This window comes from Polyodon spathula, chromosome 10 (assembly GCF_017654505.1).
Source record: "Polyodon spathula isolate WHYD16114869_AA chromosome 10, ASM1765450v1, whole genome shotgun sequence".
Lineage (NCBI taxonomy): Eukaryota > Metazoa > Chordata > Actinopteri > Acipenseriformes > Polyodontidae > Polyodon > Polyodon spathula.
In genome coordinates, this window is record NC_054543.1 from 36244665 (window position 1) to 36316560 (window position 71896).

Consider the following 71896-nt stretch of genomic DNA (forward strand, 5'->3'; position numbering starts at 1 on the left):
TCCTCACTGCCCTTGCTTCCTATTCATTTCCGGTAGGATTTTTAAATTCTTGTTTCTCCTCCAACAAAAACATTGCATGATCACCCGATGTTTGACTGAGCTTGAGGAACTCTCTCTCTCTCTCTCTCTCTCTCTCTCAGATGATCCAGAAACCAATCAGGAATGCTGTATCCCTGTCGGCTTTAGTATTCTCTGAATATATTGTTGTTGTTTTTAATAATTTCTCCTCCACTGAGACAGTTTTGTAACATTAGCATCATTATTCTTCTGGCACTGAATAAACGCAATGGAGATTGTGCCATTGTGTTATAGGCAATGGAATCTGGTCTATATTTATTGAAGTGTATCCTGGTGACATACATTTTTATCCCTTACATGGAAAGGGTGATACTTCTAAGCCCTGTCTTTCACATGTGTAGAAACTCTTAGCTTGATCCCTCTGTGGGCTGCATTTCCTATCAGAAAACCACCAGCACTTTTACTCAATTAGGTTTCTGAAAATCTTTGTTTAACAGGCATTGGCCCAATTAAAAAAATGAAAAGAAAACAAAGTACTGTCCCTGCAGGGCATGGTTCCAGGCAATCAGGCACACTGCAGCACTGAGTGGAGGTGTGGTGATGGCCTACTCACAGATACAGCTGTGTGCCTCTGTAGCATTATACCAAGGTCACTCATTTCTCATTGTGCTATCCTAACTTTGTGTGTTTTGGACAGATTTAAAGAAAATGTAGTTCTCCATTCTGGAATTGTCAATTTGCTCTAAAGAAGACTGATGGATTAGTGGGTGACAGATTTGCTAAAAGCTAGAAAGGAAGACACATATTGAATTGCCAAGTGTAAGATAGCAGGGAGGGGGTTAAAATTCCTCCCTGCTAAAACCATGTGAAAATGCACTGTGGGTGAATTGGGCTAAGGGTTTTTGTAATTGTTAATTGTTTGTATTGTTTAGTTAATCCTCTGCACCTGGTGCTAATTGTAAATTGGAGCCAGGTGCGGGGTATTTAAGAGAGGCAGCCAGGCTGTTCTAGGTTGCTGAGTGAAGAGCCCGACTGAGTGTGTTTGTCCAGTCGTATTGAAGGTGAAGTACTGGGTGAAGCCCGTGTGAGTTTGCGTTTTGGTGTTGGTGTCAGGTAAACGGCTTAGCCATCCTGAATGTTTAGTTAGGTTCCCATTAATGTTAGTTAGAGCTCCAAGAGAGAGCTAGGTGTTTGTTTCTGTTTTGTTTGTTTTCATTTTGTGTTTATTAAAAGTGCGCGTCAGCGCTTTAAAAAAATCCATTTTGAGTCCTGGGTCTGTTTTTAAAGGGGCAACGAACTCCAAGTGGCACAATCTTTTCCACCCCTTTGGATAAATGTAACACCTGAATGGTAGCCCTGACTGCACCACAGAGGGAAGTACACCCTCAGAATTCAAGTTTTTTTTTTTTCAGCGTCAAATCAGGGAAATCATGATACTTTTGGGATATGCCTGCTTGTCAGGTATTTGCTGAGCATTGTATATCAACGCTATAGGCCCCTTCCGTGGAGTGAAGTCCTCAGTCTTTCCTCACTGAGGTAATAAATAGTCACTGCGTGGAGATATCAGTCTTTTTTGCCTTTCGCAGAAAGGTAGGTAAGGTGGGTGAGTATTACTCTAACCTTTTCCAGTTATGATTGACTTTTTAGAGCTCCGTCTTGTAGGCTTCCCACTTCACAGGATTCCAAAACTCGGCAACTGAAGGCTGAGCTAACAATATGCAACTGCATTAAATAATAAAAAATATATTCTTCAACAGCCTACATCGCATAGTGATTCTAGGCTGCTTTGTAACCTCTGCAGCTTGCTGCATGTTCTTTTACTATAATTTTCCTCTTTTTTTTCAGCTGTAAAAAATAAGAGAAGGGTGAGCATGACCCTCCAGAGAGTTCAGCCCAAACACAGACACACAACCCAGTACCTTGGTGCTTTGCCCTCAGTACTTGGAGTTAGGTGCTTCGGCGCTCCCGTTTCTGGGCATCGACACCCGCGGTACCCTTGGGTCATCAGTGCCTCAGAACATCAGTGCTTTGCTGCCTTCGGTGCACTAAAGCCTCAGCGTCTCTGCGCCCTTGGTTTTAACAACCCAAATGGTTTGTTTGGTGGTATTCATTTCGTTTCTAGTTTTTTCTAGCACATCCATGTTCCAGTTCTGTACTTCAGTGTGAAGGTTTAACTTTATTTTCATCGCTTTTGGGAGACTTGCAAATATGAGCCGATGCATATTCTATTTCTACCCATTTATTGATTGTCATTGGTGCAAACAGTTCAAAAGTGATGCCTTCAGTGGTATATTCCATTTCTTTTTTGTTTGTTTTTATAGGACAATGTTGCTCAAGGAGAGCAGCAACCAAGCTCAATTGTTTGGCCCCTTATTCTCCACCTATGCTGAAAAAACAGGAAAATGTGGAAAAAATTCATGAAACAAGGCATGGTAAAGCACGGATGAATGTGGCGAAGCAGCAAAAACCATGGTGCTTAGCATTTGTGGCAATACAGTACCCACTTTGAAACCCAATTATTCATAACAGCACATATTAACACAATTATGGAAATAAATGTTACCATAGCTGTGTTAAGTATTGATTACATTCTGGAGTGATTAACCCTTTAAAACATTTGGTAACACATGCAACAATTTCAAAGATTTTACTGAGTTACAGTTAATATAAGGAAAATAGTCAATTGAAATAAGTTCATTAGGCCCTAATCTATGGATTTCACATGACTGGGAATACAGATATGCATCTGTTGGTCAAAAAAAGGTAGGGGCATGGATCAGAAAACCAGTCAGTATCTGGTGTGACCACCATTTGCCTCATGCAGTGCGACACATCTCCTTCACACAGAGTTGATCAGGCTGTAGATTGTGGCCTGTGGAATGTTGTCCCACTCCTTTTCAATGGCTGTGAGAAGTTGCTGGATATTGGCGGGAACTGGAACACGCTGTCGTACACGTCGATCCAGAGCATCCCAAACATGCTCAATGGGTGACATGTCTGGTGAGTATGCAGGCTATGGAAGAACTGGGGCATTTTCAGCTTCCAGGAATTGTGTACAGATCCTTGCGACATGGGGCCGTGCATTATCATGCTGAAACATGAGGTGATGGTACACGACAATGGGCCTCAGGATCTCGTCATGGTATCTCTGTGCATTCAAATTTGCATCGATAAAATGCAATTGTGTTCGTGGTCCGTAGCTTATGCCTGCCCATAGCATAACCCCACCGCCACCATGGGGCACTCTGTTCGCAACGTTAATATCAGCAAACTGCTCGCCCACACGACGCCATACACGCTGTCTGCCATCTGCCCAGTACAATTGAAACTGGGATTCATCTGTGAAGAGCACCCTTCTCCAGCGTGCCAGTGGCCATCGAAGGTGAGCATTTGCCCACTGAAGTCAGTTACGATGCCAAACTACAGTCAGGTCAAGACCCTGGTGAGATTGACAAGCACGCAGATGAGCTTCCCTGAGATGGTTTCTGATAGTTTGTGCAGAAATTCTTCAGTTGTGCAAATCCACATTTTCATCAGCTGTCAGAGTGGCTGGTCTCAGACGATCCCGCAGGTGAAGAAGCTGGATGTGGAGGTCCTGGGCTGGCGTGGTTACATGTGGTCTGCGGTTGTGAGGTCGGTTTGACGTACTGTCAAATTCTCTAAAATGATGTTGGAGGCAGCTTATAGTAGAGAAATGAACATTCATTTCTCTGGCAATAGCTCTAGTGGACATTCCTGCAGTCAGCATGACAATTGCACGCTCCCTCAAAACTTGAGACATCTGTGGCATTGTGTTGTGTGACAAAGCTGCCTTTTATTGTCCCCAGCACAAGGTGCACCTGTGTAATGATCATGCTGTTTAATCAGCTTCTTGATATGCCACACCTGAGGTGGATGGATTATCTTGGCAAAGGAGAAATTTTCACTAAGAGGGATGTAAACAAATTTGTACACACAATTTGAGAGAGATAAGCTTTTTGTGTGTGTGGAAAATTTCTGGGATCTTTTGTTTCAGCTCATAAAACATGGGACCAGCACTTTACATGTTGCATTTATATTTTTGTTCAGTGTAGATAACTTTTCCAATTATATATGTTACAATTGTATTTCTTTCTAAAGGACTGGTTCCAATTTTAATCTGTTTGTCTTTTGATATTATTTATTTATTTATTTTTATGTATGTAGTGATCTAGGTTCCCGCAGGCAGGCGCATCACACAGGGCAAGGCAATCCACACACAGGCTTGGCCGTCTACCCAGGGCTTCTCACACTAAAGCATAGCGCCGATACCACTGTACAAAAGAGCTGGCTCCTTTGCAAGGAGCGTATATCAGGTTTTTGTCTTTGTGTGTGATTACGTCACCTACCAGCCCTGCTGCTGCCTTCTCCATGCATGCTACATGTATTATTATTATTATTATTAGTTTTGTTTTGCACGTGTATTTATCTGAGGTATGAAATGTTATTTGCATTACACCGACCCTGCAATTAAACTTGAGAAGTCATATCCTAAACTGTATAGTTTGGTATGTTAAAGTTGAGGAAGTGGTTTATGACTGCCAGTTGCTCTTCTCGAATAACTCTCAGCTGTCACTTCGTAACACAGATGGTGTAAAACAATAGCCCAGTTTCTCAGCAGTCATTACACTTGCCAGAATCAAGAGGTACTGAGTGGACAGTGTCTAGCTAGTGGATGTGCTACAGTAGACAAATATATATTGTTTTAGATTTAAAACCTAGACAGAAAAAACATCAATGAACGGCAGTTATCTGACTGAAAATGTGCTCTTTAAGTTTTCTTTACAAGTGTTTGATGGTGTCAGCCTCTTTAACAGGTATGTAGACGTTTTACTTGCCTAGCTAACTTTACAGTTTAATGCTTGACACGACATATCTCAGAATTGACGTTCATTTGAATGCAGTAACACATGTATCAGTCATTCTCGCTGGTGGCTTTTTTTTTTTTTTCTAGAAAAGTTAACCAAACGTCTTGAGTAATTTTGAATGACCAAATTTAAAATGAAAAGAGAGCAAACCATGTTAATGATGTGTATGAGGTAGCAAAAAGTAAACTTCAGGGCCTGCACTAATAGTGCATTCCATATACTGTACTACATTTGCTTAACTGTTAAAGTTTAGGCAAAATATCTGAAGTGTTTCAATTTAGATACTATTTTTTTTTCTGAATGAAAGTCCTTTAAAGTTTTGGTGAAAGAAAGCTAAGCGCTGTTGACTGACAGGTGGTGCATGTGTTTCCTTTGGCTATTTATAACATTAGGTTATTACCATAACTCTGGTTCCCTGATAAGAGAATGACAACCATTACCAACTGGGAAGAGTCTCTCTGAACATCAATCTCTGAGCAAATATACAAAAGCTGCCCTATCAGGGCCCTGTTGTGAGGGGTGGGGGGGAAAGGGGAAGAGTCCCGCCCACCTACCTCCTGTTGAAGAGGGATGTTCTCACAGTAGCACATCGCCATTTTCTTTCAAAAACAGAGGTCAGCTGGGGACACGACCTCAAAGGGTAATGGTTTTCATTCTCTTTTTCAGGGAATCAGTGTTATGGTAATAACCTAACGTTCCCTTTCAAATCGAATGACAACCATTACCAAATGGGAAAGCTGTACTAAAGCTGTCGTGGCTCCAGATTACCGACAGTACAGCCCCACGGTGATAGCAACAGCGCCCACATGACGTCTAAGGGCATGCTGCCTGCAAAACTCTAGAGCGCAGAGAGGGTCTCGTTTGGTTTGTCACATCAAGGCGGTAAAAACGCACAAATGTCTGACTACCTGTCCATGTACCAGCATTGCATAACTTATCTAAGGAGGCGCCATGAAGGAAAGTCCATGAAGTTGCCTGGTCCCTGGTAACGGGGAGTCCATCTGTTCATAGGCCAAGCGTATCGCATCTGTCACCCAATGCGTTAGACGTTGCTTCCATAGGGTCTGACCTCTAGAGCGGGACCCGTAGCAGACAAACGGCTGGTTGGACTGTGTCCAGGACGCCGTCCTATCCAAACTGGGCATAGCGTATGTTGTCTACGGTCCTCCTCTGACTCGTGCGGGGGAGGTCTGAACGTTTTCAAAACCACTGATTGGTTAATATGGAATGAGGATACCATGTTGGGCAAAAAGGATGGATTAATGTTACCCACGAGTCACTTCCAGTGAAAGCCATACATGTGTCATCGATGGACAGTGCATGAAACTCTTACTTGTCTGGAAGTCATAATGGCTATTAAAAATGTCACTTTTAATGAAACAGGGCGCAGTTCTGCTGATGCCATGGGCTCAAATGGGGGACCCATAAGGGCCCGCAGTACCAGTTCTTCTGAAAGGCACCAGTCTTGGAAAACTTTCCATTTATATGAGTACTGGGCTCTAGTGCTCGGTGCCCTAGCAGACTGTAGTGTTTCCACTACTGCATCTGGCAAACCTCGTCTGAATAGACGGCTCTGTTCAATGGCCAGAGCCAGAGTTGGAGCTGGGCTGGGTCCGCTTGGCTCAGGAGGTGCTTGCACAGCAGTAGCTGCTACGGCTGATCCGACAACATTTCGGAGTAAACCAGGGGTGTCTCGACCATTTGGGTACAACCAGCAGAACCTGTGCTCTCTCCACCCTGATCCTTTCTAGTGTCAGGGGTATTAATGGTAGCGGAGGGAACGCATACAAGAGCCCCTGTCTCCAGGGGTGAGCTAGTGCATCTACTCCCAGTCTCTCTCCATGGAGAACCAGAGGGGGCAGTGAGTGGACTCGGATGTGGCAAAGAGGTCGACTCCTGCCGGTCGAAACCTCTCCCAAATCTGTTCCACCACTTGGAGCTCCTCTGGACAGGAGGTCTGCTGCCTTGTTGTCCACACCGGGGAGGTGAACTGCCCTGATGAAACGCAAGTTTCTGTGCGTCCAGGAGAGGAGTCTGCGCGCTGTGTGGTGCAGGCCTGGTGAGTGCAGGCCGCCTTTGTGATTTATGTAGGATACCACTGTGGTGTTGTCTGTCCAGACCAGCACTTGTTTGTGCGCTAATTGCTGGTGAAAATGTGATAACGCCATGCTCACTGCTTACAGCTCTTGTGCATTTATGTGCGCTTGCTGCTAATGTCCCTTAGACTGACTTCTTGTTGCTCTCCCATTTCAGACCAGTGGAGACGTCTGTAATGATCACTTCCCTTCTGTGAGGGGATCAATTACATGAAGCTTAGTGTAGTGAGAGAGTAATGGCCGCTCGCTAATCCCTGAAGAGGGGTCAAAAACAGCTCTACCCAGAAAACTGACCCCTGTTTTTGAAAGAAAATGGCGATGTTCTACTGTGAGGACGTCCCTCTTCAACAGGGGGTGGGCTGATTGTGCACTTGGATATGATAGAACTGCATCTTGGAGGACATACAGGAAGGACACATGTAAAAAGTGCTCTTGTTTGTTTCAGCTGTTCAATGTGTTCCTGTTGTATAATGCATTTGGGAATGCACAGTACAAGCACCTCAGCTGTTTGCACAGCTGTTGTTTCACATTAAAGCAAAACTATTTCACTGAGGGGGTGCATTTGTTCCACTTAAAACAGAATGATACCCCACCATGAAAAAACCAAGCTACCTTCATTTGTATGAAGTATCTATACAGTGTAATCCATTGAGTCTAAATGGCCTTGAATGTTTTGTTCTGTTTCCTTGTTAAAAAAAAAAAAAAAAAAAAAAGTCTGTGAGTTTCAGTTGTGCGTGGGCTAAGCGTGGGTTTGAATACAGCAATCCAAACTTTTTGCACATGCTGTAAAGCACAGAAACAACGTGACAAAATGTATTTGTAGCTGGAGGGTTTGAATTGGCTCTCTTGAATTTAATAATCTCCTGGTTTTGTCACCAGTGCTTCATTTAAGCTGTCAGTTTGTGTCACCACTGATTACCTGAACAAAACAATGAAGCTGAGGGCCTGAGGACAAAAAATGCTGCTGATTATAAGAGAGTCTAGTGTTTTATTTGGAAAGTGTTTTCTCTGGGTGGATAGATATAAAGATACACAAATTTCTGTGTTGCAACCAGGCACTGGATCTCTCCAAACTGAAATGGAGAGGCAGGAGGGAATGTTGTTATTGATGAGCCAGACACATTGAAAGAGTTTACTGTACAGTATGCTAGATTACACAACTTTGGACAGGAGCATGTTGTTGGAAACTACATTGTGTTTCTGAAAGGGGAATCCACCCTCTAATCTCAAACTGTTCCTTGAAAAAGCCCTCTTGCCTACACCTCCTTGTCGTTTCTTTGTTTGGACCTCCTCCCCTCCCCTGCCTCCACCTTGCAGCACACCTTGTCCAGGGGGAAGGTGGCACAGAGTACCACTTGTCCTGCCCACTGGGTTTAGTTATCACAACATACATTACATCATGGTTCAGCCAGCGTAGACGGGTGGCTATGGCGCGCCAATGGGCAAGGCCATGGGCTAAATTACACTACATTTCATTATGGTAATTTATAAACAATAAAGAATTGTTCATTTCCAATCTTGTGGGTGTCTCCTTTCTGAAATTGATGTGTCTATTTACTGTTTCACAAGAACCTTCTCTGAAATCAGAGAGGGCAAGACAGCTCCCGACACCGGATTTGAAGATAATCTCCCTGTAACAGAGCACTGTTCAAATGAGTTCAGAGGTCTTTTCCCAGTAGATTTCTATCCCTTTTACAATGTTGCCTCACTCCAGATCAGTTACTTTTATCATTCCTAATAATTACATTTAATCTTCAGCTAATTTATTTTGGGGGAGGTATTTTTTATTTATGTTTTTAATTGCTATTGGGCTTCTGTTCAGATAAACATTTGATTGTTGTTGCTGGGATCTGGCAATGGTAACTGTAGCACCTGCCATTCAATCATCCTGTCTTTGCTTATATTTAGATTATATTGCCTGTCACATTGGTAGCTTTTGTTGTTGACATCTTGCTTTGGAAGGATGAATTCTCCAAAACAGTATTGTCATTGCATTATTAAAATTCAAACAAACAGTGAATTAAAACAATTTAACAAAACCATCTTTTTTTTATATTCCTCAGATTTAGTATTTAATTTCCATTTCTGCTAATTCAGATTTAAAACACTATTGTAGATTTATTTGATTATGCCAACGTATGTAAAGGGTATCCGACAAAGGCGCTTTAATTTTAAACAGGGCTTTTGCTGTTCAATGACTGGGTTTATTTCTGTGTGTTGTAGGGCTGATCCAGTGTTCCAATCATGAGACCCGTTTGGTAAAAATGCTCTTCACTGGCTACAACAAAGTGGTTCGTCCAGTAGAAGATTATCGGGACGCTGTCGTCGTCACAGTGGGGCTCCAGTTGATCCAGCTCATCAGTGTGGTGAGGAGAATCATCTCTCTGACAATCTGGGCTTTTTGTTCATCACACTTAATTAACACTGTGCAAATAATGCTTACTTGTTTAACTTTTTATCAATAGGATGAAGTGAATCAGATAGTAACAACCAATGTGCGCCTGAAACAGGTAAATATGAACTGCTAAATAACTTCTTGAGGAACCATACAAACAGTAGATAAAAGCAAAGTGAAAAACAGATAGAGACAGAGATAGATAGATACATAGAAAGAGAGATATTGTTATTTTAAAAATATCTTTATCATAAATAATCATACATTAATCAAATAATTCAATAACTATACAAAACATATACATATTTAAACAAACAATATTTATACATTAAATGTTATATATTTATTATTTATTTATTTGTTTAAAATCACACCCTCATAATTAAAATTCCTTCTTCCACTAAACACACCACTTCACCAACAGCCCACACTGTTTGGAACAACTCCAATTGATGTGCTAATTTATTATACATAAAATCAATTCACACTCTGCAAGCCACCAACACTTTAAACACATATATTACATCAGCAGTCAGTACATTGCTCAGTTTATTTTTTCTGCTTTTTAAAATGGCTAATTTAGCTTGACCAATAAGAAAATTTGCCAATTTAACTCTAGACTTATTCCGCTTAGGAAAATTAACCCCATATAGAAAAACAACATGGGAGAAATTAATTCCTAAACAATTAAACAACTTGTCTAGTAAATTCATCAGAGACAGAACAAAAAACAATGAAAAACAATTTCTCTCTGCGATATAAAAGCATGCTTATCATCTGATTCTGACTGGATAATACTGAGAAACGAGTTCACTGCAACAGTGGTGTGCAGAACTCTCCACTGGATCTCAACTGGAGATCACCTGCCTTTCTAATCACCTAATAAAAACGTATTACTTCTGCTTTTTTTTTATCAGTTTGTCTTCGCAGAGGACACTTCTCCAAGCAATCATTTAATATTTCTACATCTTTTTTCCCAAAACAAAGACTACAACATCATTAAGCATAGGCCACCACTTGTATAGGCGCCACTGGTACATTTGGAATGGACAAGCTAGATAACAAAAGCCTTAATCTGTGGGGTAACTGTTCAATTGAGAGTGAATATAACATCCCAGACATGGAACAACCTTAGAGAATTTCCCTCTGCACCTGAATAGGAGAGCTAAGCACACCATTGATTTTAAGTGTACTAAAAACATTACTGTAGAGTAACTGAATTTTGCCCAAAAAACTCAGACTGAAACCAAAACCTTTAACTACATTAAATAAATACTTATGATCTATATGATCAAAAGCTTTCTTCTGATCTAAAGAAATGAGACCAGCTTTAAATCCCCAAAGCTTAGAGGCTGCTATTAGACACAAATCGGAAAGACATTATCAAACATTGATCTGCTGGGGACACAGTACATTTGATTGAAATGCCCCACACAATTCATCACTTTGCCCAACCTGTTCGACAAAGTTTTTGACAAAAATTTGTAATCTGTACAAAGTAGACTTATAGGACTACAGTTCTGTATATTACATAAGTCTCCTTTCTTTGGTAGCAAAGTCAATACTGTGTGCCAACAGTTCAAAGGCAGTTCCTTTTCTGCAATACTCTCAAGTATCACTTCAAACAGGTCTTTTTCGACTGTAGTTCAGTCGAAAAAGATTTTTTACCATTGTTAGGTCCCAAAAGAGCATTAGAGAACTCCTGGAAAGTCAACTTTCTCTCCAACTGATTTCTTCTCAAGAAATTGGACCAGACCCTCTAGGAACTGTTGAGTTTTACCAGACCAGTTAGAGTAAAAATCCATACAGTACTCCCGGATCACCTCAGTTGAAGCTTAGTAGTTGTCCTTGATTGCTAAACTAGTACTCTTAGTAATAGTATACCGTTGACAAAGTAATTTAATCTGAACTTTAGAGACATCCCACCATGGCCTTAAGGATGAAAAATTACATTGTTGCCTTCTCCATCGTTCCCAAAAAAAGGTGAAGCATTTAATAAAATGGATATCATTTAAAATCTTAATGTTTAAATGCCAATATGAAGTATATACACATGGAGAAGGGATAAGCTTGTTCAAATTAACTGAACTATGGTCAGAAAAGCTAGTAGGATATATATCACAGGTAGTAAATACATTTAAATGATGCTTAAAAACTTATCAAGTCTAACTAATGAAATATGTCCAGCACTCCCTTTCACCCAAGTATACTGGCGAGCATCAGGTTTCATCAACCTCCACACATCCTCTAGATCATGCTCTCTTAAGACAGAGACCAGCTCATTGATTGAACTTGGATGGGGTTCAGAGTCATTTCTATCAACCTTGTTGTCTACTGAACAATTAAAATCCCCAGCCAATAAAACCACATCCTCAGGATGACACTGTGCCAGTACTTTATTCATAGTTTGGAAGAATAACACTCTCTCTCCCATCATTTGGAGCATAAACGTTTATAAAGACAAGCATCTTACTACAAATACTGACTTGAACTTTTAATAGCCACCCTTGAACCTCTTCACTCACAATGAAAGAATCTGGTTTAAAATCTTTATAAAATAAACTTGCGACTCCTGCACTGAAATTAGTGTCATGGCTCAGTATAACCTCCCCCTCCCATTGTTTAAACCAATCTGCCTTATTGTTTTCATCGGTATATGTTTCTTGAATCAGGCAGCACTCAGTTTCTTTTGTATTAAATATTCAAAAACTGCTGTTCTCTTTCCTACATCTCTCCCTCCATTGATATTTAAGGTACCCAAAATAAAAGTCAGCATATTAGGAGTAAAAAAGAAAATAAACACAACAAACCAATAGACAGAAAGAAAATAAGATAATTGGGCATGTCCTAAACATTTTTACAAGATCTAAAAGAAACACGCACTTTGCTCATTAAATTCTTCAATCAGTCTTCTTTTTTTTCTCAATTCCTCAATATATATATATCTTTAATTATCTCCAGAAAACTATGAATATTTTCATTACTGTACCCGCCTCTCTCCAACTGATTAGCGGACACTTCACAAGTTACTGAGGAGTCAGTATTGCTCTCACTCACATCATCATCGGTATCTCTGCTGTCTTCCACTTCCATTATACTCTGAGTTGCTGTGAGATTGGCAACACTGCTAACACTAACACAGACCGTGTCTCTTCTCACAGCTAAACTATTCCCTGGGTCATCGCTATGAGAGATTATAGTTTCTGAGCACACATTGTGTTTCACTGAATGAATCTGAATAATTGGCACCATCAACCATCAAACTTTTTTAGCAGGGACCGCAAGAGGCAAAAGAGAAACTAAAACCCCACTAATTACTAATCCCTGCTGCAACCTTTTGAACTAATTCCTTATTATTGAGGAAAACCACTACAGATTTATTCGTCTTCGAAGCCGACTTAATGTTACTACACCCAACTACTTTTCGGAGTTCGACAACACATTTTTGCACCGGTATGACTTAGCCATAGCGGCCATGTCTGTTAAAGAACAAACACTTAAATAAACAAACAATCCATTTAACCAACACAACAAAGAAAAAGAAAGAAAAAAATGAAAAAGAGAACAAAAATAACAAACATGCTCACACGCCAATCACTCGAGATTCAATCCCTCCCAGCAACCTCAGCGACAGACAGTATGAAACTAGATAGATAGATAGATAGATAGATAGATAGATAGATAAACAGATCAGTGTGAATAAAAGGGCATTCAGGTTCTTCTGCACCTCATAACCCCACATTGAAGAGACATACATTATATTTTAATGTAAGATAGTCATGATTGTGGGATAAAATGAATTATTTTTAGACACAATTTGTATACATCTCTATTTAGATACAAACAGTTGATGAGGCACATTAGTTAGAGCTTAAAGCTCTACTGTAGATATTGGTAGTGAGTTAAGAGAGTGTCAGTCTTTTGCAACATAAATTAAATGAATTTTCCCATTCCTTATGTCATTAGTTTAATCCCCAAGGAATCTGGAGCAGTACAGATATATGGACTTTATCGTTTAAAGTTAACGTCTATTAACTCTTGTTCCTTATTCAGCAATGGAAAGACGTTAATTTAAAGTGGAATCCAGATGACTATGGTGGGATTAAAAAGATTAGAATCCCTTCTGCTGATATCTGGCGCCCAGACCTGGTTCTTTACAACAAGTAAGAATGCAAACATTTTCATTGAAAATGTTGCTTTTTAAATGTATAAATTTAAACTAAGCGAATTACAATATTTAATAGGAAATCATGTGCTAATTAATGTCTTACTATTTTTTTTTTTTTTAATTAAGGGAACTTAGATACCATTAAAGTAAGTGTTTATATATGTATGTATGTATGTATGAATGTTTATTATTAGGCTTCCAGGGCAGAATGGCTGGGAAACCTATTGTTGTTGTAAGGATTATTATTATTATTATTATTATTATTATTATTGATAATTGTTTTTTGTCATTATTCTAACAACCCATGACAAGTGCACCCGCTGATATTAAGCCTTGATATCATGGGTACTCTTGAGACCACAGGCTGTGTGAAATGCACTGCCATGCCTCCCAGACAGCCTGTCCTAGAAAACATTGCCTGGTGCCACTCTCACCACTGGTGGGCTTGCAAATTTCAGTCACTGTCGTCTAGAACATGCTGCACCCCCCTGCTTGCTTGTGGCGGTCCTAACTATAAAGATGATGATTTGAATTCCTGTCATTGCAGTGCCGATGGTGATTTTGCTATCGTTCATGAGACTAAAGTTCTGCTGGAAAGCAACGGCATGATCACTTGGACGCCTCCAGCTATTTTCAAGAGCTACTGTGAGATTATAGTGACACACTTTCCATTTGATCTGCAAAACTGCAGTATGAAGCTGGGAACCTGGACCTATGATGGAACATCAGTTGTAATCAACCCGGTAAATGTATATTTTATTCACTTTAAAGGGTACATAAGTACCTTTTTATTTTACTGTCTTACTGTGACAAGATAGTGGATACAGGTGCAGAGGTGATACAGTGCAGGAATGAAATAGTGCAGTAATGAAACAGACTGAGTTTTTATTTTTAATCCAGGTTTTTTAATGCACATTTCACTGAGTCTCTCACAGTCCTTCTAATTTTAGATTTACAAAACCAAGGAAGGAACAGATTACAATTCTCCATCCCCTTTTATGTTGTCACGCATGGTCCCTGGGTAAATTAATGCAGTTATCTCTACAATTTGCTGCTGCTACATCATTTCCCTTCCAGATCAATATGTCTTGCAACGGAGTCTCGCCTTCTTCCAGACTGACTGACTTCCCAACCCTGGGAAGGAACTGTCAGGCCAGCCCATCCAAAGAACTCGCAGAACTACATTTCCGATCATCCTCCCTCTGACTGGTAAATCCATCTCAATTACATATGTCAGCAGCAGGATGATGGGAAATGTAGTTCTGAGAGGTCCATGAGGGTACATGTGAAGCCATCTTGACACAGAATGCAATTTAAAAGTTTTAAAAGTGGTCAAAATGTTAAAAAAAATAAAATAATTAAAACAATACACATACCTTATGTAAACAGCTGTAGCAACGCATGGGAACATGCAACACAATAAAATAAAAAGGTCCTTAGGTACCCTTTAAATAGGGGAACTAGGAAAGGGAACCCTTTCAAAAACAACCTATAGGTTTCTATAGACCTGTCATCCAAATGTCCCAATTATCTATAAAAGCCTATAGGTTCAATACAATATCCTGTAGGTCTTCTATAGAAGTCTATAAACATTCTATAGAAGTATTCTGTAGGTAACCTATCAGTTATTTTCCTAAGGGAAGCATCCCTGCTAAAATCTAAGCTTGAATTCCTGACTAAATTCCTCACTATTTATTCACAGTATAGAGCTAACATAACTGATAAGGAACGTGAACTTACCTACATTGACTTACAGTTTCAGTCATCTAATCTTGGCCCTCTGTCTGCACAGGGTGCCCAGTGTCATTTGTAAACCCCTACATGAAGATGTCACCACTTGTGCTGAATTGCTGATCTTGGCTGGGCACCCACAGGGAGTGCCCTTTGAGATCTCGCGGGTTAGGAAGGAAGTCTAAGGAGAGCTGGTCCACTCTGGTCAGGTGACTGACAGGCCTTGGCCTCTCCACCTGGGTTCAGACGCACTTGGTAACACGCAGTGCTGTTTAGATGAGGCACCGGCGAGTAAACATTGGAATTGGAAATGTCAACATTTTTGTGATACCCAATATTATAAGTAAAAAATATAATGTGTCTAGGGTGTCTCTTATTGTAATGGCTTCTTGAACTGTACAAAAGTGCATCTCTTATACTATGCCCCACGACACACACAACGTATTAACCCATTATAAATCACACAAATGAAGATTGGACTGAAATTGACATCTCTCTGAATAATATGTACAGGCCTACAGGTGCTGTGTTGTGGTGTGACTGTTTATTACAAACAATGAAAAAATCAGTTAATAGCATGATTAATTTTACAAAAGGTACCAGGTATGTTTTTGTTTCTGTTGCTTTTGATTTGATTTTTGAACATGGGAATTAATTGTGGTGTTCTATACACAGGATGTACTGGTATTTTGGCAAATACTTCACTGTGAATGGTTGATTTCTGATAGGGGATTTATAATTGAAAAACACTTAAAACTTCCCCGCAATTGGCCAGTAACAGTGAGTAAAACCATTAGAAGGGTGAACTAAAACTCATTTATTTATTCCAGGAGAGTGATAGGCCAGACTTAAGCAACTTCATGGAGAGTGGGGAGTGGGTTATGAAAGATTACCGCGGCTGGAAACACTGGGTTTATTACGCCTGCTGTCCTACCACGCCTTACCTGGATATCACCTACCATTTCCTGATGCTACGACTACCTCTCTACTTCATTGTCAATGTCATCATCCCATGCCTGCTCTTTTCATTCCTGACTGGCCTGGTATTTTATCTTCCCACAGATTCTGGTAAGCAGTTTTTCCAATTGCCATGAAGTAAAACTCTTCACTATTGCATCAAATCTCTCGTCTTATCCATAGGATCCAGTAACCCTTCAAGGCACACCAGGAGTTTAACTCCCAGCATGGTGTTAGAGGGCACTCTACTGCTGAGGATGCAGTATTACAGATGAGATGCTTTACCATGGTCCTGTCTGCTTTGTCTGCTGAACGAACATTAAAGATGCCTTGACGTTATTATTTAGAGGAAGTGCTGGGGTATAAATATGGATACATTTTCTTTTTTTGCTTATGTATGATGCAGGCTTTCCAAGGAAAAAAAGAATGGTCCTTTAATGTATTTTGTGTCCAGTTGCATCTTCTGTTTTGATTTTGCTGGATGTGTAATGCATGGTCTGTTTACTTTGCTGCTACTGCCCCAGGATACCCCTGAAATCAGCATTCTGCTTCTCCGTTTTTTCTCCTGGTTAAATACATTTCCACATAGAGTTCCTAATAATATGTATTTAAAGACTGATGATCAAAGGAAGCTCTAGAGGGAAGATGCTCCTTTATACAAGTCAATGGTGTCAGGATTTTTTTCTTAGGACCGCAAGGGTATTGGAAGGAGCTCAAAGGCTCATTTAATTCCATTATCCTAATGAGTATGCACTGTATCCAATCAGCTATTAACATTGACAGTGACGCAGTGAGGAGCCTCAGCCACCACTATGCTCTGGGGTAAGTGCTTGTATATTAAACTGCAGGAGTGCGTTAGAGGATTACAAAGAACAATCCAATAAATAACACCGCCTCTGGAAAGCTAAAGTTGTGTACAAGGTCCCACATGAACCTTGGATTAACCAAGGAATGTAATTTGTGAAAATGTGTGACATGGTGTATTTTTTGTCTGATGTCTCGTTATTTTTTGTGATGATTTTTTGTTGCTCAGAAAATGTATAACAAAAAATATGAATCCTGACCTGGAAAAAAAAGGGTGACTCCTACATTATCTTTCTCCAGGTTCTCTCTCTCCATTACTTCCAGACAGCCACTTAACCCTTTTGGCTGAGGAGATGTCACCTCCTGCCATGTACAGTTCTGTTGTAGCCATTCATATTTTTGACAGCAGTTATAAATCGTCATGGTTTCCTCTCCTGACAGGGCTACACCGTTAGCACACTGTGCAGTTTGGCTAATTCAGATACACTGCAGCCAGGTGCCATTATGAATGTAGTTAGGCTTCCTCTGGTCATTATCTAAAAAAATAATAATAATAATTTTATTGATGAATGTGGCTCATTAAAGTATGGCTCATTCGCACCGACTGCTGTTTACTGTCTGCTGAGTGATAAGTAGCATCTTGTCTTTTGCTCCATAGGTGAGAAGATGACCCTGAGTATATCTGTCTTGCTGTCCCTGACTGTGTTTCTTTTGGTTATTGTGGAGCTCATTCCTTCAACTTCCAGCGCGGTGCCATTAATTGGGAAATATATGCTGTTCACCATGGTGTTTGTCATCGCATCCATCATCATTACAGTGATCGTAATTAATATCCACCACCGCTCCCCCAGCACTCATACCATGCCACAGTGGGTACACAAGGTGAGTTCAGCAGGCCTGAACTAGGTTTCTAGCTCCTTTTTCTAAATGCTTGTGAAAGATTATTTAGGAAAGAAGACAGTAAAACAACCACTTTGCTATATATATTGTAACCGAGCTGCAACTCACTACGATTCGTTGTCCCTTTAAAACAGGACCCAGCACACAGAAATGGAAGTTTTCAAAAGCGCATGCGCGCTATTTTTAATAAACACTCAAAACACAAAATAAACAAACACCAAATAAACACCTAGCTCTTACGAGCACTAAATACACCATTGCAGGTCCCTGACTAACGCGCAGGACAGCTAAGCGGTTTACCCGACATAACATACAAAAAGGCTTTTACACACTACCTTTTCTTACAGTTGAAAGCACCATCAACCGGGATCTTGACACAGCAGCCCTGAACACACTGGCTGCTTCCTCTAAATACCCTGCACCTGGCTCTACATTACAATGATAGCCAGGTGCATGGGATAACTAATAATGAAACAATTAACACTTCAACAACAAATGTGCACTCTCACATGTTTTTGGCTGGGAGGATATTAACCCCCTCCCTGTCGTGTTACTATATATATATATATATATATATATATATATATATATATATATATATATATATATATCTCGGAGCCAGCAGAGGCCTGGCACAGCTTGACTCCTTTATTTCCTACAAATACATATTATTTAGTAATGTTAGTTAGCTCTGTCCACATGGATGAAATTCTTCCAGAATCTTGTTTTCTGTGGTACTTGCCCCAAAAGCCCAACTACATCTTTGACTGTGGAAACTGACATGTATAAACAGCAGAATTCATGTAAATGCTTTTCTTTTTGCATAACTAGACAGTTTAATGCACACTTCAGGAAGCCTTGCATGGCATTACAAGCTGTGGGTTTGCTTGTTTGCTCAGTCACTGTGAATGTTTTACATTGCAGCCATGCACTGCTGTTGTGAAGCTCAAAAAACGTAGCTTCTATTTCACTGACAGTTTTGTTTTGACGACTATAGATACATATTTTGCCTATCAGTTAACTGCTTCAATATGATTAACCGGTCCCTTAAGATGTGGTATTAAAAATACCTGTTAAAACACCACCACAATAAATGTATTCAGAAATGGTTTAGTTCCTACAATTTATAAACCTTGCTATTCAATTGATCAAAACGCAGCAGATCTAGAATTTAAGTCTCTTCAGTGTACTTCGGTCTTTAAATATATGTGTAAAACATCAGGAGGAACCTATTTTAATTACATTAATGCTCACAATATTTAGATACACCACTTTTTAAACCAATTGAATATACTCTAATAAAGTACAATTGAGACTGGTAAAATCTCTATTGTATGACTATTGGTTAGAGGCTGTTTACAGTGGATCATTGAGTAGCATGGGATTAGTGTTACATTTATTTCTTACTTGGTTTTTATATACTGTACCTGCTATATCATTTACAAACATTATGATATCCACAGATGGCACTGGATGGTTATCTTTAAAGTAATTTTAGATAACAAAATAATTCTATAAATCTTAGGCATTTGCACTTTCTTTAGCGACATAGGTTAAAAGAAACCTGCTATAGCCTGTAGCACACAAGTATTTTACATTATACACATGATATGTGGTACTGCTTGAGGTTAAAGGAAGATCTCACTTTCTGTGCTTTAGTTTTGTTAGTTTGCTCTTGTACTTTCAGGTCAGTTTACTTCAGGAGTGTCTTCTGGGTCAAAGCATGTTACTGTTTGCAAGCATGTCAGTCAGTAGGGGAAGCATCTGATTGGTTATTGTCAGGAAAGACGCCAGTGAAGGGGTGGGGACAATTTCTCTCGCCAGGTGAAATGACCCAGAAAGTGCAAGACAGTCTAACAGCATGGCTTTCTTTAACCAGATGGAGTAACAGATACCAGTTGTGAAATGAAAACACATAGTTGCTATGAAATGATTTTATTTTAAAGCTGAACATTTGAGACGTATAGTTTCATTTTAAGTAATAGGTAACCGTTTCTTGGACAACAGCATCACCTACTGTCTACAACCTGAAACTGCTAAATAAAGAACAAGCACACCTTTAAACAGTTTTTATATTTCTGACGGAAACCTCCAGTAATAAACATCATTAACTGAATGAAATGGTACAGTACCTACCAAATACAGCAGTTAACCTTACTTTTTGTTTTTGATTCATTCTGCAGATTTTTATTGACACTATTCCAAACATCATGTTCTTCTCCACCATGAAACGGCCCTCAAGAGAGAGACAGGAAAAGCGTATCTTTACAGAGGACATTGACATCTCAGATATCTCCGGAAAACCTGGTCCTGCCTCTGTCACTTTCCAGTCACCAATCACCAAAAACCCTGATGTGAAAAGTGCAATAGAAGGAATCAAATACATTGCAGAAACAATGAAGTCTGACCAAGAAGCCAATAACGTAAGACTCTTCTGTTTCAAAAAAGCAATAATAATAAGATGACAGCAAAACAAATTTATATTAAGGCTGACATCACTTCCTTTTTTTATTATTATTTTTGCATGATGATGTTGCAAGAAATGTGACTTAGTCTTAGTTATGAGATATCCTGTAGCCTTTAACTCCTCGTGTGTGTGTGTGTGTGTGTGTGTGTGTGTGTGTGTGTGTGTGTGTGTGTGTGTGTGTGTGTGTGTGTATATATATATATATATATATATATATATATATATATATATATATATATATATATATATATATATATATACACACACACACACACACATTAGATTTTACAATCATTAAACTGTCAAGGTATCATCAGTTTCCATTATATTACCAACCTCAGTTTGAGAGATACAGCTCTCCAGCTCCACCACCTTGCAATACTGTATCTGGGGGACCTGGTTTGTCACATAGCTGTCCTGCCCACGTTCAGATGGCCTGCCATTGACTGTAGTCAAAAAGTTCAAACTTTGAATTGGTCAGCCATCTTTCCTATTATTTCTGCACAACTGATTGATTGGTTTTGGGGTTGTCTTTTGATATCATTTGTTAGCAATTCTTCTTAACGCCATGCTTCAATCTTTCTTTGCAGGCGGCTGAAGAATGGAAGTTTGTGGCAATGGTGCTTGATCACATTCTGCTTTGTGTCTTCATGTCTGTCTGTGTCATCGGGACATTGGGTGTGTTTGCTGGTCGTCTAATTGAACTCAATCAGCAGGGATAGGAAGGCTGGCATGGTCAAGCAGTTGGGTTAATGTAAATTGAATGTGATCTATGTATGTCCTTTAAAAGGTCTGCTTGTGTATGGAAATAAACATGTTTAGATACTACATTATTAACCAGAAAAATAAACATTTAAAAGTGTTAGTGTTGTTCAAAGAGTCTTTTTACAAGTTTATGCCAATATTCCTTCACATACTATTGTATATCGATACACAATGGGCTCAAAGGAAGTTTATAAGTAACATGCAATTACCTATTTTAAATAAAGGATAATTACAAAACATGGATTTAAAAGAGTGCAACTGAAATAGAATGTCACCTGAAAAACATGAATGCAAGGCAGCCCTGAATTAACTGCATGAAACTCCTACAACTGTCATTACATTCAATGCTTTAACACCGTCTTGTCGTAGAACTGTGGCACCTCTCTCTCTCTCTTTTTGTAATGTTTCTATTTTGTATTTACCAAAACAGTGATGAGATGTTTAATAAAATACTTTTACCTGTAGCACACATTGGATTGTCAAAGAGTATTGTTCAGCCTTGCCTACTAACACAATTGTCAAAACGGATACCTTGATGCTGTATACAAGGGGACAAGGTTTTGTATTAAATTGTAAATTTAGATAATATTGCAAATGATAATTTTGCTTTATAAACACCCTGCAGGTGAAAATTATTTCTGCTTGACATTGTGCGTGCTTTATAATGTCCACAAAAGATTTTCTGTATAACGGTGTATGCAGTGATTATAACATGTTATGATGTCAATATAATTTGTTATTATGATTCCCTTTCAATTTGAAGACAACCACCAACCAATACTTTTGGGTTATGCCTGCCTTAGGTAGGTATTCTCTGAGCATTTTATGTTAAAGCTGCTGATAGGCCCCTCCGTGGAGTTACGTCCTCTGTCCCACCTGCCGAGGGAATAAGTAGTCGTTCCGTGCAGCTCACTTGCTCTTTTGCCTCTCACCTATGGTAAGGTACAATTCTGTGTCATTAGCCAGAGAGTGTTTTTTGAAAGAGCTCCTCTGAGTCGACTGTAATTCCCTTGCATTCATGCTGAGAGCCAGCTTGCTGCCCTCGTTGAATCATGGCTCTATTTTGAGTGTCGTTTTTCCTCCTTCTTCACGGTCTGCTTCACTTGTGTCGCAGGTAGTCTTTTCTGCCTGTTGTATGAATATGATTGCCTGTACAGTATTGGTGTGTGCGTGGGTTGTCTTTCAACCTACACCTTCACGGAGAACACCGTTCCTCCACTGGGGCTTGTCGTTCACGCAGCTTAGACGAAATAAACAACAGTCAGTCAGCCGTGTGTTCTTCCACCAGAGCTGTGCTCTAGCCTACCTCGTTGTTGACTAGACCTCGCTGGCTGCCTTGTGCGCTGGACCTTAAAAAAAAAAAAAAAAAAAAAAAAAAAAAAAAAAAAAAGGTGTGTTCTTCCTTCTGTTCTTATCAACTAACTGAGCTCTCGCTTGCCACAGATTCAGCCTGTGTGTCTCCCCTGATGCATGCTGCTCACCAGGATGACCAGGTAGCTGACTACACGCGGTTAGGGTAAGCACCGTTCTCAAGAAGACGGGTTCTGCTCGATATACTTTCTGGTGCCAAATGATTACGACGGGTTTCGCCCCATCCTATGACACCTGTGACACCTCAACGAGTTCTTGAGGGAGAGAAGGTTTCAGATGGTCACACATCGCCACATCCTCCAATCTGTCCAGCCGGGCGATTGGTTTTCAACAGTGGACTTGAAGGATGCGTATTTTCACGTTCCTAGCCATCCAGCGCACTGAAAATATCTCCGCTTAGAATTTAAGGGGAGCATATTTGAGTTTTCCGTGCTGCCTTACAGCCTCTCCTTAGCCTCCCGCATCTTTTCGAAGTGCGTGAATACAGTCCTAGCCCCCTTGCAGAGGGGCATATCGGCAGCTCAGCGAATACCTACCTATGGAAGGCATATCCCAAAGTATCGGTTGGTGGTTGTCTTCTCTTTCAGGGAACCAGGGTTGGTAAGTAACTTAAGGTTTCATGAATGCTACATATTGTGAATGTCAAATAATGTGATCCTGGCAATAACATATGGTTACAGTACTTATTATTGAGACACATCCTCTATGGGCATCCTTATTGTCATATTAAATACAATAACCCACACTTCATTATTCAAAACTAATTTCCTGTGTTAATAGTACAAGAACTTTGGGGGTTTGGTCCAGATGAAGTCAACCAATATTTTCACTGATTTTTGCAGTGTTCTGTGCATACATGTTTAACAAAAACCTTTTTAACAAATAAACATTAATTCTGACCAGGGGAAAAAAAAATAACGTCTTCAGTTACCTCCTTGACTTGTAAGTATGCACGTTTAAACATGTTTTCTTTGGGCTTTGCCCGCGTGGCACACTTGTTGTGGAAAAAATACACAGCCTTAGAGAAAACTCCCAGGAGCACATACCCGTTGGTGTTCTTGCCACATCTGTTGTGAAACAACAATAACAGCCATTAAAGTCTTACACTTGTGTTGCAGCTGGATTTCAGAATCAACCTTTCTTGTTTGAAAGCCTAATTTTCCAGTGTGCGCTTGCTTGTTACTGCGTTGTTTTGTTTTCTATACATAACAGCAAATGGTTTACAATGCGTGTAAAACTGCAAGAACCACATCTGGAAACATTGCATCACTGAGAAGGACCCGGATTGAGAGGAAGCAGAAGTTTCACAAAGTCGCAGAGAAGTAGCTGCACTTAGAGTAAAATGCAGCTTTTACAAAATCTGTAGGGAAATTATTCAGCTGTCAGTGATGTAAGAAAGTAGAGGATAAAAAAAAAAAAAAAAAAAACACACAGACCGGTAAGTCAAATATCTGTTTTGTTAAAACGCATTTTCAACAAAGGCGACAGAGAACTGGAAAGCGGAAACATAATTGCCTGTCTTTGGGAGTGGTGATTATAATATTTAAAGAGGCATTGTCGAGATGGTTGCACGGCTGAGTGATGTTTCAGTGCCGATGTAAGTAGGGAAAAGAAATGTATTTTGGTAAATTGTCATATAAAGCTTTGATTCATAACAGCTATTGCTGGACACTGCGTACGTGCAATGAACAAACCGTTATGCGTTTATAAAGTTAGCTAACTATACTTTTATTTAGATTTTATATAGGTGCATATTTTGTAATTTGTTGTAACGTTATTCGTTGGGGCTGCAGAGATGTTATCCTTACTGTATTTCTGGCTGTAAAAATATGCAATACACGATGAGAGATCCTTATTGAAACAACATAGGTACTTAGATCTGACAACATCTAGGTTTTAAAACTTCTGGCTCATTTATTTTACAATACTAACAAAGTGCAAACTGTTCTTATACCGTTAACGTTTTTGTTTTAACTATTTGTTTATTCATAATACCCACTGTGAATTCTGTAATATGATTTAGAAATGTGGACATTTGTGCAATGTAGCCCACATAAACATGACCCTAGCAGGTAGGAAAACTAGCATTAATGAAGCAGTGAGGTTAACCTGTCTCTCTGACCTAACATTAATTCACTGAATGGAAGACATGAACTTCCAATCTGGATGGTCACCAGATCTATTGAATATAACTTTGAATCTCAAGTTTTGTGATCTCAACTAACTTTGCAATACAGGAACAGAATAGAGGGACTGTTGCTGGCCAAAAGAAGCAAACAAGGGTCACTCATAAGATTATCACAGTTACAAAAAACAAGTCACCTGCTATTTGTAAGCAACTTACTTAAAAAGTCAAGTAAACTTTTATTTGTGCAAATGTAATGCCCAGATATTTCTGATTTTAAAATAAACACCACAGCAGTTATTTATTGCAATCTATATTACAAAGAGAAGTTCAGGTTCCCTGTTACGTGTTTATATGCTGATGATGCTGTTTTGCTAGATTTTTTTTTCATTTACTGTGTTATATGCTGACGTTTCAAGCTTTGTGTAAAAGAAGCCATCTCATGCAACTTTCTGAAATGCGCTGAGCTGCGGCCGGAGTCTAGGCAGGTTTGTGTGGACCTTAAATGTTGGAGAAATACTAAAACATGTTTTACATATTACATAAAACAGATGTTTTCCTCATCTTTAGTCTTGTATCTGTATAATGATGTGTACTGAAGCAGTATGCACAATTCAAAAACATGTACTACTCAAGGTTTTAAAGAAAACGTATTTCTCATTAGCATAACAGTATTATCACTAGGACCGTGTTACTTTGTGTTTAATCTTTGCTTTATAAGTTTTTCACCTTGAAGTACATTTTCCATATCACAAAGATATATGTTTATTTCTTCTGCTTGGGCTACACCTGACCCTTACTCTTTTATTGTATTCTGAAGACAGATGGAGACCTATTTTATGTGACACTGGCAGTGAATAGAGAAGTTTCATTTTATAGTGCTATGTCAGGATAAAAGGGCTCTTGACAGCATAAACATCAATGGTTAAACCAAAAGACAATGTTTCTTACGTATGTAATTGCTTTTTTAGCATACAGTGTTTTAGTAAGGTTTATAAAGACATGCACCTTTAAATTACAATTGCTTGAAAGGTTTCTTGAAATTGTAAGTCCCATTCCCTAAATACCAGGTCCATTTTAAATTATCCCAGTAATCTGTTGCTTCCATTCTCCTTATTAAATCTAAACTACCATAACCAATATTTTGAAACAGAATTAATGGCTGACATGTACTGTATCATGAGATGGTTCCCTTTTCAGTTAATCACAAGAGGAAGAGATTTACATTAGAGCATCAAGGACATTTTTCTTTTGTAGCATTCTACTTCAGCCTTCCACCAAACGTTGTGTGACTTTTAATCTAGATTGCAATTATATCTTTTTTTTTTAAGCTCACAGAGACCCTATTTGCCCATCTATTGTGAACTGTGCAGATTGTCCCATCTGTGACTTCCCTGAACACCTGCTGCACTGAATGGTTGACCCTTGGCCAGAACCTTCCCGAACACGGTTACGGCAGGCCCAGGGGCGTTACAATATCTTAGTTTGTTAGAATTAATATGTGAAAGATAAAGAATAACACAAAACTATTTGTGCTATTTTTAATATAACATTCTTATTGATTTATGTATTAGAAAACAAACTCTTTTTTTTCACTATTTAAGTAAAATAGTATTTTATTCAAACTGGGTTAATTAGTTGATTTGTTCAGGTATTTTCTTTTAATCATTAATGTTTTGCAAGAGTTGTGTAGCAACAATGTTCTATTGCTGCTTCAGCTCTTAAAAACTTAAATAAACCACAAACATTTTAAAAAACTTATTTATACTGTTAATATTTTGAACGATACATTTCTAAAATGCTCTGTTATTGTAGGGGGTGCATAGTTCCATGTAAACGTTGTAATGTCAGTAAATGAACCCGCGTAATAGTATGGGATGCATGTTCTGACGGGGATGCAAAATTCGATATATAACAATGTCAGAAAATGCTACTGGGATGCATTTTCTAACAGGGATGCATCTTCTGACCTCACACTGGTCGTCTACTTATTTTGAAAACCCTGCTGTATTGAGCCGGGGAAGGTTTGAAGTGTGGGAATTAGTGCTTGTGCTGCAGTTCAGAAACATACATTGCATTGTTTTTTTTTTTTTTTACGAAACAAGTTTGGTTCTCTCTTTATCACAGTCGGAGTAGGAAATACAGCTCACTATCCACGCCAGCAGTTTGCTGTTGAAAGGATGCTTGCTGTTTCCACTAGAAGTCACATTAACCAGCATAGATAAGATGGGTTTAAGATGACATTGCTATCTGGGTGCTCAGTGAAAACAAATTTAAACTTCCTGTTATACTTTGAAAAAGAGTCGGGGCAGACCACCGGTTCTTGTAAATGTCATTGGTAAAGAAATAGAAATGAAAGGCTAAGCACTCCTCACCCTTTGACAGTGATAATTGCAGTGCTTGAATTCACAAATAACATAATGACTGCAGGGAAGAAAATAACAGAAGCTTATTTATCTCCGTAATTACGTTACAGTGTATGCCCTCGACATCGTATAAGTTAATGAAAAGATCTAACTGTGAAGCTTCCCATCTAAGACAAAAATGCCTCTGTGCTTGCCGGCATGACCTAAGAGTGTGTATCTGAGTCTGTAGGCAGTTTGATTATGCAGAGAAGCAGTCTTGAGATGGAAACCCGATTACTTACATACTTCAGTACTGAGAAAATCGAGGTCCAATTGAAAATAACCAAATTCCTTTTGCGATGGTCTACTTGTTCTTGTTAAAGCCTTTCTACTTTTCTATGAAAAGCAACCAAAGTGCAGGGATAATATTAAAATGCAGCATTTTATTAACTATGTCAAATCTTTAATTGCTAGGGAGGAAGGTGTATTTTTTAGTCAGTCAGTACTGTTTGAATTCACAAGAAAACCTCAGAATGTACATTTAAGGAGTTTACAGTAAGTACGTTAAAGTTGTTTCTAACTTTGTAACGTCACAAACTTGAGCAAAAGCTAAGTAACTGTGGTCCAGTTGCCTATTAAAATAGACGTGTAACACTAGAGTCACTATTGTCAATTGAAAGATGGTTCTTCTTCACAACACGTGACTGAGCTGTGCTCTTAGAGATGTTCGACAGGCTTCACAAAGTGCAGTGAGGAAGTGTGACGTTTGGTGTGCAGATTACAGGAAGCTTGTGCTAAACTGAAAGAACTGATGCTTTGAGAAAGCTACCGAGAGCACATAAGGTAAGCGTTTTTAAAGCCTCTTTTGATCTTGAATGTGAAAGGGTAGGACGAGGGAAAAAAAGGGGGTGTTTCTAATTTCTTTTGGGATCTGGGACGGCTCCTCTGCTGTAGCACCGGCTGGTTACTTGTTTAAAGTCCTGTAAACCTTGTCTGTGCTATTGCAAGCGGGACACTGGGCTGTGACCACAGAAGGAACTGAAACGCAGCCATCAACTCAATGTGGAACTAACTTTAGCATTATTTTGTGAACTCTCAAAAACAGTCATTAGGAAATTCCAAACTGACTACGTAATAGGGATTATTTCATTTATTATAACAAGAAAATGTTATGAACTGCCAGGGATTAACCTTACCTAAACTGGCATGTTTTTGGTTGGTGAACTAATTATATACTAGGATGTAATGCAGAGTAAATTCACTATAGACTGATTGTTTGCCTCACTGTGTTATAGTACTGTACACATATTCCATGCAAACGTGTCCATTTATGGAAACATCAACTTGGAATGCAGAACTACTCTTTGCTTATCATATTGCTCACCAGTGGTTTTATTTGTTCTGCAATTTAATAAGCCCTGGTTCTCTAATTGCTAAATATTAAAACATTTAATATAGGTAACTTACCCAAGCAGACAAACAGGAGAGCATATATAAAAAAAAAAAAGATAAACTTTTGCTGTTAAGTTCTGTTTTATCATATAAATAGCAGTATATGGAAAGCAAAGCAAATAGCTGGAACGATTCTGTTTGTGGATGAGGAAAACAGATTTGTGCATGTATGTCAGAAGCAGGACATACTGCACTTGTTTATTGTTTTTCCATTTGCTCTCTTTATCAGTAGATTTTGGTCCTGGCATATCTGTAGTCCTGCGTGGCATTTGCCTTTTACTGAAAACCAGAGCATTCAAGAAATTAGTTTTGATCACTTCTATTAGATAGTGGTCTATTGAACAAATCCATTTACTATACAGTCTCTTTACATTAACTTTCAGTTAATTTAATACAGCAAGTGTGCAGGTGGTAGTGAGATTGTAGTTAATTTGATCAAATATTAATGAGGCATTGTACATTGGAGATCTTTGTGTTGGAGACAAACCTCAGTAAAAACCTGCCCTGTCACAGGCATGGTCTGCCAAGTCATAGTCAACATTTTACAGTATATTTTCTTTGCTATTAGCACAGAATTTAGCAGACACTCCATCTCAGAGCTAGACCAAAAAAAAACGACCAGCAGCACTGACAAGAGGTGGTTAGATCGGTTAAATCAGGACAATAAGTGTTGCTTTGTGGCCTAGTGAAGGAAACGCAACTGATGAACAAGTGTCACGTCCATATAGATTGGTGATCCTTGTAGGTATGTATGTATGTATGTGTGTATATATCATTATTTCAGCCTTTTGGATGATGGTCTCCCCAAGATCCTTCCACAAAAGCATGTCTGCTGCATCCCTCATCCACGTTGTTCCAGCGTATTTCCTAATTTCATCTTGCTGAAGGTCTTCTTGGTTGCTTCATATCTCTTGGGATCTAGTCTAGTATCTCCTTGGTCCAGTGATGGTCTGTTTTTCTTGCTACATGTCCGGACCACTTATTTCAGTTTTTTTGCTCTTATAATAACATTGCATACTTTTGTTTGCGCTCTTATCTATTCCTTCCTTTTCCTGTCTCTTCTTGTTATTCCCACATGCATCTTTCCATACTCTGATGAGTCGTTTGTAATTTTTGAGTCGTTTTTCAATTGAGGGTCCGGGTTTTGTATCCTTAAGAAGCACTAGCAGCACGCATTGGTCGAAGACTTTCCTCTTGAGTCATGAGGATAGTTTCCCTTTCTGAACCATGCTTAATCTTCCAAAGGCACTCCAGCCAATTTTTGCTCTTCTGTTGATTTCGCATATTTGGTTCTCCGTTGACGAAACTAACTGTCCTAAGTATACGTAGTTATTGACTTCTTTAAGCTTGATCCCATTGACTTCAGTTGTCTGTGGAGTGGTATATTTATTGAACATGACTTGACTTGTCTTAAGGTTCATATATAAGGTGAGTGTATATATATATATACACACACACACACACACACACACACACACACACACACACACACACACACACACACACACACACACACACACACACACACACACACGGCTGTGCAAAAGTCTTAGACATGTTGCATTGTTCCACTCTGATGCATTATGAACATCAACAATTTACTCAAAGCCACCACTAGTGTTTTCTACTATTATAACAACCCTAAGTTGCATAAAGAAGGAATTACATTTACTGAAATAGCTCGCATCACTCGATTTTCAAGGTATGGTATCCGAAGCGTAATCAAGTACAGAGAAACATCATCTGTAATTGACAAACCCAAGACCCAAAAGGCTGTCTAACAAGAATGAGCAATACTTGACTGTGTCGTAATCATGAAAGTTACTGTGTAAAACCTTTTTGTGATTGTATTTTTTGTAAAACTGTGTGTTGTTTTAACTGTTAAACAGCTTACCGTCCAGTTATTCATTTAGGTTCCTGTTTGTGTTTAGTTAGTGCTTGAAAAGAGGTAGGTTTTTGTTTGTTTATTCTTATTTTGTATTATTAAAAATAGCGCATGAGTGCTTAAAACTCAAGTTTCTGTGTCCTGGGTAATTTTTAAAGGGGCAATGAACAGCAGAGAGGAAGCCCGGTTTACATATGGTGGTAGCGAGTGTGGGCGCCCCTAAAAACCCAGAAATTAAAATTGGAAGTGTAGAATAATTGATCACAAGGATCAATGAGAATACTGTGGCTCAACTTGAGTAAAATGAAAAGTGGATACTGGAGCTAGGGCTGCCAGAGTGGGAGCCAACACAGAAACTAATTGTTTCTGTCACAGATAGTAGCAAGAGTAAAGTTGGTGTGTTTGTGTGTATTTATGTTTCCAGTAGATAAATATGTTTGAAAAAGGCAAAAATACTAACATGACAAAAACAATAATATAAGAAAAGTTGGGGAATGAAAAGAGGTTGTTCTGCACAACATTCAATCTAATTTAATATACAAGCCATTTGACTAATGTTCCATGGGTTCTAGATGTTATTAGTTTATTAGTTTAGATAGATACAGTGGCAAATATCACACACACATACACACACCCTTGAAGGAAAATAGACAGACAGAAACACACATTGTGTTTTTGTATTGGCTAATATAATTCCCATGATGAAATATAAACTACTGTACTGTAAAAGTTTGGAAAGGCAGCAGCACCCTTAGTTCAAAAAAGTGTTCCCTTGACTATCACAGTGGTTTAGATAAAAACAACATAGTACCCGTGAGCATGGTAGTTTCAAGGCAGGATGTTATTTGAGACACTCAGCAGGGTTTTTAAATACATAACCTGATTTATTGCAAGAGCAAAGGGAAAAGTGGAGGATTGTGAGCCAAATCCTATTCATTTAAGAGTCCCAGTGAGGAAACAGTAAAAACAAGATTTTAGCCCAGGAAATGCGTGCCATATTAGCCCTTCTTGCCAGGGTCCCAGATAGTGAATGAACAAAGCAGCTAGAGAGAAAGCAATCTGCTTTGACTTGCTGATTTACTGTCACAAGACAAATTCTGGGACAGTCAGGCGTTCGACTCAGTATTCCAATTTGTTATGCATTTATCCTATTTACAGCTCCAATGAAGTGGTAATACCGCACAAAGCAATGGAAATTACAGTAGTTTAAAACGTAGATATTACCCACAAGCATTGTGTTCCGTACGCCCAAACAACACCTTGACATGAGCTGTAGTTTTAGTAAAGAAGGTATATTTATTTCATGAGAAGTAGCTTGCATTTTCAATAATGCTGTTGAAAAAAGCCACATGACTTGGAAATCCATTTTCTCTGGTGTTATGGTGAATACCTCATTGTAAATACCTTTGAAATATGTTTTTTAGTAAGAATTTAACAGTTATTTAAAACTGTTCCAAATCAGTTTGCAAATAGCCTTTAGTTATGAATTGTGTTTGTTATATAAGCACAGTAACTTCAGTTTTGTTTGCTTTGACCATACTTTTACTGTAGCATTAGAGACCATGTCAGGAGGGCTACCCCATAAACAAAGTCAACTACTAAGGTAATGCCAGACAATCTGTGTTTTACTGAGACAAAAACTGTTGAATGGTGCCTTTACTGTTATTTAAAACAATTTAAATCTCCTATTTACAAATTAGCCTTTTTAATGTTTTGTTTTCCTTTCGTCTGCCGTAGGGCCTTGCCGTGCAATGGATAACATATTCATATTTACCCTGCTTTATCATAGTTAGACATTTTTGTATAAGCATTTCCCATTTTTAAATGTTATTTAGCATGTTTTTGGCTTCCTGCAGCGATATATGTTTAGTCAGTGGAATTTTGTGCTGTGTTTGAATATGACTCGCAAGATAAAATACTCTACAACATTTGTTGGCCATCCTGCTTAAAGTTGCTGCATGATGTTGCTGTTAAAAAAAAAAAAAGAAAAAGAAAATAGAGCTAAAAAGTTGGAGCTAAATGGAAAAAAATAAGAAGTCAACCTTGTCTGCTGTGTGAAATGTAACAGATAGTCATTAGCCAGAATAAATAATAAAAACTGAAAAGTGATTCATATGCACAGGACTAAACAGTGTACTTCAAACTGAATAGCACAGATTTTGGGGATTTCAATATTTATATGGGGCTGTCTTGACCAAACCTAGTGGTTGGCAAATTAAAATATGTATCATTCTTCACTCTTTTATTATTGTGCGGAGATCTGGCAAATGTGTTGCCTTTGCACTAGTCCAGAACTCAAAGGACAAGTGGTTATATACCAGGAAACAACAATGTAATTTGTTCCATCCAGAAAAAAAAAGTACATATGTAAATTAAAGTAAAAATTAAAAAATTAAAAAACTGTCCATCCCACGGAACTGGGAGGGCAGTGAAAAGGTTGCTGTTACTTGAAAGCCTTGGTTAACACTCTTTCAGAGCTGATTCTATTACAGGGAAATCGCCTGTATGCCAGAGTTCCCAATTACATGGGAAACTGCTGCTCCAGCACTAGTAGCTTTTAATGCTGAATTTGGAAAGCACTGCATAATTTAAGATGTCTTTCTAAGCAAATTAATTTCCTTGCAGGCTTTGTGGTGGGTACTCCCAGGTGAATTTTTGTAAGTTCAGCATAACATTTCCAAGAATTGGTTTTATTGAAAACCTGGCACAGGAGAACAGTTACTGACAGGCTACAGTCCAGTTAAAGTAGTTTAGAATTTCACACCATATCTGCATAATAGCAATTGCGTTTCACAAATGAACATACCTCAAAATAGCTTAGCTGAACCAGAAAAAGGCCACTGCACTGTGAGCCCTTTTTTAAGTGTTTTTGTCCCCTTATGTTTGGATTTATATGTCGATGTAATCTTGAGATAACCACACAGGTGGTGCTTTTTTCAGTGTTAAGTCAAAATGTAAATGTAAAAGAATAGGAAGTAGTTTTTATTGGCATGGTTTACCATTTTGTATGTGAATGCAGCTGCTTGAAAAGAGTCTGTGAGGCAGCACTGGACTCATGCTTTTCTACTGTACAGAGCCGTTTTCAGACACACACATGTGAATTAAGTTGGCCCTTTTCATAGATCAAGCATAGTTTATTCAGGCTTGTATGAGGTCATTATTTATTATAGGCGATGTAGCTTGGATTCCAAAATATATCCTGTGTGGGTTTTTCATCCAAGATGTGGTATTAAATTGCATTATTTATTTTAGTTTTACATGCAAAAATGCACTTTCTGGTCTTTCAATGTTTCTATTAAACTTTCTCGGCTAGTTTCACCAATCCTAAATAGCACTAATCTTGAACTACCTAATGTTAACTTAGGTAAAGTAGACCACAGTTACTGATAATCAGGGCTGTGAAACTAGCCGGCTCCGACAGAGTTAAATATTCGCACACATTTTGCTTTTACTGTTTACTGGGGAAAAAAATGTCTACTTGTTTTTTTTGCCAAAATTTGAAGAACAAATAAAAGATCACACACACTGTCAGTAAAGATGACAGCACTGATAACTGGTTGAGTTAGCTTTTGAGGACTATCTTGGGAACCTTATCTGTTTTTTTTATTAAACTGTGCATGAGGATTTTATATACTACTCTACATGCTGACAGATTAGATAAAACACATAGCCACAAATCAAATCTACACAGCCTATGGATTTAGGACACTAAAAATGGCATGACTCATCCAGAAGAGGGAGAAAGTCATTGATCAGTGAATATAAAATATAACACATTCTAATTAGGACATGAGAATTATGAGGAGTAGCCTAGTATCTAGTTGATCTCAGTACGTTGCAGGTCAGGTATTAAAGGATCCCAGTGGTTTAATATCAACAACATGGCTAGATAAAAAGTTTCATACATTCACCACTCTCTCCGTAAAGAAGTGATTCCTACCCTCTGATTTTTTTTTTCGCCCCAATTTGCCTAGTTACCTAAAACCATGCTTTTGATATGTTAAACTGCTTAGGTTTGTACAAAATAAATAAATAAATAAATAACACTATGCAACATAATTTTTGTTCCTGGGTAGTAAGTGTTATTTCCTAATTGCTTATGCCTCAAAAGTGTAGAAAATGGCTATTATTCCCCACAAACTTTGCTTTTGTGACCAGGACAGTGATATTTCAAAATATCATTATTTCCAATGGGAAAACGGGCAAATGTGTGTCTTTTCATTCACATAAAGTCAGAAAAAAACAACATATGAATCCAAATTAACATGAATTTATACTAAAGTAATACAAAGATGACCACAAAAGATTTAGAAGTGAGTAGTTTTTCGAGATTTACAATTATACTGTAATTATACTGTGTTGTTTTTTTCTGACTTTATGTGAACGAAAAGACACACCTTTGCCCATTTTCCCATTGGAAATAGTGATATTTTGAAATATCACTGTCCTGGTCACAAAAGCAAAGTTTGTGGGGAATAATAGCCATGTTCTATACTTTTTGAGGCATAAGCAATTAGGAAATAACACTTACTACCCAGGAACAAAAAAAAATAATTTTTTTGTTACACAGTGTGAAGTTTCAAGTAATTAGAATTGTCATGACAGTATCCTACATTTCAGTACCTGTCAGAAGGTACTACGTTCCCGCTAGCCGCTCTACACAAGCAAAATGTTTTCCCTTGTGGCTGAACTATTTTTCCCAGTAATTTGCCGCGTTCTGTCCTGAAAAAAAAAAAAATCAGTCGCGGACGCGTAATCAGACGAATATGGACTAACAGTCACCCTTAAACTAACCTGAACCGTAGAAAAAAAATGTTCACTTCTGGATTCGGCCAAAACAAACCTTGATGAAAGTGCAGAAGACGAATCACCAGCCCACCTGATTGCATGTACTACAATAATGATTTCCAAGGGGCACTGAATTCAGACTGCCAGCACATTCAATGTGTGCTGGTAGATGAATCAATACAGATTGTTTAGCTTGATTTCATTTTGCCCAATGAAAGCCCATTAGCTTGGTTGCGTAATGCTATATTTTTTGGAACCCACTACTTATTCTTTTAAGAATCAAGAATCAACAAAGGCTTGATTAAAATGAAACAGTGTTTCCATTATAATTACAATTTGTAAAATATTAAAATCCATTTCAATAAAAGGAGTCTGTTGTTGCTGAAAACAAGGCACGGAATGAGTCACTGGGCAAGACAAAATTGAAGACAGAAAATGTGACACAAAAGATGTGGTTCAGAACTTGTGACTGTTCATCTCAGTGTTCAGATCACTCCTAGCTTGTTCCTGTGGAGGTCTCCCTCCATTAGGACCAGCTGTCTATGATGATCATCGTAAACATTTTTTTTTAAAAAGTCAGGGTTGAGCAAGTCAATTCTGCTTAAAAAGTAGTATCATAGGTTGATAATGTATCTACACACAAGCGAACAGGGGCTTTGAAATAGTTTTCATGAAGAAGTTTCAAGTGATTAAATTAGAACTATGGCACTGCTTACCTTGGCACAGTTTTTAATAAGAACATACATACTGTAGAACATAACGCCTTTCTAAGTTTCTGAAGATTTCAGCATGCATCTTCACCAGCAGTTTGGATATTAGGTACATGTACCTGAGAGACACTTGGTGCTTATTCTGGAGGCTGTGTTAAGTAACATTACCAGTTTTATTTGGCTTTCACTAAAAAGGCTGCAAATTCTGCTTTGGTCTGAAGATAAACCTGACCTATTGTGCCCCTGTGAATGGGTTTCATATATTTATTAGAGAAACACGGTTTGTACAGGGGCTTGCAAAGGGACTGGGGATTGATTTACAGCACACTTCCATTGTAATGATCAGTTTTGTTCTGTAAGTCTGGAATCAATAGTGTTTCATTCTAACAGCTGCTTTGTAAAACTGAAATACCGAAGTGGCAGGATGGCTGTGGGTTTGCTTGAAGCTCTGATCTTCCTGTTGACCAGTTTAACAGGAAGTCAGAGGCCTAAGTTTAACCATCCTAACTTGTTCTCTTTTTGACATGCAAAACTAACACAGCAATTCAGTTTATACTTACCATGACTACTTCATAGTAAAATCTACACAGTTTGTTTTAAAAGGCTTTTGGTTTATGCACACACTGTAACTGTCTTAAACACAATGCTTGTTTTCTTGTAATTGGGTGACTTTCAAGCTATGTTAACTATTCTTAAGGACAAAATAGAATAAAATATTCATGTTTTTCAAAACAAAATGGAGGCAATCACCAGATATTTAGAACAATGGCTTTGTAAATTGTGCTATTCTTTTATCAGAAGGTGTCTCAGTTCCCCATGTGAACCACAAGCACATCCCTTGCATAGCTATAAAGCATAGTGCTTAAAAAAAAAAAAAAAACACGCCTCTTCACCACATAAGAGGTGCTTGGTACTGTGTAACAAACATGTGGGGAACTTCTAAGTAAAGGAAATGTCTTTTTTCTATTATTAATTAACTTACACAACAACTTAGCTGATCAAAACTGAACATTTAAATTTATAATTATACTTAGTTTTGAACATCATAAAAAAAAGAAAAATGCTAGAAATCAGACGTTTATTTTTTCATTAGGAGGCATAAATGTACAAGAGATGACATTTTTGTTTTACTGAAGCATCTCAATTGCCTCTTGCAGGAGTAAGAAGCACGAGAAGGAAAATTAAAAAGAGAAGATGCCCGCTCCTCCACCTCCACCCCCTCCCCCACCTGCTGCCCCCCCACCTCCCACATTCTCACAAGTAAGTTTTACAATCCCAACATAAAAACAGCATGCCTTTGTGGCAGTGCAATGAACAATGGGTTGATGTAGGTAAATGTTCCATGTTTATCGGCATTAACCTCTCTTGCAACTGCAGATAAACAAATGTGAAATAACATACCAGCTTCACACACAAGACTGTTACAGCTACACCTGTACCAGTATTTCATTTTCATTTAAAATCGTTTTTTCCTTTCCTGGTGTTAGTGTTATTACAATTGCAGGCACAGCCTTCCTGACAATGACCACAATTACTAAGATTAGTATCTAAACCTGGCTGAAACAAATGACGAATGTTATTGCATTGTGGTAACAAGTGCAATGTCGCTATCCAGTGATCACTGAGTTCACCAAAATAAATAAATCAATTTTGATTTTAAACAATCCATAGCTAACTGGTTACATGGAACATACAAAAAAAGTAGTTCTGTCATGCATTATGTAAATAAACTCAACCAATATATCTTATATTAACACTGTAACCTAGTGCCACAGTAGTCAGTTTCAACTGATACAAAAAGTACAACCTGTCTGTCAAGGAGATTGCACCACAGCGACCTTGTGGGAGAGACAGTCTTGCAAATAGTTATGACGGGAAGGTGATGGCGAGGCAGAGCCTAACTGGGACTCTTCCTTTCCTTGTCTCTTTTACACAACACTGCTTCCCAGCACTGCCACCTCGTGGTAGGCAAAGATCAAACGTACACAGACAACCATAAAGTTAATACTGATAATAATGGCAACTAGCAGTCTGGCAGAATGCAAATATTCCTCTATAAACCCTCCATTGATTTTTTTTTTTTTTAAATTTTGTTAATGTCTATTAAGGAATGTACCAATGGATAAGTAATCATTACTTGTACTTTTGTCGCGGGGTTCTTCTGCTTTAATATAATTATTTTTGAAGATAAACTACGACAGTTCAGGTTGGGAATTAACCTTAGAATGCAGACATTGTTTTTGTGTTATCATTATGTAACACCTTATGAGATATCTCTGTACTCATGCTAAGTATGCTTTTATTTTATTCTAGGCCAATATACAGAAACCTGTTCTGAACAAATCACAACAGCAAGGAAGAAATGCTCTTTTGACAGATATTTCAAAAGGAACGAAGCTGAAGAAAGCTGTAACAAATGACAGAAGCTCCCCATTGATTGATAGTAAGTACAGAAGTTCATTCCATTTCTGAGACTTTTCAAATGAAAACCTATGAATGTATTACCAAAAACCATATAGTAAACATTTATAATTTAGCAAACTATAACCACCACCTGTACTCAAGTGTGTAAAACCCTGCAGTGCTGTTTCTACACATTCATGATCGGTCTGGTTCTTGTTCTGCAGAGCCCAAAGGGTCAGGAGGAGGAGGAGGAGGAGGAGGTGGAGGAGGAGGTGGAGGAGGTGGAGGAGGAGGTGGAGGAGGTGGAGGAGGTGGATTAGGTGGAGGAGGTGGATTAGGTGGACTCTTCCAAGGAGGGATGCCGAAGCTGAGATCTGCAGGGAGCAGAGAAAGTAAGGCTGAGAAAATGTGATACTTTAGTCAATTTAAATAGAGTAATCCGTTGCATATCCACCCGTCACATATCTGCCCGTAACTGTTTATCCTCCATGATCAACCTCTTAGTGCGTTGACTTGATATGTAAATAAATCCTGTTCGCCTGCGGGGCGTATCAACTTCATCTTCCATTTCGATCTCCTGCCTGTCACTCGGCAGCATATGCACACACCCATACAGCAACCCTGTCATAAGCATTAGTACCCTGTATCTTTCTAAACAAGGCATTTAGGGGAGCTCCCTAATAAAAAGCTGAATCTCAAAACAATAATTGTATGAATATAGTAATTGTTACAGCTGTCTATAATGGTATTTAAAACATGATTCATTTATCCATATTTTTATATATCCGCCCTTACTCTGGTCCCACTGCAGTTTGATATGCAACAGATTACTGTAACTTATGTTTGTACTGTTATGGAAACACCTTGGAGAAAATGTGTTAGCGACCTTGACATTTAGCTTTTTTCATGTGGTTGCTAAATTATAATGAGAACCTGAATACAGTATAAAAAAAAAAAACATTGCTCACATGATGTGTAGTAGTAACTGAGCATAAGTCCATTGTCTGTTTGCACAGCAGACAATAGGTGAGACTGTGAGAGAGTCGTTGAATAACTGAATGACACACAACATTATAACAGTTTATTAGAGCTTCACGGACCAAGACAAAACAGGCTAGTGAGAGACATGTGTGTCCTAAAACAGCCGAAGTACATGGACTGAAGGAAAGCGTCAAATAATTGGTCTAGAGTGAGGTATCATTTTAAAAGTGTGTGTGTTTGTTTTTCTCTATAGATTCTGGAGGGAGCAGAGCTCCAATATTGCCCCCTGGAGGACGACCAACAAGTGGTAGCTCTGCCCCCCCACCCAGATTTTCTGGAACACCTCCTGTCCCGAGAAGCAGTGCTCCAGACTTTCCTAGAGCCAGGATGACGCCCCCCAGGCCAGAGAGTGAAGGGGGGCCCCCTCCTGTGCCCAGCACACCACGCCCCACGCCATCCGGTATGCAGAACAGAGGCCCTCCACCAGTGCCAGGAGGAGGCCGGCCGAACCCCAGCCCTGCTCCATCTCCACCCTCCTTTGGTGGCAGGAATCAGGGCCCACCATTACCAGGAAGCTCCCCCTTCTCTCGTCAGCCTTCCCATTCCAGCCCTCCAGTCCCCAGCTCAGGCCGGCCTCCACTCCCTCCTGCACCAGGCAGGCCCATGGAGGACAGGCCTCCACCCCTTCCCACAGGAGGCAGGTCCTCCCTGCAGAGAGACGGGCCACCAGCCCTTCCCTCTCAGAACAATAAGCCTCCAGTTCCCGCTGTGCCTCGGCCTTCAGCCGCTAGCGGGGCTCCTCCTCCTCCTCCCCCCGGCAGACCAGGCCCGCCTGCCTTCCCTCCCACCCCCCGTGGTGATGAAGAAACTCCCAGGCTCCCCCAGAGGAATCTGTCTCTGAACTCTCATGCTCCAGCTCCTCCACCACCGATGTCTGGCCGATCTGGCCCCCTTCCCCCTCCTCCCAATGAGAGACCACCACCCCCCTTCAGAGAACCTCCTGGCCGATCAGGTGAGCCAAGAGAAATTAGGTCCACCTGACACTTCATTTCAGCTTTTTTTTTTTTTTTACTTAATTTACTTTTTTACAATATCTAACTGCCTTTATTCATAGTGCTTTGATAACTAAACTACACTATGAGAAATGCTCACAGCTAAAGATATTTACTGAGGAACTCTGCTCTGACTCGGTACGTGAAAGGTGTATGAATAGGCACATGAAAGTCAGAAAGCAGTGACATCCTTTTATACTGTATTTTGTGGAAAATCCAGGTTCAAAGAAGAACTAGAGCCACTTACATAAATAAACTTTGTTCAAATCGTTATCGACACACTTGCTTTCAGTCATCATTGCTTTCTTCGTTGCAGGAGCAACTAACCCTAATTAGTCTAAGAAAATTACCAAGAAGACTAAGATGGCAGCTCTTGTCAATACCATTCCTAAATCTTCTGTGTTCCTTGCAGGGCCCCTCCCCCCTCCACCTCCCATTGGTAGGAACGGAGGCAGCGTGAGGTCATCCCCTCCGCCACCTCCACCCAACCGGCCTGGAGCCGAGCCCAACAGGGGCGGGGGGAGACCCCCACTCCCTCCTGACAGACCTGGCGCTGGAGCTCCACTCCCGCCTCCGCCACCAGTGAGAAACGGCTTCCAAGACTCTCCCCACATCTCATGCGAAGGTACAGTCATTTTTTTTTTTTTTTATGATAAAATTAGAAGTCAAGTTACCAACAGTTTGTCTTTAAATTAAGGCTAATATGATATGTCAAATATTCATATGTTTTTTTTCTTTTCTTTGTGAACTCATGGTAAAACACAAGCTAGCAAGGTATGACAGACATGCATGATAAACACATGGTACAGTATATCCATGCATTTATTGTGGTAAACCTTTGTAAGGGTAAATTCTTATCACAGGGGCTTCACGTAAATAGGGTTTGGCTATCAAATTGTATTGGCTAGTGTTAAGCTTCTGTCTTGCGTCTGTACATTTAGGGCCATATCATTGTGAGAATAATTAAACAGCTCATATGTTTTTGTTTGGCAGATGAGTGGGAAGGCAGATTCTCTTTCCATCCTGTTTCAGAGTTGCCACCACCTGACCCATATATACCAACTCAGAAGGTCTACCCCAGCAAACTGGGAAGAAATGAAAGCAGAGGTAATTCTCCATCCTTCTCCTTGTTGGCTTGTCAGAATGTTAGTTCTGTCTTCACCATATTGATGCTACAGGTATGATAATTGTCAGAAACAAAGAAAATGATTCTTGACACCCAAAATAAAGTTTCTTCTTCCTTTTAAACAAAGAAAACTGTTTTTACCCCCGGTGGGTTGCACTTTTTTCGCCAATTTTTTACCCTGGTTTTTCTCCCCAATTTTGTATTATCTGTATCCTTGGCTCACCGCTCGCAACCCCTCCCCCTGCCGACTTGGGAAACAGCAGCTGGAAAACAGGTCCTCCGAAATGTGCTTCTGCCAATCCGCCATTTTTCGCATTGCGGATCCACAGCAAGGCCACCAGACCTATAGTGCCGGAGGACAACACAGATCTGGTGGCGCCACTGCAGAACCACAGGCGCCCTATCGGCCACAGGGTTGGTGTGCGGTGAACCGTGAATTCCCCTGCCGACCTAAGCCTTCCCTACCCGGACGCTGCCCCCTGGGAACCCCTGGGGAACCCCAGGTCACAGTCGGCAGTGACATAGCCTCGATTCAAACCTTGATCTCCAGGCTACAGGACGCATCCTGCACTCCACATGGAGCGCTTTAATGAACCGTGAATTCCCCTGCCGACCTAAGCCTTCCCTACCCGGACGCTGCCCCCTGGGAACCCCTGGGGAACCCCAGGTCACAGTCGGCAGTGACATAGCCTCGATTCAAACCTTGATCTCCAGGCTACAGGACGCATCCTGCACTCCACATGGAGCGCTTTAATGGATGCGCCACTCAGGAGCCCCATTTAAAAATTATACTGATTGCCAATCGATGATCAACAATTGTTTCTGTAAGAAAGTTTGAAAGACTGACTCACCTGACAGGGTATTAACCTTACATTTACCAAATCAAAAATAGAAAATGTGCTACACCTTCATGGACCACTTCCCCACTGCCCTCCTCCTACCAAAACTACACTTTATTATGTATGTTTGACAAACTAATTGAACTCATTTTAATTGATTCCTATAGGCTCAGTAGGAAGAGAAAGAGGTGCTCCACCGCTCCCTCCTATTCCGAGGTGATCTGGGAGTCTGCACAGGATTACCACTCCTTCCAGCAGGAGCTCTTTTGTTTCTTTTTGGGGCTGTGTTCATGGCCATTTCTCTTGTGCTTTCTTTTCTAATGGCTTTGTTCAGTGTCTAATAAGTCTTGCTGCATCGGGGCTTCAGTGAAGTTAACCAGTGATGTCTTTTGTTAATAAGTGCCTTACAAAACTAACTGTGTTTACAAAACTACAGAAGTACAGACATGTTTCTAAGTATGTGTTTTGTAAATAATACATTTATCATGCTTTACTGCAAGCCATTTGAATTAGCAATGCTATCTATTGGGTTCAAATAGCAAACATAAGGACCCATTTTTAATTCATGTTTGTATTTTTTAAATTGTTCAGGACTGCTGTAGCAAAAAGATAAAAATAGTAAGGTTTTAAAAAAAACTCAGTATCTGTATGTATTCTTATCAAAGCACAGACTGATGTTTGTGTTTTTTTACATTTAAGTAAACTCCGCAAAATAATTGTTGACTCACAGATCCCACATTTTATTTTTATGGGTTTTATATGAAAAAAAAATCATATTCTGGAAAAATTATTCTGGAAGATAATACATTTTATTGGTTTATATGTCTGGGGGTAGTCATTAGCATCATTTGTTGTAAAGAGTATTTTTAGCCTTAACAAATATAATGGTTTATATTGGTGTAGCGCTCATAGTGTTACTGTGCTTTAATTATGCAAATCTACATGTGTATTTATATATATATATATATATATATATATATATATATATATATATATATATATATATACTCTTCTTGAAAATGCCTTATTTCAGAAGATTTTTTATTTAGAAGCAAAGACATAAATGTGACTGCCTAAACTGTAAACATAATGCTTGTGCAATTGCTATTTTCAGTATCGGTCCATGTTTGTAATTGATTGACAAGTAGTTTAATAATTGTGATAATGCATCAGGGAGTTTTGTGAAATTGGGCTATATTCATGAATATTCATAAAACTTGAAAGACTGTTTTAAGAAATGTTTTAGTGAGTGTTTATAAAAGTGCTCGGGTTCAAACGTTAAAAATGAGAAATACTTTTAACCTTCTCTAGAATGGTTTTAAAAAGGTTTAATGAACTGTAAGCTTGATTTAAAAATGAAGACAAACGTTGTCCAAAGCCATGTGATGTTATTGACAGAGATTGTTTTGTAGAATGTAGGTTTTACTGTACTGAGGAGAAAGGCATATAGTGACTTCTGGTTTAGAATTGTATTAAAGTCAGTTTATTAAAATAGAAAGATTGCATGTCTTTTGTGTACTGTACTTGGTACTGAGCATGCATTGCTTTGGACCAAAAGTAGTTTATCGGGCAGATCAACAGTTAATATACTGCTGCAATTTACATAATTAAAATAGGACCTTTTATGGACTAATATATTATGGAAATCAAATTAAAGTGATTTTTTAATGCATTTTTTGTCTTTAAACCTATGCAAAATGTTTTCAAAATTTTAAATAAAAAGTTTTTTAAAAAGAGTGAAAAAAAAATACCAGGAAGAGATTTGTGGTCTTCTACAGTTTTTAGTTTGTTACTTTGTGGCATTTGTATGTGTTTGTGAGTTGAAAGAATGCTTTCAAAATAATAATAATAATAATAATAATAATAATAATAATAATACATGGATTTTGACATTCTCCATAGATAATAATGGAAAATGCACAAAACATTATGTTTTTGGAGTAAATCAAAGTTGCTGTCACCCTTTATTATTTGTATTTTTTTTATAAAAATAAACAATAAAACAAGTCTATCTAAAATAGGTCAATTACGCATGTATCCAAAACCCTGCTAAGCTGCTGGTCGGTACACAAAACACATTATTATTGCTACACCAAGACATTGCATCATAATTCATTTTGTCAGTATGATATAACAATAAAAATAAGAAGAGTAATAACAATAATTATAAAAATAAACAATAAAACAAGTCTATCTAAAATAGGTCAATTACGCATGTATCCAAAACCCTGCTAAGCTGCTGGTCGGTACACAAAACACATTATTATTGCTACACCAAGACATTGCATCATAATTCATTTTGTCAGTATGATTAATGCAACAGTGCCAAGCTCAAATTGTAATCCCTATCTCATGCACCCACTTGCCAACAGCACGTGACCCAACCCTGAAAGAACGCTCTTCTGCGCACATCATGCTTGATCCTGTCTCGAATTTACGTCGACCCACTTACCCTTCCTCTGATTTGGTGACTTTGCACCACATGGCATAATCAGTCGACGATTGGACGCGTAGATTGTCAATCATGGCTGTCGGGTTGGGCCTAGTGTAACTACATATCTGGTACAATTTGAAAACAATGTGACTAAAAGTGGTTGTGAGTGGAAAGTGTCCTGCTGTGTGGAACGTCAGGTTACAAAAGGTTAGTATAATAAATATTGACTTTACCCGGACAAACGAAGGCTAGTTTTAAAAGTGCTATATGTAATACCAGCTGTTGTCGGTTTATGTCTTTTGCCAGGACTTTTTTTTTTTTATTTACTCATTTAATGAGTGTTTGTAATCTGGTATTGCCGGATCCTGCAACTGCACATATTTAATACTAGCTTTTTATCAGTATGCAAAAAATAAATACATAGATAAAGAATAACAGTAATAATGTTAAAGCATTGTATTGTAGTCCAACGTGAATATGTTATTACTGACGTGTATACATTTGATACTAAAATTCGCCAGGTCATTACATGAAAATAAATAGACCAGTTGTCTTGGCTGTCTTTTTGTGTAGTGTACCTCAGCATGTGTATGTTTGGCTATAAATTTCATGGTCAGTTCCGGTTGAATGGCGCAGGTTTATGTTTCATATGTGCATTGATATTAAGTTAGGGTGCTAGTTCGTTTAATATTTTTAAATTCTGGTAGTTAAAAATCGATTGTAAGTACTAGTTAAAATATTGTAGAGAACAGGGAAAAAGAAAAAGTGTCACATTATTGTTGACCTTGTGCAGCGTAGCAGAACATGGATAACACAAAATGAGGAAACACACTTTTCCACAGTAGGCATTATACAAGTGAGTTTTGCAACAACAACAAAAAAAAAATTGCAACTTGAATAAAAAATAAATTAATAACTTGACAGGCTCTAAGTGATATAACAGAAAGAGGGTTGTCGTATTCAATCTTCATATGAGGAGGCCACCACTTAATTGCAATTACTAACAACATACTGTAAAGTCCTGTACCAAACGTCTGAATCTGTTAATCCCTGGTAGATTTTAAAGTCCCCATGTACAGCGCTTTGTGATGACTTGTCATTGAAAGTTTTTACCTTAAAATTATTATTTAAACTGGCTTATTTTTTGGATTTAATGTTTTAATATTATTATTATTATTTTATTATTATTATTATTATTATTATGATTATATTATTATTATTATTATTATTATTATTAGCGGTATACCAAGAACACTGAGATTAAAGCAGTATACTAGAACACTGTGCAGTAGTTAAAAGTAACTAATGGTTGTCTTAGTTTGCTGGCACTGAATGTATATTTATTTTCCTGGAACAAGTCTTCTATTCATTATCTTCATAGTGACTCAGGTACAAATTTCTAACTTGAATGATGAATGCATTGAACCCGTCAATGTGGCTAAGGCTTGCTGTTTTAACAACAGATACTGGTAGCAGGTATACAATTATGGATTTTAAGTTACAAGCTACAATTTTGGCACTAAGTTTTAGTACATTTTACGGGCGTTCACCAAATAATGTAGTTTTAGCTACATCAACATACACAAGAGCTTTTTAATTAGTACACCAAAACCAATAATATAAAGACTATTGCTTTTGACTGCTTACCAGTTTAAATGTTACTTTAGAGTACAAAACTTACAGTGCATACATCAGACTCACAAATAGTTTTTGGTCTGAGTCGAGGGTCTCCCATCCTATGCGAAAACTCAGAGGTACATAATGTACGATCTTACAATATGCTTCTTTTTTGGAAAGGCGTACAGCCTTAACAGATCATCAAACCTTTCATCTGTCATTCTAAAATACCTAAAATGTCTCTCGCTGTCATGTGCCGGCATCTCTGTGAATAATGTTTGAAATTCTCTCTGGGGTTTTCAGTTGGTTGAGAGGACGGATGTACCAATGACGTTGTCACACGAAAATAGGTCTCCCATGAAAAACGGGCACCTCTGACTGTTTTTCATAGATGAAAAATGGCCCCCTGGGACTAAATTTCATAATGAAATCTGGTGCCCCCAAAAGACAGTAATGTTATCAGTTATATTACAGGGGGATGGGAGGTTTGACAATGAGACACAGGTATGACTGCATGACCTTTTCTGTTGTAAAAGCAGCCATTAACTGAACCTCTGCAAGCACATGCTAGGCCTCTTGCATTTTGTGATAATCCTGTATTACAAAATGTATCAAGTAGCCAATTACATTTACATTGGTATAGCAACACCTATTAAACCATCTTTCTGTTTCAGGCCTTTTAACGTTTTAAACACAAATATTTAGTTTTCCTTTTTTTTTTTTTTTTTACATTATTTTTACAAGGCTGGTCTGTGGAAAATAGTCTAGGGGGCCCATTTTCCAGGGGTCCTCAAATTTCGCCTGACAGTCGCTTTTTATTTATTTTTTAATCCTCTTGTATAGAGGTACAAACTTGGCACATCTACTTAAATGTAAATATATTCAATTTCACGAATGCAGTCTGTATTTAAAGTATACCAGCACTTTGCGCAGTCTAAAGGGCTGCGACATGATGCTGCACAGCTTTTAGCTCTCTGCAGCGGACGTATCAGATTTGTTTGCAACAGAAGTACTGTATGAGTATGAACCAGGATTCTGAAACAAACAGCATGTTATAAAGCCTCTGTAAGTTGGTAAACATCTGTTCTCCGATCCCTTTGTTCTTCTGTCTTTACAGAAAACAGCTCCCTCACTTTTTTTTGCTTATTTGCTGTCACTGATTTACATGCCTGCTTCTATCTTATTTCCTGATCTACTTAGCTACACATAAATGCTGCATGCGTGCATACGCAAACAAACAATTACCAGATACTGGCAAGTTTGTATTTTCAGTGAGTTTGTTCTTCTACTATTGATATTAAATACACCACAGCAAGCACATTGTCATATTTTAGATATTCCCATTAGCACAGTCTGAGAGCTAAATTTAGTGAATCTTTTTACTGCAGTCAAGTAAGCTACAGTACATTTAATTTAATTCCCTAAATACAGCAATTTTTTTTTTTCAGTAGTACACTTCCTAATTCCAGTCGCAAGTATTTCTATGTGTTCTGTTTTCACCTTTCTATTCAGTTTGAGAAGTACACTTTACTTTCCCTGCAACAGCTCATCCTGCTTTAGTACAAAATGCTGCATAACTTTGTTTCATTGTGGTTACATCTTAAATTACCGTACTTGCTTCTTTGGCTGAAGAAATGTTATCAGCTCATCACCAACCTACGGAATCTGCTTTGCAATTAAATCATCCTTAGACTCCTGACGATAAACAATATTTAGGTTGCTAAAGAAAATGCAACAGACGATAAACATATCTCTTGATGGGACTCAACTTTGTTTAGGCACTCTACATTTTGACTTGCGAAAGATAGGCTTGATACGGTAACCTTTTCACTTGCTTTTTTTTGTAATTATTGAAATTTTTGCTGCATTACAGCCCTTTTATAAGAATTAGTTTTGGCACGTGTGCAACGCGGAAACCTTTTTTTTTTTTTTTTTTTTTTGTTTTTCACTTATTTTAAATGTCTTGAATGCAACTGTCATTTTAAGGTTTATTTTTTATTTTATTTTTTTTTCACACAACAGTATTCACACTCGTTTGGCCACTGTCACAACAGTTGCATGAAACTGAGGTTACATATTCTGCTGTTAATGCAGCGCCTCTCCATTTGTATATCAGCTGACAAGGGCTCAGCATATGTATAGCTATTATGTACTATATGTTGCCTTGCAGTACGATAATACGACAAAAAAAATTATTGAATGGTAATGCACAAACTAATGTTATTTTTTTTTTTATTAAAGTAGTTGCTTCAAATATAGTATTAGGTGGTGGATCGCACCGGTCGCAGACTTATTTTGAAAACCCTGAGTTTGTATGACAGGATTTTATTCTGTGATATAAAGTGAAACTGGAATTACAAATAAAAGATGTGTATTGGCTTTAAGACACAATTTGATTGTGAAATAATGACCCAGTAATGTGAGCAGTGCTATAATTGAAACCCACTGTTTTTTAAACTCAGTCATGTGATTGCCAAGACCATTTTACCGCTTACTAGTTTTTGAGAAGACACTACTAATGTCATTTCTGTTTTTTTTATACTTTGAACAGATATAGATGGACGCAAGTATGGTTTCTCGGTATGCTAAGGGAATTTCCAGAACCTTTTTTCTTTTCAAAGAATGATTACTAACTAGATTATCTTCACAGCAATGGAAGGACTACTCTGTTTGTTTGAGTGATGGTTAAAAACGATAAAGAATGAGGGCTTGACTTGGTATTTAATGTATTGTAATGATTGTAACAGTATACTGGAAATAAATGCCATGTTTCATAGCTTCAAGCAGTGTTAAAGTGGGGATGTTTCCACGAAGGATACAGTCAGCCTTTATATGTAATGCCTAAACCATGCTTGAACTTGATAGGTCTGTACAGCTTGTGTAAATCAACTGCTATGCCTATGTAATGTCTTTTAGATGTTTTTTTTAATGATTATTATTTTGTTCTAGGACTTCAATGACCATCTTTAACTGATGCCAGCAGGAGAGGAAGACTTCTCATTGATTCACTGGCACTAAGAACTCCTTGACGACCGTAACCATGTCAGACTCTTATCCTTTCAGATATGGACTGAACCTGTCAAATAATTCCACAATGAATGCAAATCCATCCATGTCCATTGATAATCTCTTCCCAGCTCTCTTGGAATGCTTTGGGATTATCCTTTGTGGATACATTGCTGGGAGAGCGAATATCATAACACCCTCGCAGGCCAAAGGTCTGGGTAACTTTGTCTCAAAATTTGCACTCCCAGCTTTGCTGTTCAAGAACATGGTGCTACTCAACTTTGCCAATGTCGTCTGGTCTTTCCTTTGGAGTATTCTCATTGCCAAAGTTGCTGTGTTCATTATTGTCTGTGTTTTGACACTGTTGGTTGCAAGTCCTGAGAGCAGATTCAGCAAGGCAGGACTCTACTCCATTTTTGCTACCCAAAGCAATGACTTTGCTTTGGGATACCCTATTGGTAAGTACATTCCTTTTAGAAAAGAGACTTAAATTCTGTGATTACACAATCTGCTTAATTATATCCCCTCTCATATTTTGTTAATGTGTTCCAAAGTACAAACTTGTAAACAAGGATATTTAATTTTCATCCCAGTACTATTATTATTCATTAATTTATTTATTTATTTATTAGCAGAGTTATTATTTATTTATTATCCAGGGTGACTTACAAACTTTGTATGGCAACGTGTGACCAGTATACTGTAGTCAGATTATTACCTATCTGAACTGTCAAGAATCATGTAGCAGCTGTTCACAGCATACGATGAAGCCTTTTGATTCTGGCCTTTCATTTTGTAGGTTAAAATATTATGTTCTTAGTTTTTAAACTATTTCATTTAAATCATTAGATTTTTCTATTGTTAAAACATTTCATATACTCCAAAATATATACTCAGTTCTCTAAAATACAGTATTTGTTGTAATCCTCAACTGACTAAATTGTACAGTACAGTTGCAGGTACCCCTAGAATCTAGTGTTGAGCTTAGTGGTTATTTTAAATCACAAAACCTACATGGAGCTTTCTGTGGTTGAAAACTTCTATCAGTTCTGCTTTTCAGGAACAGCTGCTTGTTGTTAAATCTGAGCAGGGAAGTGCTGAACAAAATTAACTTTGTTTGTGGTAACGATTTTACCATTATCCTGTTTCATCAATATAGAAAGCTGATATAAATTATGTTTTTTATGATGGACTACATTCTAATTGTTTAGGAGGAAATATACAGAATTTCACAGCATACAGAGATCCTGTACAGGCCCGAACTTTGGAATATTTTTACCAAAACTATTCCAATTGGTGGAACGATGTTCTTATTTTTCCAAACAGATGGAGTCAATAATAAATCCTGAATGTGTCAAAGAAATTGAGAAAGTCATGCAGCGTTAACAGATTTTGTCTGAAATGAAACCCTGATCTTGTGTGGTATTTTTTCTTGGTATTTTGTGTAAATATTGGCATTGATTGTGAAAACACAGCTGAAAAAACATGAACTGGCATCAAGTCTGTCCTGCTGCTGAAATGCTTTCAACTGGATACAAAACACTAAACAAAAGCCATGGAATTACAGGGCTGTAAATTGGCAACAAAAAGGGCAAGGCTAAAATGGCCTTCATTTGTACTGGGCGCCAAGGCCACTAAACTTAAGTCAAGTGTAGTATGTTGTGTAATGTTGTTTAGGATTCATGTATAAAGCTAATTACAGTAGTCCGTTGCATGTCCGACTGCGGTGGGGCCAGAGTAAGGGTGGATATGTAAAAAGTCGTCTAAATGAATCCTGTTTTAAATACCATTATACACAGCTGTAACAATTACTATATTCACACAATTATTGCTTTGAAATTCAGCTTTTATGGAGCTTCTCCAGATCCCTTGTTTAAAAAGATACAGGGTGGGTCCCCGAATGGCTCCCCTTGTAAAAGCACTGCCGCGCAGTGTGCAGGGAAAGTCAACCAGAAATCACGAGTTCGAATCCTGATTGTGCGGTGCAGCCGGTCTTCGGTCTTACAGGCCAGGTGCTGAGTGAGCTTGGGGTGGAGATATGCCGGGGGGTCTTTGTCCTCCAGAGGCTGGTAGCCTGTGGACATCCGCTCTTGACTTCCTGGTTGTTAAAAGACACAGATTATCCCATGGGATCGGAGGACGCTTACTGAACCTCGGGTCCCTGAGCTGTGTGGGAAATTGTCACTGTGAAGGAGAAATTATTATTATTATTATTGTTAATAATAATAATAATAATAATAACAATAATAATAATAATAATAATATCAGGGGTAAAATAATTGGAGATTCTTTTGGAGATATTGGTGCTTGTGACAGGACAGGGTAGCCTCCTGCCATGTGGGTGTGTGCACTCGCTGTTGAGTGATAGGCAGGTGATCGAGACAGAGGTCGAAGCTGTTCGCCTGTGGGGTGTATCAAGATTTATTTACATATCAACACACTGAACAGCTTGCGTGATACTACCAGCAATGGTAGTGTATGGAAACTTTGATGGGATCTACAGTCTCTGAACTAATCTTCTCTGTTCTTGGCTGTTGGCAATTTCGACTTGCTTACTCACTCTTCGATATCCAACCCAGGTTCTTGATCATGGCGGATAAACGGTTAGGGAGGATATGTGATGGGCGGATACACTACGGATTACTGTATTGGCCACAAAAAGAACCAACACATTTTAACGTAATAGTAACTATTTATTTATTAAGAATATGCTGTTTTATTGTCAACCTGCAACCTAGACAGAGCTCCAGACTAACTTTATCCCTCCAACTCCAATTGTTAAGTTCTACTTTAAAAGCAAGTTGGTTGCTACCATATTCAAGTGCTTGAAATGCAACAGCTTGTTAAGTCACCAAAGTCATACAAAAACAGTAACTTATGTTAGTACTTACATGTTTGTTCCCTCATTCTGTTGAATAGATAATCTATGCAGCTGATGACTGCAGTGAACTCTGCATTTTTATATTTTGAGATACAAGTGTGTAGAATTGGTGACTGCACCCTTAATTGTGTCCAGTCTTATGGGAAATAGCTTGCTGCAGCTCATTTGTGCAGTGCAGTGGAGTCCTGAGTTTATTTGAGTTCACAAAGAGAACTTTTTTCAGCTTGATACAGTAACCTTTTCACTTGTTTTTTTCTTTTTGCTGCATTTCTGCCCTTCATTAGAATAATGTTCTCAAGTTTTCAGTGCATTTTGTAAATGGCACATGTTATGTTTTTTCTTCTGGTAATGTAACGTTTTATCTTAAGCTAATGTACTCGCATGTTTGGTCACATCATAGCACATTTATAAATATTGAAGTGTTGTGTATGGAATTGGTGCAGCGTAACCACATAGTCATGGTATTTTTTGGATCCAAACAGTTCCTAATGCAGGCATGTCTAGTTGCTGAACATGAAAGGGTGCTGAGGCCACAATGGCCATGAAGAGACATACATTTTGAGGGGCATTGCCGCACTTGGTAACGTCTCCCACGTCAATTGCTGCATGGCTGAGGTTAACTTTGAGCTCAAGTATTACCTTTGTTTACGGTGCAGCTAATATAAAACTAAATAGTTGATTTCTATCTATGCATCAGACACCTGTGGTTCTCCCAGGATTACGTCTAAAAATAAGTGGTTTATCCATACAATGTACTGTAGGTGGATTCCCTGGTATTGTAAACGCTCTTTAACAATCCAGCTGTTGCATATCCCAGTGAGTTATAAGTGGTTTATCCATACAATGTACTGTAGGTGGATTCCCTGGTATTGTAAACGCTCTTTAACAATCCAGCTGTTGCATATCCCAGTGAGTTATAGGTTGATCAGCTCTACTCCCAAGTCAGGTAAACAAGTGTTTTAGCTTGTGCCTTTGTCAGAGTAATACACTGTAAGTGGTTGATAAGAGGCCACGATGAAGCATAAAATGACAGCATTAATCCTTTAAGGTTTAACTATGAAGCTTTACATAGTCCTTTTTTAGATTGATATATGAAAAAACCTGGCGATTTAAAATAAAAATTGACTCTTTTGAATTGATACTTTTTGTTTTTTGTATCGTACAAACAGAGATATTGGAATCATATTTGATGCTAAGCTGTAGTCTACAGTTCTCTAATTTAACATACAGAAGTGTTGTGGCAGTAAATGTAATGCAAGAATGTACACAAAAAAAGAACGATTGTCGATTCACAATATGTACATGTAGAGTGCTAGTTGGCACAGTCAGCTTATGCAGTGTGTGTGTTCCCCAAAAAATATCTAATTAACTTTCTTTTCATTTGTTTTTCAGTTGAAGCTCTGTATAAAAACACATATCCAGATTACCTTCAGTACATTTACCTGGTGGCTCCAGTGTCTCTTATGATCCTAAACCCAATTGGGTTTGTGTTCTGTGAGATCCAGAAGTGGAAAGTAACCAAAAACCCCCAGCAGAACAAAGTGAAAATATTTGGTGTGGTGTTACTTCAGGTTCTCAAAAACCCCATTGTTTTCATGGTCATTATTGGCATTGCCTCTCACTTCATCCTCGGCCAGAAGATCCCAATGGTTATAGAGCAGTTCTTGGATGGTTTGGCTAACTCCTTTGGTGGATCTGCCTTGTTCTACCTTGGCCTTACGATGGTTGGACAACTCAGGAAACTCACAAAATCCACGTTTGTGGCACTTATCCTTCTCATCACAGCTAAGTTGTAAGTACAGTGGTTGTAAGTATTAACGCATTAAGTCACTGAACTATATGGCTGTACAAATGTTTCAAATAATTTATTTTGTACAGGACCATGTTTTTGTCTTTATACAGACAATAACCAGTTGTATAAATGTTGCATATAGATTAGTTACATTTAAGTTAAGTTTAATAGCAGCACATTTAATTTAAAGTACCAGCACATTTTGAACAACCTATGAAGCTGGTGGTTAACACAGAAGGCTTTTTGTCCTTTTTACTATATTATTTCTGGATTCTGGACAGCAGTTGTTTTTTTTAACTACTGTATTACAGCAATCAAATTAACAAACGAAAGCTTGCCGGGAATACCAGACTTTCACTTCAGTTTTTTAAGCTTAGTTCAAGTAGGGCGGCACGGTGGCGTGGTGGTTAGTTTCGATTCCAGCCTAGGGGTCTGTCTGTGCGGAGTTTGCATGTTCTCCCTGTGTTCGCGTGGGTTTTCTCTGGTTACTCCTCCCACAGTCCAATGACATGCTGTTCAAGTTGATTGATCACTCTATCTAAATTGCCCTGTGTGTGTGGTGCCCTGCGATGGACTAGCGTCCAACCTTGCGCCCTGTGTCTGCTGAGTTAGGCTCAGTCTCCGGCTCACCGCGACTCTGTAAAGGATTAAGCAGTTAATGATAACGGGTGGATGTTCTATTTTTTTTCTTCACCTAGCTGAAACCAGTGCTTGTCATAAAATGTGATGTGTCTTTCTTCACAGGCTGGTGATGCCACTAATCTGCAGAGAAATGGTTGAATTGCTGGACAGGAGCAGCAGTTTAGTGAACCGCACTGGCCTTTCTAATTATGCATTTCTCTATGGAGTCTTCCCTACTGCACCCAGTGTAGCAATATATGCAAGCCAGTACAATATGGAATTGGAAGTCGTAAGTGCTTCTTAACAGTACTAATAGTAAGATAGTATGACCCTGTGAAAGTGTGGGTGGCAGTGTGTTGGTGTAGTGGTGATGCAGGCGCTCCGGACAATGACAACACAAAGTTCACAGTTCAAGTTATTTTATTTTTCTTGTAATTGTCTCCTTGACTGTTTAAGTAATAATGCTGGGTCTACCCAACTATGGGTATTGCCAGCATATAAACCAAGGGGTTGCAGTCCCGAAATAATAATACAAAACACAGACACACAACAAAGATACAGAAACGTCTCCGGACAGTGAGTGCTCTAGGTGCAGGTACAGTGCTTGAAACAGTGATGCTTGCTTGTTTGACTGTTGCAGTGAAGTCCGGGTTTATTGCTGGCTTGAAGCGTCAGCTCCTGGATTTGTGTTAGCCGTCTGGCAAAGACAAATGTACACAGTTACTAAAAAACAAAACACCTAACTCACAATTTCACAGTCCTTGTTTCCTCCCATTAACCACAACAAAGGAACTGATTACGACGTCACATCCCCCTAAAGTACCCTAAGCCCCGCCCCTCCGATAGCTAGTTCAATCACATCTCCTCCAATTCATGAATGAAACTGCGCTCACCATACTAGGGCAATGACTCCTGGTACCGGGACGCTGCCCCCTTCCTGAATGGCTGGCTTCTGACTGACCATGGAATGAACTGCCCAACCGTTCAGTACGAGGCACGCAGTTCCTGTTGTACAATGCTCTCACAGATCAAGAGGGAGATTCTTGATTCATATTAATTCGCTGTCCATCACAGACCTTCTCTAATGTATCAACTTATACAGGAATTTCACAGCATGTTACATATAAATAGAAGCAGTATACAGTAGACATTAATGCAAATATTAAACCAGGACTTTACATGCATTAGAATCCAATATGATAAGACAATTGTTTTTTACTAATCTGCATACTTGTATTTTAGGTTACCTCAGGAATGGTAATAGGCACATTTGTTTCTGCTCCAATTATGTACGCTTCTGCTTGGTTATTGACTATTCCGTGGATGGATCCAAAGCCATTAGTATCTGCTCTCCAGAATGTCAGTTTTGACATAAGCATCATCGGTTTAGTTGCTTTGGTAAGTATTTTCAGCTAGTTTTGAACTATTTTACTTCAGAGCTGTAACTAGCTAATGTTGTAGGTGTTTTATAATGTGACGTCTTTGCAAGACTTCTAAACATTAGATTGACTGACAGTCTCATATAAGAATAGAATATTTCTGATACTGTTGGATTACACAAAAGATGTACATTTTGAGATTACTTTTTTGTATCTCCTGTGACTTGAGCACAAAGTGGAAATTCTCAGGGCTTCACTGTTTTGTGTTTTACTGTGTAATGTTGCACTCCTCCAAATATATTAGTATTCTTTAGCTCTTGAGGGTGTAAGTCTAGTTTTGTATGGTCCAGATTAGTCAGCAGTAACCCATTCTGCCGGATGCCAATTCAGAACCACTTGCAGGTTTAAATGAATTTCATTGTCAGCATTTTAGTGAATCAGGTATTGAACCCTGCAGACCTCAAACGATGATTCGGAATTGAGCTCCTAGATCGCAAGCTCCAGCTTTTACAATGCTGGAATTGAAATAATCCAGATCAGTATACAGTGTAACTGTAGGTTACCTATTTTTTCATGAAACTGTTACCTGGTTGTCTATGGAACACTATCCTAGAATTTAGAATTCAATTTGTTATGCAATTTCTGTTAAAAACAGAATTGTAATGCCATACTTCGGTAACAAAAGACTCTTCGTCCTGCAGATTTGGTCTGTGACCGTCCTGTTTCTCAGCAAGAAGTTTAAGAGGCTTCCGCATTTGTTTACTATAAACCTGTTTCTGGCACAGGTCAGTATGATTATTATTTTTTTATTTATTTATTTTGTGTGTGTGTTAAATATTATGTGTTATATTATTTTCTTAACCCATTCCTAATGTCTGACCTGGAAACTGGTAGGGATCAGTACTTGTGTTACGGTGCATCTCCTCTTTCTAAATTCTCTCTACAGATTCTGGCTACATACACATAGATAACTAAAACTTTTTGTTATTACTACTATTTTTTTCAGTTTCTTACCTGCCTTGGAATGATTTTGTGGAACTTTATCATAAGACAAAACAACCTTATTGGTCAGGTTCTGACTTTCATTATACTCTACAGCTCACTTTACAGTACTTACTTATGGACAGGTATGTTACGCTCATCTTTATAAATCATAATCATGTTGTTTATTTAAATGTAACAATATTTAAGCTAAATATTATTTTTTATAACCCTACATCAGCCTTAGGTTAACAGGCTATATTGACGCCTGTTCAAATTGTTGTATGAATGTCTCCAGCGACCAGATGAAACACATTTTGACTCTTGTTCACAATATTGTACTCTATTTCATGTTATTGAGACCTGATAGAAGGATATACCTTGGGATTTGCGTGAGTGAATTTGGTTAAAAAGTGCATGGACATTAGGATATATACTATTCGAAAAGCAGATTAGCATGTTTTCACAGTACTGACTTCTGAATGTCTTTGCTATCAAAGGCAGATCAGGCACTTTTATGAACCTGTAAGCACGCTCTAGGTCAGGGTTTTTTTTTTTCTTTTTTTAATCATGGCCTGCCTTAATTATTATAATTGTATTATTACAATAATTACTGTATTATTAAGTTTGCCACGCCCCACCCACTGGTTGAGAGTCGGCACTCTAGCAGTGCTTTTCAACCCTGGTCCTGGGGACCCACTGTGTGTGCTGGTTTTCGTTCCAAGTTCTCATTTATTTAACTAGACCCTTAACTGAAGTGATAATTAGCTTAATTAGATCTTTTTACTTGTTTTCAGTTCTTGAACAGTTGCAGATTTCAAGTTGGCATTAACATTTTATAAGTAACTTGACAACTCTTTATGAGCAGAGAACAATTTTATAAAAGGACTAGTTAAGTAATTGAGAGCTCAGTTGGAATGAAAACCAGAAGACTCAGGGTTCCTGGGACCAGGGTTTTAAATGCTAGAACTAATTATTTTTGTTTTAATGTGAAACTGAAAAACAAACAAACTGAGAAGTTGGATGTGGTATTTGAGCTGAGGAATGTGAAAAGGGGTGCTCTGCTTGCTAGTGGGGGTGGGTGAATCTCAAAAGGAATGTGTGTTGATCAGTCTGTGTTACAAAGGAAGTAGTGAGGAGGGGTCATAAATGATGTCATTACAAGGGGGTGCGTTAAGTTATAAAACTAAATTTGAATTTATTGTTCGGGCTCAGTTTTCATTCTCTTGCAACTCTGTCCATTTAAAAATTATTATTTTCTGAGCTATACCAATAAACATATATTTCACATCAATAATATTGTTTATCAGTTTTATTTTCCCTGCACACTGCTGTAGATGATGGTGGGCACTATATTGTGAGAGTGCCCACAGTCATTCACAAAGGCATGCTTTCATGTGTGATTTTTTTTTCCCCAAGTTCACATCAGACCTTGAATTGTAGTACTTTAGCTTCCAGTAAACATTACTGTTTCTGCACTCAGACGTGTGACATGGTTTTTGTTAAGTCATCAGTAAACTTTACCTTTGGGACTGATAAGGCCAGTATAAAAGTTACCATATTTTCCATTTACAATAAGAAACAGGGTTTGCTTTTAAAATGCCTTTAAGATAATATTTTGAGAAGAATTTTACTTGTCATTATTCCTCTATTTGTAGGCCTTATAGCACTTTCTTTACTGCTGTTGAAAAAGGATGATGAACCAAAGCTTCGAGCTGACATTTTCATAATTGCAGGATGGGGGTAAGTGATGTATACTTGACCCCATTGATTTATTTTTAAGACACAGCTTAAACTGTTATATTCAGTTTGCTTGGCCTCTAATCTCAACAGAATTCCAGCATTTGTTGTGGGAATCCTTTTGATGGCTGGACAGAAGATGGATGAACCCTTTGATTCAGCTTTCTTTTATGGAAAAGATCAGGTAAGAGACTAAAAGCAGTGTTCATGTGATTTTTAAAGATCTTGATAACTGAGTTGTAAAAATGTTATCAGTTTAACAATATCTGCTGTTGAATGTTCTCCTAAGCAGTGCCAGCAGTTTAAGTGTTAATCTTTTATATAAATACTTTTCAGAGTAGTAGCAGTTAAATATTGCAGAAGAGGCGCATCAAGGACATTTATTTTTCAACATAGATGCTCCCAGTGTTTAAAGTTTATCTAATCTGAGAATACATTGTGCTACTGTAAGCATAATAAAAGTACATTCTAACTAGTATTTGTCTAGATTTAAGGGGCTTTCCCCAACAGTTGATTGGCAACTAAAGGGATTTAGTTAAAGAAAAATGTTTGTGGTTGATCACCTTTTTATTTTCAGTGTTATGCCTTTTACTATATTGTACTGTATATATTTCAGAGCTGTAGTTTAAGCTTGATATAACAATTTTTTTCATAGACAGTCAGACTATGAAATTATCTTAACTGAAGTCATTATGTAAATCAAAAGTTTAAAATGTGATTACTGTGTGTGGAATCAGTATGTTCCTGTCATTTAAAACTAATCCATGTGTGACACATTATATTTGAAGTACACTGAGTCTGACTTCTGAGTTTTTGTAATAGATTATCAGCACTTCAGTGGTCCTTTCATGCAGTATATTGATGGCTGGTGTATCACTCATGGGTCTCGGTCGCAGCAGGCGAGAGACAAACTATCAGCTACTGGATCCGACATCATTCTCGGGCACATCCGAGGACCTGAGGCCTCAGAACAACCAGGAAAAGCAGACCTTGTCTGATCTGCCATCACCAGATACAGAAGTGATTAATAACAGAGGTACATTCTCAATTCTGCTTTTACATGTAGGCTCAATAAACCATGGTTGATCATTAGAGGAACAGTGATTAAATGATAAATGGCATTTTTAACCGTTCGTCATCGACTAGTGATGCAAATACACGCCATAGTGTTTAAAATGAACATAACTTTTTGAAGATCTTTTTGTTTACCTTTATTTTGATACCAACCGCATAAAAGGGGTCTAATCCTTCAAAGTGTGCATGGTACATTTTTGGGATACATTTGCTCCCCTTTCTGCCTTCTGAAGGTTACAGACAATAGAAATATTTCACAGACCACAACCACAGCTCCTGCCTCAAAGCAGAATAAGTTGTTGAGAGTTGTGAGGGAGATGTAAATGGTGTATGACTTCTAAAATGATTGTTTGCAAGTATTTTTTTTCTTTTTTTGACACTTAAGCTGCTTTTTATGCACAATGAGACTTCATATTGAAGCACATATAAAATACATATATATAAAATAAATAAATAAATAGAAGTCTCCTCCAATGAGAAATCCCATCGAAGGAGAAATTTAGACAGCAACTGCTGTTTCAATTAAGTCCAAAGCCCCAAGGAATTGTCAATAAAAGGAATAGTCTTTATTTAAACATACTTAAAACCACGGTAAACATAATAATGGCTTACACGTTTCGCCCGCAGGTCTTCCTTAGAGCACAATGTGGCACTTTTGTTTATATATAAAAAGAAACGCATAGGTGTTTTGAATGTACTTTTTATAGCATTAGTATGGCAGTTTGTATAGTAAAATAGACAATTCCAAAGAACTTTAATCTGTACAGAAATCATTAAGACGTTCAATAAAGTCACTTTCAAAGGTCAAACAAAGACCACCATTGGCATCGATGACAGCCTGACATCTCCTGCCCATGGATCGAATCAGAGCCTGGATAACATGCCGGGGAATGGCAACCCACTTTTGCTCAAGTGCCTGGAAAAGTCCTGTAATGTCTGTAGCTGAGGGTGATGTTGTCACACAGGATAATCAAGCTCATCCCACAAATGCTCAATGGGGTTCAGGTCTGGTGATCGAGATGGCCAGGGAAGCACTTGAACATTGTTCTGTGAGGAAAGCTGTGGTGGCCCGGGCTGTGTGCGGTCGTGCATTGTCATGCTGGAAAATTATGTTACGATGGTTCATGAATGGGATCACATGAAGCCGCATGATCTCATGACAATAGCTGTGAGCTGTCAGCTTCCTTTGAACAAGAACAAGGTTGGTTCTGCCAGTGTCTGAGATTGCCGCCCACACCATGACACTCCCACCACCAAATCTGTTAACCTGTCGCACACAGTTGCCCGCAAAACGTTCATGACGTCGCCTGTATACCCGGTCTCTTCCATCTGCACGTCAAAGCATAAATCTGGATTCATCACTGAACACTACATTTCTACATCTCTGTATTGGCCATACTCTGTGATTATGACACCTCTGAAGTTCATAGTCGACGAATTTGCGGGATAAGAATCACTATAAGTGGTCGCCTTGCTCGGATACCTGCCTCCCATAGGCGGTTTCTGACATTCTATGCATTCCTGATACTGCAGATGTTGTAGAGGTTGCAGTGGTGAACCTGTCACATAAGTGATGTAGGTGTATAAGTCTGTCCTGGGCTGCCGTAGCCACATGTGGTCTACCAGATCTTGGGCGGTCAAATGTTGTTCCACGTTGCTGGTATCGGTGCCAAAGTCGTCCTATAGTGCTCTGGGAAACATTCAGACGCCATGCCATGGCAGACTGAAATTTGCGGCTTCCAAATGTCCAATAGCATTATTCCATTGAGCCTCTAAGTCTAGGCATAACTTCATATGTGTCTACAGCAAACACCAATAAGACATGCAAGCTGAGAACCCTCCACTTTTGTAGCCACATCTCTGCATGTTGCGTGTGCATGTGAATATTGCAAATCTTAAGCAAACAGTGTTAATTTTGGGATATTCACGCGTTTTGGCGTACATCATACTTTTTTGATCCTGACAATGTGACAACTTGTTTAAATAAACTTGTTTACAATTCTTTTGATCAAATTTTGTTGCAATTTTTAAGAGATTGAAGAAAAAATATCTGCAATTCGTTCTTTTTTTGAAGCGTATATGTACACGACATTTAACAAAATGCTTAGCACTGCAAAATATTTAATAAATTGTTTAATATAAAAGTTTTATGGTTTTTTTTGGCTTTAGATTATAAATTAACTGCTTGTATGTATGTGGGGTACATTTGCACCCCTTTCCACTTTTCATGTGAGCCCTATTATTGCTGCTGACTAAGGGCTGATAAACATTGATCTGTATACTACCTGGAGACTAGGTTTCGAATGTAAGTTTTGCTGAGATTATAAATGTCTTGTTTAAAGGATCCCTCCTACTTTAACAGAATTCTATGAAATGAAAGGAAGCTAATCCCAGTGTTTCCTATGTCAGATTGCTGTGCCTGTGAGAGAGTAAACGGTGAGGTGAGCTGCTCTGCACAGACCATGCCTGACATGATTGTTGATGCCCATATGAATGTGACTCCAGCTGTACAGACAGGTAACACGGACATAAATATTTTTAAAATCTCAGGCTACTCTACTGCTTTGTGTGTGGGACAACAAGGCTATATGGCATGTTACAGGTTAGCCAATGGTATAGGCAAGCAGCAGGCTGGATAGCTGAACACTTTTTTTAATTTTACAAATTGTAAACAAACTATAAAGTTCTGGACTTTAAAAACTGGGTCAGAAATAACAACAAAACAGCCACATTAAAGATATTTTGATGAGACGGACAGCATAGGCAACTACTCTTTTGAGTCCCAGTTTGAAGCTGTCTCCCAGCTCCTCCTTTTATAAATGTGTCCAGGCTCAAATGGCAGTCCAATTTAGGATATATTGGATAGGATATATTTACAGATGTCCTGCAACAGAGAACATTTCACTGTCACAAAGGCAGTAAAATGTAAACGGAACTTGTGAATAACCTGTGTTTTGTCTGCTTGGTTTGAGCAGTCGAGTGTGTCAGTCACTGTGAGCCTCAGATCTGCATGCTGTCGCAGGAAGAGCATCTGCTGCACACCACCGACAGACAGCTGGCCAGACACGTGCTGCTCTGCCTTCTCCTAATTGTTGGCCTGTTCGCTGTGAGTTGGTGCTGTTTAAAGACAGTTGTTACTGCAGTTTTAACACGCACCCTGTGTTTTTACTTTGCACAGCGTGCAGAATGTGCACCTCATGTAGAACCATATGATTAAGTTATCTTGGGTTACACCCTTGTAGGTCGCACACCCTTTATACCTCGTATTTAACTTCACTGAGCAATAACAGAATGACTGACCTCCATAGAAAAAAGGAACTCCATATATTACTATTACACACAACCTCTATGTAACACGCAAAGATTCTCCAAAAATGTATAAAAGGATGCGTGTAATATTCTTATGTATAATGTTGCCATCAAGTTAGCATTTATGTATTTAGTGATGACCGGTTATAAATCCCATAATCTGTAAGAAAATGTCTTTTTCATTCCACATACTGGTTTCTGACAGAGTAGCATAACATGCAGCTGAAAGGGGCTGCTGTAGATTATCATACTTTTTTTAAGAACATAAGAACGTTTACAAACAAGGAGGCCATTCGGCCCATCTTGCTCGTTTGGTTGGCAGTATCTTATTGATCCCAGAATCTCATCAAGCAGCTTCTTGAAGGATCCCAGGGTGTCAGCTTCAACAACATTACTGGGGAGTTGATTCCAGTCCTTGTTTCTTTTTTTAGGTCAAAAAAGTCCCTCGGGTCGACATTGTCAGTACCTTTTAGAATTTTGAATGCTGAATTAGGTCGCCGCGTAGTCTTCTTTCTTCAAGACTGAATAGATTCAATTCTTTTAGCCTGTCTGCATATGACATGCCTTTTAAACCCGGAATAATTCAGGTCGCTCTTCTTTGCACTTTTTCTAGAGCAACAATATCCTTTTTGTAGCAAGGTGACCAGAACTAAATAAAGGGATGAATAAACATATAACTTGGTCACGGTAGTTGTGCTTTGCCTTATACAGTTTATATTTTGCTTCAGAGCTGAATGATCTTTGTGTTTCAGAACCTATCTAGTTGCCTGTGGTGGCTCTTTAATCAAGAACCAGGGCGGCTTTATGTGGAGCTTCAGTTCTTCTGTGTCATCTTTAATTATGCTCAGGTAGTAGCTGTTATCATCATTTAGCTCTGCGGAACTATTGCTGGTGTATTTTACATTTGTATCAAATGCCTCCAAACATATGATTCTGTATTCTCTTTATCCAGGGCTTTATCTCCTTTGGTATTTTTGGGCTAGATAAACATTTGATCATCCTGCCATTCAAAAAGAGGTAAGAAATTACTGCAATGCACTGCCATAAAGGTGTTACTAAAGAAAAGCAAACCAGTATTGTCAAAGCATAATTGTTAATGTAATTCTTCCATCATGACATATCAGTGTGAGTTCCCTACTTAACCACTGCAAAAGAATCAGATTTGTTTGAACAAGTAGTTAAAGTTCCTTATTACCTACCACAGCTTATTGGCAGGAGTCAGCCGTTTCTGTAACAGTGAATCACCAGTGGAAGCAGATTTATAGGCAGATAGACATCACGATGCATCACTCGTCGCACTTATCTAGTCCTTATTGGAACAATTTACCAAAAGAAACTAAGTAGACCAACATTTTGGTAGTGTGGACCACCTTATAGTTTTACTTTTTCGAGCATTTTGAAGTTGTGGATGAACATTTTACCATAACAGGCAGGAAGACCAATGCTATGTTTAAAATGCAGTACTAAAAAAAAAAATGCCTAGAACAGTTTTTACAAAATTCACAAAATGGTAAATGTGTAAATTTATTAATAAAGTTTGTGCTTTTTTCTTTTTCTTTTTCTTTTTTTTTTTTTTTTTTTTTTTGGTTGCAAGACTTGCACACCTGTGGAGAGGCAAAGACAAGGTAGAAGAGCCAGAGTTTGAAGTGCCTGAGGAGATCATAATGACCTGCAGACAGTTTGTCATCTACCACAAAGATCAGTGTGTCAAGGATATTGTGCAGGAGAGAAGGTACATCACTAATCCTCTGTGATCAGTCATCAGTTTTATTTTTACAACTGGGTGGTCTGAAAAAAAAAAAAAATCCTATTCTTTACTTAAGACTGTAAAAACTAATAAACTAATGATAAACGGGTACTAATTTATAATTGTGCTTTCCATTTTAAACCAAAAATGTAGTTTTTACTGCATGGTTATGTTTCTTCACGAAAGGATAACAATTCAAAATAATTTTGATTGGTACAGTATGCTCTAAAATTACACAATCCTGCACAGACATTAACTTGCGAAGTGCTTGTTGTTGTTTTGTGTTCTGTATGTGCAAAGCTGGACAGACAATTGTCTAATTGTCTTTCCACTTTAGAGAATGTTTCTGCCACTGTTTCAGGGTACATCTGTATTACTGATTTTAGAGTTTTAATTAATCTTTATTTTAAAATGTAACTTTTAAAATGAAGTATTTTAACAAATGATCTTAAGTACCAGTATTATTTCTTGATAGATATATTTCTGGAATATATATCCACTCCCATGTAAATGTACTTGCCGTGTGTCAAGCTTTGCATGCCTATTACAATCCAAAGAGGACAAGTACGTTCTGGACCTGGTACTAAATACAACTGTAAGGTGAAACATTCTGAATCCCTGAAGTGAAAGAAAAATACAATTTTGAAGCATGCTAATCTTTTGCTTCATTCAGCAACTCTTCTTGCTGTTTTGACTGTCCTCTCTCTCCTGCCTAACAGTACAGGTGACAGTTTAACAGGCCAAGTGGGTGAATCATTCCTTTGATACACAGGTGTGGCATAAAGACCGCTGCTGGCATATTCTGTGGCTGTGATCTGGTGGACTGGCTGATCCGTGTGGGTCTGGCGCATGATCGTGGAGAGGCTGTGGAGTATGGGGAGCAGCTGTTGCAAGGAGGTGTTCTGCAGCACCTTACTGAGGAATATGAATTTCGTGATGAGAGCTTGTACTATCGCTTCATAAAGCAAAGGAGCCGAGTGTGATCGTAGTACTGTATCACTATGACAGCATGAGGGTCTCTGCTCAAAATCATCATTGCATTTCTTCTCTTGGAAAGACACACATATTTGGATCAGCATAGACTAACCTCTGATCTGTTGCCTAACTTCTGTTAATACATCTTTCTGAAGCAAAATATCAGAGCCAAGATAAATAAAAAGGCAGTCCATAGGCTTAACTTTTTGTTAGTGGACTACTTGTAAACCATGTAGAACCACTAAAATCTGTTTACTTTTTAAAAACGCCTATGTGTGAAACATAAATCTGTCATAAATGTTCATAATTTGAGTTATTAAAAAAAAAAAAAAAAAAAAAAAAAAAAACTCTTAAATATTCTGTTACATTATTCCCAGTATGGTGGAATTTGACAGCTTAAACTATTGTGAATTCACAAAGAACACAAATGAATCCTTATTAACTAAAAAATGATGTGCACTAGTAACATTGTTTGGCCATTAATACTGTTCTAAGAGATATTTTGTCCATGCTGTATGCCATCTGGTGAGTATTCACTGTTACTGGACCTACAGTAAGATAATAAAACTGACTGCATCTATAAGGATCTTCATCTGAATGTTTCAAATATTAAGTATTTGTAGATTTCACTTTTAACTAATTTGCAGATATTGCCAAGATGCGAAATACTTGTACACTTTTGTCAAGTTGCATGATGTGGTGCAACTGTTAATATACTTGAAACTGTACGTTGCTTTTTGCAGAGATGTTATCCTGGTTCAAAACTGATTAGAAATCGCTTGCTGAAGCATGTGCTACATCAATGTTTAGTGCTTGTTCAGTGTCTTAATAAGACATTGGTGTCTCTGTCAGATTAGAGGGAATGTGAACAAACTTTACAGTCATACTCGTGTAACTGGCTTTTCAATGCAAGATTTACGCTGAATTCCAAGCTTCTACTCTGTACTTTTAACAGTTCAGTTTTAAGTAATATTTGTGGACATTGTCACCTTTTACAGAGAGACATATTTCCTACTGCCCACTATTTATTGACAATTTTATTGAGCTGCAAGGATAGTCCCCTGCAATCAGTATTTGCATCTGCTTCAAGTCATGAAAGTGAACAGTTCAAGCTATAGTGTTGAAATCTTCTGTATTATCTGGTAGGTAGTAGGGCCGAAAACATTTAAATGAACAATCAATTTGTACTTTCATATTTGAATAATTCATAGCACTGATGGTGTGATGATATATTTAAGAAATGATTTTGAAAAAAACGCTAACCAATGCAACTCCTGCACACACAAGCAGATGAACTGCTGTTTAAAAAAAAGTTTAAATATATTTTCTTACAGTAAATATTGTACTGTATAACATGAGTTGTGCAATGTTCTATACAGCTTTTGTTATGAGAGAGAAGGGGCAAATATATAGTACTGTAGCATTCTGTATCATAGGCAGTAATAGTGTGGTTATTCCCTTGAAGACTTCGTGATTTATTTTGTTATGTTGGTAATATTAAGTGGACTCGTTGGTGTGAACATCAGGTTCAGAAGTGAATCGCAGTGCTACACAAAATGCAGAAGAGTAAGAGACGAAACTTGTGAGATTATACTGGCAGCAAGTCATTTAGGTGTATGACCTGCTTCCAGATTAACAAGGACCTCTAGTTAAAGGGTGAAATCTGTATGCTTTTCACAATTGGGTGAAACACACCCACACACCCACTTTTTTTTTTTTTTTTTTTTTTTTTTTTTTTTCCATTAATCAAATAACTTGTATGTCAAAAACAGAATGTTTAATTTTGCTTGTAAGTAACCTTCCAGTGTCGCTAAACTCCAGATACCAGTACCCTGCATGTTTCAATTCTAAATTATTTTATTAAAAACCACCTTTAAAAATAAATTGTTCTGCAGTGAATTCTTCTGTTTGTATACATTTTTTTTTAAAGAAAAAAAAATCAGTACTTCTAATTTTATTCTGAAATTTAATGATGGAAAAATATTTGAAGAAGTTAATATTGAAAAGTGATTCTGCAAAAAAAAAAAAAAAAAAAAAAAAAAATACAATCTTCCTCTGAAAATGAGGTTGCAAAAAAAATTATAATTTGAATCCCAGCATTAATCTCAGACAAGAAAAAGTGAATATTCAGAGCTCTTAAGTTTGGAACTGTTTACTAGAAAAAATAAATAAGCTTTCATATATAGTATATAAACCTATTTGACACTTAGTGACAAATCTCAATTTTTGTCTTAAACATTTTAGTCCACCCACCATTTTATAGTGGAAATACTTCTACTGTCAACCAAAGGCAATCAGACTTAAAAAATAAGAAAATAATCAGTATTCTAAGTTATTCACCATCTGTTCATTGTTAAAGTACATTGCTGGCATGATTTGATCACATGTAGAAAAGCTGGAAACTATATTGATAGTTTGAAAAAAGGAGTAACCCAGGCATAGCTCTGTCGTGAATATATGTTATCAAAAAACACTGTTTTGGCTTGCTCAGCAACCATGCGACAAAGCAAAATTGATTAAAGAAAGAAAAAACTTTAGAACCTTTCATGTTGGGTTAATTTGGAATAAAAGCAAGTTTGGGATTCCTGCATGTTGGATTAAGATTTGGTGCACTTTGAAACAATTCATGTTGGATTGATTATGAATAAAAGTTCAGCTTCAATTTGGGATTTTTGCTTTTTCTACTGCATTTTAATTCTTTAACAAATAGGATAACGTGAAGGCAGAATACAGCATACATGAGACGTACAGGTACATGTAATATTCACAATCTCATCTCATTAACTTACTCCAACAGTTTATCATTCATTTGGACCCCAACAGGTTTGTTATAGCGAGGGTGTGCTGTACATATAAATATAATTCATTGCGTATTGGTGAAATGTACATTTAAAAGAAAAACAAGAAATACTTGGAACAATCATTTAACTGTTCCTTCCTCCAATAAAGTTTCTTGCCAGTTTTACATCACCCTTAGGGTCTTGTTTTGAAGCCCTTGCAAAGGCGCAGTTTCTGAACAAAATAAAACATCTATAATGGTAGCAAGAAATAACTTAGCGGAGTAGTTTCTTTGAAAAATGGGTCTCTCTTTACATTTCACTTAAATACCTAACTAAAAACAGCTGGATCTATTTATGTACAATAACATACTTTTAAACACTGTTATTTTTTTTTTTTTTTTTTTTTTTTTTTTTTTTAATTATTCATTTCCTGTACATAACTGTTATGGGTTAATGACTACTGTATAGCAGTATTTTTTTTTTTTTTTTTTTTTTTTTTTAACTATTAAAAGTGCTTTATCAATTTAGTTGTAAGCCTTCAATTCTTCCTCTATAGCTTCAGCAAAAAGATTGACTACTAATGTAGAATCTCTCAAACTGCTCTGTGCAATCTCCTCCATTTCTGAAATTTTCTTTTTCTCCAGTATTCTCATCCTCTTCAGCATATTCTCACCTCTTTCCTAGAGAAACACAGAGATTACAGGTCAGTTTTACCATTGTTGTAACGCTTAGTCGGTAGCATCTGTGAAACAAAATGTGACAGGTCTACTTCATGACCTACTAACACCCCTTATTCCTGTGCTTTCATTCTTTAAAAAGAAATGAAGTTGATGTGGAGTCTTTATGGCCTTTTCCTTAAATAATACATGGATTTTAAAATGTTATCCTTAAAAACTAACAGGATGTTTAAATCACTGCTTATTATGCCCCTGTTCAAAACCAATATGCCACTTTCATAATAATGGTATGCTGAATCTTTTCACTAAAATATGGTAATCAATAGCATTAATTGGGTCTTCATATAACAGTAGACTGTTGTGCTTTTTTTCTTCCTATTCCTTGTTTCAATTACTTTCCATTGCTTTCTTTCTATTACAGCACACCCCAAGCCAGCATATGCTACGTAGTCACCTGAGTTGACTCTATAATTGCAGCTGCCACTTCGTGTTTCTTGTACAATTCATGCTTGCGGTCTGGCTTTGACTGAAAACGTGGCTTTTTCTTGACTGGATCTTCTGGTCCATAAGCAGGGGAGTGCGTTTTCTTCAGCTGTTCAATGTTTGGCACAAAGATGAACGGTTTGAAAACAGACCTATAATATCAAACGTACGATGTTAGCAAATGTTAAGCTCAATTTGATATGTTCATTTTGTCTATTATTATAATTATTATTTAGGAAATGTTTTTATCCAAAGTGATTTACAGAGACTATGGGGGGTGAACTATGCATCACAAGTGCTGCTGCAGTGTCACTTACAATAGGACCTCGGTTTTACTTCTCGTCTGAACAACGGAGCACAAGGAGGTTAAGTGGCTTACTCAGGGTCACACGCTGAGTCAATGGCTCAGCTGAGATTGAACCTGGAACCTTTTGGTAACAAGACCCTTGCTTTAATCACTGCACCACCAAGCCTTATTCTACGCTAAATGACAATGTTAATCACTGTGCATTAAATATGATAGTTCTACATGTTGTTGTGAATATATTATTCAAGAATGCGATAAAAATGACATAATTGTATGCAATAGTAACATTCATGTATCACATAGATGGCTTCAGAGGCTGAAAGGAAAAGCCAAATGAATTGGCAGCACGCCTCTAATTAAAGATAATATTTAATGTCAACATTTAACGTTACCTTGCAGGATCGGGTGTTCCTGTGAAGTAATGAACACAAGGCAGCCGTGGATCCTTGGGTAGAACAGAGGCCATGCTTCCAGTTGTCAGAAATCCACCTTCCATATTTATGCCACTTTCTTTGTCTCTGAGAATGTCCATCATGGTTTCAACTGTTATGTTTCCTGTTAAAACAAACAATGCACACACCTCAAAGAGCCTGGTGGATATTCGGCAATTCTCCATAAAACGAAATAATATTCAACTCAACAAATGTAACTAATAAGGAGAAAGAAAAAAAGAAATGAAAGCATATGGTTTATATTTGATCAAAATGATGTTATAATGGTTGTTTTTCGACTCTACACAGCTATGTTAATGTTTCATTAAAGCATGAAGTCAACCCTTACAGCTCATGCTTTATGATGTGGTTAAGGAAATGCATGACAAAATGTATTTTAGGGAAGTTTGGGTCCATTTCAAGACAGCCATGACATGTTAAAAGTGCGTGATATGTTCTTAGGAACCAAAAGCTCTTGGTATTCCAAATGCTGAGCGATGTTTGAATGTGTCACGCAGGTCAAAAGTAAAAAAAAAAAAAAAAAAACAGCATTTCACTTAAAAACAATACCTAACAAAACAGTTGGATCTATTTATGTCCATGCGCAATAACATGTTTTTTTTTTTTTTCAAATATATAACAACAACATGTTAACTCCCACACAACTAAGCTATTGCAACTTTAAAAAATGCATGCTTCATCTAAATATTATTACCATTATTTTTTTCTAAAAGTTTGCGACCTTCACAGTATCTGCTGCCAGATGCATCGATTCTTGCTGTATTCAAGTACGAATAGATAACAGCAAAGTTGAACTCTCTCTTACAATCCCACCAGCCTTTGCTCTTAGCATAGTCCCGCATAGCTGGGTGTTCTCGGTCGATTTTAGTTGTTATGGAGTACTGGTTGGAAATGTTGCGAAATCCATCTAAAAAATAAAAAAACAAAATAAAGTCAAAGCCATTACAGAAATTTGTTTTAAAACTAGGTATGATATGTGACTCAAACAGAGGAACTGGCAGTTGTTCTTTGTAAATCGAAGTGGATTTAACACTTTGATATCTCAAGGGCCGTTTAGAGTACTTTTTTGTCTGTTTCATGTTTGCTCAATAAAGGAGTTCCTTTTTTAATTATATCACTTAATTTTGTATTCTTCAGCACAACAAAAATAATTCAGGACTGGAAGGGTTAAGAATTCACTGACCACTCTATTTAGCCTTTTTGTGATCTCATCTTCTATTACTTGCCTTCTACTTTTTCTGCTGCCCAGTATTTCCCAGATGTCTCCAGAATCCAGGCCTCTTTCCGGTCAGCAATTAAAAAGCTGTTGTGGTAAGTAAATATGGATTCATCTTCCATGCAGTTCCCTCCTTGCCCATATCTTTCAAGAAGCTCTGC

General features: G+C 38.1%; 4 protein-coding genes across 9 annotated transcripts in view; 3 read left to right on the forward strand and 1 right to left on the reverse strand.

Annotated features, from left to right (window-relative positions):
* Positions 1–4674: 4674 nt before the first annotated feature.
* Positions 4675–21950, forward strand: LOC121321479 (acetylcholine receptor subunit alpha). The gene is made up of 9 exons (XM_041260446.1): positions 4675–4853; positions 9224–9366; positions 9466–9510; positions 13449–13558; positions 14111–14306; positions 16125–16362; positions 17714–17937; positions 20139–20378; positions 21013–21950. The coding sequence occupies exons 1-9, from the start codon at positions 4799–4801 to the stop codon at positions 21142–21144; spliced, it is 1383 nt and encodes a 460-aa protein (XP_041116380.1). The 5' UTR covers positions 4675–4798; the 3' UTR covers positions 21145–21950.
* Positions 21951–23658: 1708 nt separating this feature from the next.
* LOC121322212 (WAS/WASL-interacting protein family member 1-like) lies at positions 23659–43244 on the forward strand. Of its 3 annotated transcripts, none has more exons than XM_041261827.1 (8): positions 23659–23997; positions 37022–37123; positions 38177–38306; positions 38491–38658; positions 39501–40259; positions 40712–40924; positions 41293–41406; positions 42432–43244. In XM_041261827.1, the coding sequence occupies exons 2-8, from the start codon at positions 37058–37060 to the stop codon at positions 42482–42484; spliced, it is 1503 nt and encodes a 500-aa protein (XP_041117761.1). In that variant the 5' UTR covers positions 23659–23997; positions 37022–37057; the 3' UTR covers positions 42485–43244. The 3 variants fall into 3 exon arrangements, with proteins under 3 accessions (XP_041117761.1, XP_041117760.1, XP_041117759.1); XM_041261826.1 differs by lacking the exon at positions 23659–23997 and adding an exon at positions 24044–24155 and having other exon boundaries at positions 37021–37123; XM_041261825.1 differs by lacking the exon at positions 23659–23997 and adding an exon at positions 27776–27871 and having other exon boundaries at positions 37021–37123.
* A 5391-nt stretch (positions 43245–48635) lies between these two features.
* On the forward strand, positions 48636–67554 carry LOC121322211 (integral membrane protein GPR155-like). Of its 2 annotated transcripts, none has more exons than XM_041261824.1 (15): positions 48636–49779; positions 53595–53994; positions 54739–54904; positions 55858–56013; positions 56696–56779; positions 57001–57121; positions 58634–58718; positions 58809–58899; positions 59538–59751; positions 62199–62306; positions 62765–62895; positions 63851–63946; positions 64051–64115; positions 64693–64830; positions 65565–65640. In XM_041261824.1, exons 1-15 carry the CDS (start codon positions 49356–49358, stop codon positions 65608–65610), a joined length of 2325 nt encoding a protein of 774 aa, XP_041117758.1. In that variant the 5' UTR covers positions 48636–49355; the 3' UTR covers positions 65611–65640. The 2 variants fall into 2 exon arrangements, with proteins under 2 accessions (XP_041117758.1, XP_041117757.1); XM_041261823.1 differs by having other exon boundaries at positions 49048–49779; positions 65618–67554.
* Positions 67555–68673: 1119 nt separating this feature from the next.
* The window catches only part of LOC121322213 (secernin-3-like), a 4723-nt gene continuing 1500 nt past the window's right edge, over positions 68674–71896 (reverse strand). For all 3 annotated transcript variants that reach the window (XM_041261831.1, XM_041261830.1, XM_041261828.1), the window contains exons 4-8: positions 71746–71896; positions 71214–71426; positions 70460–70622; positions 69732–69912; positions 68674–69280 (exon numbers count right to left, since the gene is read on the reverse strand). The exon at positions 71746–71896 is cut by the window's right edge and continues 49 nt beyond it. In XM_041261831.1, coding sequence (XP_041117765.1) covers positions 69125–69280; positions 69732–69912; positions 70460–70622; positions 71214–71426; positions 71746–71896 — 864 coding nt within the window. In that variant the 3' untranslated portion in view covers positions 68674–69124. The remainder of the gene's footprint in view (positions 69281–69731; positions 69913–70459; positions 70623–71213; positions 71427–71745) is intronic.

Coding starts and splice junctions, on each gene's coding strand:
- LOC121321479 (XM_041260446.1), top strand. CDS start 4,799: ATGTGCTCTTTAAGTTTTCTTTACAAGTGTTTGATGGTGTCAGCCTCT. Junction 9,367..9,465: donor TGATCCAGCTCATCAGTGTG/GTGAGGAGAATC, acceptor TTTTATCAATAG/GATGAAGTGAATCAGATAGT. Junction 13,559..14,110: donor GACCTGGTTCTTTACAACAA/GTAAGAATGCAA, acceptor CTGTCATTGCAG/TGCCGATGGTGATTTTGCTA.
- LOC121322212 (XM_041261827.1), top strand. CDS start 37,058: ATGCCCGCTCCTCCACCTCCACCCCCTCCCCCACCTGCTGCCCCCCCA. Junction 38,659..39,500: donor ATCTGCAGGGAGCAGAGAAA/GTAAGGCTGAGA, acceptor TTTTCTCTATAG/ATTCTGGAGGGAGCAGAGCT. Junction 41,407..42,431: donor GGGAAGAAATGAAAGCAGAG/GTAATTCTCCAT, acceptor TGATTCCTATAG/GCTCAGTAGGAAGAGAAAGA.
- LOC121322211 (XM_041261823.1), top strand. CDS start 49,356: ATGTCAGACTCTTATCCTTTCAGATATGGACTGAACCTGTCAAATAAT. Junction 57,122..58,633: donor CAGTACTTACTTATGGACAG/GTATGTTACGCT, acceptor CTCTATTTGTAG/GCCTTATAGCACTTTCTTTA. Junction 59,752..62,198: donor AGAAGTGATTAATAACAGAG/GTACATTCTCAA, acceptor TTCCTATGTCAG/ATTGCTGTGCCTGTGAGAGA.